Source organism: Nyctibius grandis, chromosome Z, assembly GCF_013368605.1.
Source record: "Nyctibius grandis isolate bNycGra1 chromosome Z, bNycGra1.pri, whole genome shotgun sequence".
Lineage (NCBI taxonomy): Eukaryota > Metazoa > Chordata > Aves > Nyctibiiformes > Nyctibiidae > Nyctibius > Nyctibius grandis.
This window is the reverse complement of record NC_090695.1, coordinates 52,549,328-52,612,372: the sequence shown is the minus strand read 5'-3', so window position 1 is coordinate 52,612,372 and position 63,045 is coordinate 52,549,328. Positions and strand designations below refer to the sequence as shown.

At 40.9% G+C, this 63,045-nt stretch overlaps 1 protein-coding gene across 1 annotated transcript; it reads right to left on the bottom strand.

Moving 5' to 3' along the window:
- Nucleotides 1-11,100: 11,100 nt before the first annotated feature.
- Nucleotides 11,101-55,346, bottom strand: GRAMD2B (GRAM domain containing 2B). The gene is made up of 14 exons (XM_068423360.1): nucleotides 55,222-55,346; nucleotides 33,897-34,019; nucleotides 31,722-31,809; nucleotides 31,346-31,412; nucleotides 30,273-30,376; nucleotides 26,137-26,232; nucleotides 25,088-25,159; nucleotides 24,887-24,967; nucleotides 24,070-24,181; nucleotides 22,222-22,344; nucleotides 21,942-22,029; nucleotides 21,392-21,493; nucleotides 19,498-19,591; nucleotides 11,101-11,142 (listed from the first exon to the last, which is right to left on the bottom strand). The coding sequence occupies exons 1-14, from the start codon at nucleotides 55,344-55,346 to the stop codon at nucleotides 11,101-11,103; spliced, it is 1,317 nt and encodes a 438-aa protein (XP_068279461.1).
- Nucleotides 55,347-63,045: the final 7,699 nt, after the last annotated feature.

The following is a 63,045-nucleotide window of genomic DNA, read 5'->3' as shown; positions in this document are numbered from 1 at the left end:
GAATATTAAGCATACTTTGCACAACTCTTTTTATGAGTTCTTCAAATCACAAATTTCCTAATTACTGTAAGTAAGAAGTTTGACATTCCTCAGAGTGTTAGCTTGTTTCTTACGGGCTTTTTTGAAACTGGGTTAAGACATTGGTATTTCAGAGTCCACTGGGTTTGCAAAGAGTAAGTGATTTGCTTGGCTTACAATGGCCCTCAGATAATCAGAAAACATGTTTTGAATTCTGTATTTAAATTGCTAAGAAAACTTGTTTTGCAGTGTGCATTAAAATAACCAGGAAATCATGGTCTTTCATTATTCCCCTACCAGAGATCAAAATTAGTTCTGGCATAGAATTACAGCGGATATGACCCAAGTCAAAACAATTCATTTTCTCCCTAAATACCTACAGACTGACATGTACTTTCTATAGCATCTCCATGGCTTTGCATTTGTTTTAATTGTCTATCATCTAGTTCATCATTCTCTCGCTTCTTGTTCCTCAGCACTCAGGTGAGATTAGTCAACCTTTGTTATGGTTCAGTAAATCAACAGAGCAGAGCAGAAAATATTTGTGCTCTTCTTTTCTCATTATTCTGATTTAGCACTGTTTCTGTTTGAACTCTGTATAATTCTGTATAATTACTCCAGAATTATATTTGCTGGGAGTGGAGAATTTGGATCTGTATGTGTCTCTACCAGGCCACTTAATTAAGACTTGAGGTATTAATTTTCACTTTCTTGCACCAAGACAGGATGAATACAGTGAGTGCAGCCAAAGCACAAACCAAGTTCTGCCTAACGTCTGTTGTGAACTACTGTTGTTCAGCTTTCTTTTCCTTCACAGGTCTTCCCCAGCACAGAGGGTGCGAGAAGGTGTATTTTTCTGCTGTACACTATTCTGCTGCTCTACCTGTCTAAGCGTTGAGAAAAGCTGTCTGCCCTTTCTTGCAGCCTGAGCTGCCCCACTGTGAACACCTGGACCCACCTGGGCAGCAGGCAGAGCTGGGCAGCGAGCACACAGGTATGGCCTCCACCCATGTCCTCCCAGTTTCCCATCAGTAGAGCTGATTGCCAGGGGTCAGAGGTACCAAATAAAGGCCTTGCACTGTATGAAGCACAAACGTGATGGCCTGACTGCAGAGTGAACTGCACACAGTACTTGAGGTGCGGCCTCACCAGTGCCCAGCACAGGGGGACGATCACTTCCCTAGTCCTGCTGGTCACACTATTCCTGATACACGCCAGGATGCTGTTGGCCTTCTTGGCCACCTGGGCACACTGCTGGCTCATATTCAGCCGGCCATCGATCAACACCCCTGGGTCCTTTACCACCAGGCATCTTTCCAGCCACTCTTCCCCAAGCCTGTAGCGCTGCATGGGGTTGTTGTGCCCCAAGTGCAGGACCTGACACTTAGCCTTGTTGAACCTAGTATATATGTGTGTGTATGATGGCCCTATCCAAACTCGCTCTTAATTACAGATAAGCACTGCCGAAAGGGAATTAGACATCCAAAGCAGCATCTTCCACATCTGCTCATAGGAGATAAATGTGTTTTTACCCTGGACTCTTGTCATTTCCAGCTCATCCTTCCTCTGCCAAACTGGTTAGTCAGATGCTCTAACCTATTTAGCAGAGCTGATGCAGCAGACACCTCTGCACTCTGGGCTTTGCACAAAATAACCCCACCTGATTTTCCTGGATGGGATTAGGGATACTGATGGCACTGCACCGCAGGTGTACCGGTGTGAATGGGCAGCAGCACATGAGCAGGAAGAAGGGTGATGATGGAGTGGCAGCAGTACTGGTCTTTAACGAAAGCAGCTGCTGGCAGGTTGGACAACTGTCACAGTCTGCCTCGCTTAAGTGCTTAATGGTAAAGGAGATGGAAATGTGCATGTGTCTGAAGTGACTCGGGCAGCGGTATGACTAAAACCTTACAGATCAGGCAATGCTGATTTCTTTACATTCATTTTTAATCTCAGGAAAGACACCAGTCGTGCAAGAGTGGGGCAATAAACAATAATAATAATAATAATGTACCTGGCCAGAAGTGTTTTGTGAGGGATTGCTCATCCTGAGTGCTCGAGAGGTGGTGGAAAAGACAGGTGGTGTAGGTTATTCAAAAAGCCCTGCACGCCCATGACCTAGATCGTGACGGATGTTATTGCCAACCAAACCCTGGGTGAGCAACTTCCCGCTGTCATCAACCAGCCCCAGGAGAGAAACGGACTGACTGCACGTGGCTCAGAGGAACAAGAACCACCGAGTTTGGACTCCCAGGGCATTTCCCCACTGCCTTGCATCACATACAATTGTATAAGACATATGATAATGCAACTTAAGTGTGAATTGCTGCAGTGGGTGAGTGTGTACTGGCCCAGAGGTCTGAGCAAACAGTGGCTTCTGGCTCAGGGCACTGACAGCCTTTTGGCAGCAGTGCAAATGGCGACACCCAAGAAGTAGCACTGTGCAAGTTGCTGCCAAGTTTCTACTTTCAATATAGGTTTTTTGAGGGGAAAAAAGTCAATAATTCTACTATCAAAACCTAGTTGGCCTAGTGAGGGCACAGTTCAGGAAGCGCAAATGAGCCAAACAGAAAAAAAATATCCAGTCACACCTCCATTGTAGATTCAGTGCTGCAGTCTCTCGTCATGAGGCTCTGGTTGCCAGCCTGTGTGCAAGCTTATTTGCTCATGAAATTTTTGTGTCAAGTTCAAAGTAGGGAGGAGTAGTTCTCTCCTACTAGGGCTTCCTCCTCCTAGGGCTTCCACCATCCCTGGTGGGACCAGTGTAGGATAAGCATCCACCAGAAGTGCATCCCCTCATCCAACTGCAGTGGCACATAGCCTTAAGTGGTGGTATCACCAGAAGTAATAGCTAGGAAAAATGGTGAAATAGCTGGAGATTTAAAATTTTCCCAGTGAAGGTACATTACGGAAGGACTTTGCCTGTGGGCGACGGGAGTGGAACTGGTCCTCTGCATGGGGCGCTTCCCCCAGGCAGAGCCAGGAAAGGGCAGTAGGGGAAATCCCATACTGCTCCAAGCTTTCCAAGTCCAGGCTCCCAAGCACCCTTCTAGGATGGCCCAGGATACCACACAATAATAATCTAGTGCGTAAAGCAGCATAGCTGTTACATGCTTACTCATCCATGCTTGGGGTGTATTGTAACAAGTTTTTACTTGTTGGAAAAACTATCAGAGAAAAAAAAAGAAAGCCTTTTTATGGTTTAGACATTAACATCTCTGTTTTTCCAATGCAATTTGAATACATCTGTTTTTGCAGTATGTTCTTGCACATTGTAAAAGAAAGAATGGATCATTTCAGACTGGAATAAATACCCACACTCTGGAAATCAAACTAGCTTAAAGATCTCTCAGTCTGAGAGCCGAAAAAAAAGAGGTTTCAGAAAGACAGAAAAAAAGCTTCTGAAAAGACCACTGTATAGTATACTGTGAAGTTGTTTCTGTATGTCTCCAACACAAAAACATATTTTTTTCATGAAATGCAGAAACAAATGGAATTTCTAGGGTTAGCTTAAAGAGCTTATTATAAACATTAAAACAGACCCAGGATTTGCTGGCTCTCCTTCTTACAGCTGAGTAGAGCTGATTCATGAAAACGAAGTGCATGGGAAAAGAAAACTGGTAAGCAGAGACAGTAGGAAATGAGTGAGATGATTTCTGTTTGGTGTTGGTGCCTGGAGACTAATTTCGCTATTCTAAACAAGGAGGAAAAATCCAGTGGTGTCAGCATATAACCTTGCTTTTACAGAGGAAAAATGAATATTGCACTTAGCTTACAGTCCATTTTATCCTGAGGCATACTTGCTGTGACAGACATGCTTCCAATTTTAATATTAAAGGCTGTCACAACTTAAAAAAAAATCTGATTTCCATAGGTTGGAAATAGTAATACAGGTCTGATTGCACTAGGTAACTCCATCTGCTTCCTGAGGAAACACAAACCAAAAAAAAAATCACAGGACAAATACATTATTCTTTTATAATCTTCCATTGTCATATATTAAGAGGAGTTTTCTCTGATGGTTACAGTTGAAGAGCACAACCAGAGTTGCATGGAAGCCTAAGTTATTGCTGTGGACACATTTGGTCCATCTCAGTCGTCTGTGCCCATGGCTCCTTGGGGAAGCACAGAGGTACAGGGCAGATGTGCAGAGAAATTGTCTCAGAATATTCTTGCAGTTTCCAAAGTTGTTTCACTTTGTATAGAATAAAATTACAGAAAACAATAGAAGGAAAAAATAATAATGTCAGAAAAACTCCTAAAATTTGAGTGCAGGCATTGCTCAACAGGCCTGTCTTTGATACTGGGCTGTCTTACAGACTCTTCTTCATATATCCAGTGGAAAATTAACTATTTTTGGATGCATTATTATTTAGCAGATCAGCTTTAGGATCTGGGCTACATCTGGTAGCACAAGAAGGGAAATGGAGGCAGAGGATGGGCTATAAGCAGGAGGGAGTAAGTATGGAAGCTCTCAACAGTAAGCTCTAAGCACCCTTGTTTCTTTAGTCCTAACTTTAATCCAACTCGTGTTCTTTCATTAGTTCAATCAGACTCCCAAATTACAAATTGTTTTCATGGGAGGAGTTACTGTAATGGTCAAAGTGTGATTTCTGGACCAGAAATGCATGAAGTGACTTGGAAGAGAAATGTGGAAGATGTGCTCCCACAATCAAAAAGTTTAAGTCTTTCAACTCAACAACCATCTTCCTCATAGCCATTACCGTTGACCAGAGTCTTTAGGAGGTTGACCATTTCCAAATCAGCGAATATAGATTATTTATTTTTTCCATGTGCTGTTAGTGGCATCGCTTAGAACTGTTTTGGGAGAAAACATAGAACGACATCTCTTCATACTAGTATCATAAGCCAGTGTCATAAAGCATTTATTTTTCACATGATTCATCTGTAAAAGAAGGTTCACAGTTCATTGCATATGTTGTGGAAACAGCTGTTAGTACAAGCTGACTTTCCTCCCACCTTCCCCCTGCTCCAGAATGCGGCCACGTGCGCATATTGCCACGATAGCAAGCTGTTAAGCGTGGGAAGGATTCAGAGCTATATTTTCCCCTGTATGCCAGGTCCAGCATGTAAGGTTATAATTAAGTTACTCATTACCTTTTCTTCTTGGAAAGAGCCCTTATCTATCTCTCTGTAGATAGTGTGAAGAGCTGGTTTTTAATTTTCTACTTGACAGCACATTGGAATGATTTTCCTTTAATCTCTTGCTAAGCACTGCTAAGATGCCTACTCAGTGGAAAATTACCTTATCAATACCATTAAGTGAGAACAGCAGTTGAAGAGGACTTTATTGTACAGTCCAAACTACCTGCAGTACCAAAGACTAATAAATCCTTATTATGAAGCTTAATATAGAACGTGACACCTCCAGAACAGCATGCGCTTACTACATCATCATGCATCATGACATTGAGCTTGCTGTTTGTTATGTAAAGCCTGGGAAAAGTTAGCTTTTCAACTTTAAGAACTTCATGAACTTTTAAGCAGTATCCAAATGAACTCAGTACTGAAACTGGCAAGGCAAAAAGGTCAGATAGATACACAATACAATACATTGGCACAGGCTCCACACACAATGGACAAAAGGGAAAAAAAATGGGAGGGGGAAAGACCTATCTAGACGGAATTCACAGAGGCTGTCAGCTACCGAGCCTAGTCAGTATGAAATGTATATGGAGGGCAGTAATTTCTTGGACATCCTCTTCAAGGAGCTACTTTCCAAGTTTTTTGGCACAGATGTCTACTTAGTAAACACACTCAGGGTGGTTACTCCTTCCACCAACAGTAACACTCTCAGAAAAGTGTCTGTACCTTCCAGGAGAGGGAAGATTTTTGGCAAAAATATTGACCATTGTGAGGAAAAAAGGTAATGTGATTCATGTAAAGCATTTGCAATTTCACTAGAGGATAGCTGGAATATTCTTGTACTCTTTCTATAAGAAACACAAGCTTGGGGAAGGCTTCGCTGACACACGATTGCCTTGAAGTCCTGCTCAAAGTCTGCTTGCTGAGATGCTGCAGCCTGACCACTTGTTTGTAAATTATAATAGAGATGACACCACGTACAGAAGAAAGACAAAAGCTTCTGATTATTGTAAAAAATCCTATCGGTATCCTCTCAGACCACTTTTCTAATCAGTTCCTTCTTGGGATCATCCCCTTTGAGGGTCCTACCAATTGCAGGTATAGACAAGGGCTCCTAACCATCCTAGGATGTAGGCCTAGTCACACAAATAATTTTAGGTTTAATCTAAGATGAGTAGGCACAGTATCGCTGGACAGTTTGACTAAATGGAAACTTAAGGGTCAGTAGAAGCCACCAGGAGGAAAACCAGAAGGTCTGAAAACCAACTATGTACGTATCAGTGAAATGCCTGTATTTTGGACAGGAATAGTTACAGGCATCATAACATTGTGTGAAACTCGTGGAATAAACTCTTGTAAATGCTGCTCAGTTAGTGCATATAGTGTAGACTGTTTTATTATACGCATTTGACTGATTTTTTTGTTAAAATCCAAGAAGGTTACTGATAATAAGGGAATAACTTAAAAGAAAATTAAATGAAATTTACTGGCATATATTTTGTTGTGGCTGTTCGCTGAACAATAGGCTACCATGAAGCCCTACAATTATAAAATTAGTATTACACTGATTTTATAACCCAAGAAAGCAAAAAAACCCATCCCTTTCGTAACGTCTCATTACATGCAACTACGTTTAGCAGAAAGCTCCACAAGGGTCAAACCATAAACCTGGAAGTGTCAAATGAGATTAGTCATTTTTCCCACTTGAGCAAATTTGCATGTCAGACTCAGATAATCTCACCAGGCAAAATGAAAGCAGGTGCTGGCAAAATCCTTTCAAACATTATTCCTCTGCTGTTTACAGAAGCACACACAGAGGCACTGAGCACAAAAGAAACTGTTTGCTTAGTTTTCTGTTTAAATAGCCAGCTTTTTCATGATCACACCTGCTCTGTAAATGCAAAATCTCTTGTGTTCTTGCGAGTAACACCTCACTAGCAGCTGCAGCTGAAGCAGCTGAGCAATAGCCTGCAAAGGCCTGGATAGCACCAACCCATAGATTTACTTAGTGTTTGTCTCTGACTATGAGCTGGAAACTTGGCAATGAAAGTGCAGGCATAGCAGGAAGTGGAGAGCATTATTACACACCTGTTTGAAGGTTCAGATGAAAGCAGTGATAGTATTAAGATCAAACGTACACATAGAACTGCTCGTCTTTTCTGCAAATGCTAACGGGAGTTACTACCTTTCATGTTCTGCTGAGAGAGGCCTTTATAATACTTCTCCTTCTTGGAGTACTAGTTGCATCCTTCACACCAACTGCATCATAAACTTGATACCTGTCAGCCCAAGCCAGTTCAGGCAAGTAATTTGGCAGAAAACTAATTCAACAACCTCTCAACCCAACCAGCCTCTCCAAACCCACATTACTTTTTTCCCCTCTGTTCTGCTATCTGTGAAAATGCACAAGAAAATAACAACTGGGAATATGGAAGAGGTGAGAAATGGAAAGGGCTCTTCCTCTTGACAGCAGCCTATAAAGACAGAGGAATTCCCAAACATCAGAAAATTATGCCTATAAGATACTTCCATGTTTCCTCTCCCCACTCCCGACTATTAGCTATTTGGTACACTTTCATACCAGTGAGGTGGAGAAAAACTTCATATTAGTCTCTCCAGGCGAGGATGTAAGGACTCCACTTGCTGGACACTGGCAGAACGTATGTGGAAAAGTCAGGTCTTGTGTATGACTCGTTCCCACAACCACCAAAGTGTCTTGGAAGTTCCCTCAAAATTAATTTTCTGAGAAAGAAAATAAAGCAACTGTTTGGGTTTTTTTTCTCCCTTAGAATAAGCCCTCACATGAACTGAAGAAGGTTGGGCTAAGACTGTTAAGAAAAAATAAATGGGGTCACCAACTACAACTAGAGAAAACGTTAGTGATGTACCTGTGTTGCCTTCCATACGTCTGCAGTTTCAAAGCATCTGACCAGAACCTGGTACTACTACTGATACCAGATGGTTTAGTAGAAGTAAGCCTCAAAGTAGGCCCTAAAAGGCCTACTCTGTGTAACTTTTAGACAGAATCAACTTTTCTTTCAGCAATTTTCCTCTCAGTTAAAATAACAGTATGTTCTGAAGCTAACGGCATGTTTTGAAGACAGGGTCTGCTTCTGGGACTGATAACAGAGTTATAGTCGTCACTGATTCTTGCTTGCGCTTAGTCTTAGAGGATCCAAGGTCTCTGTTAAATTCCTCACTAATTACAAACAAGGGCCAAAGATAAAGACTGTGAACAACATCTTTGTAGTGTCTTAAATGACTTGATTCATAGCTCTGACGCCAGGAGTAGAGATAAATCCTGTAAGAACCAGAACAGTATCTTCTCCTTGGAGCCACCTGCATGGGTCAACAAAAAGGCCTCGACCATGCTTGCGCAGAAGCGGGGTTATACAGCAGTTAGCATCACTATGGGGGGATTACGACCACTAGAGACCACCCGATCCCACCCAAGACCCCTTCCCCAATTTAGTACGCATGTGCAAAGACAATTACATAATGTATTGGCATATGCATAAGGTTTCTTGGAATAGGTGGGCTTTACTCAGAATTGTATGAATATTCATTTTTCTATAATGTATATAATGAGTATGCTTTTGTCCCTAGGTGTGCATGCTAGGAGGAGAGATCCCCCATGCACCCAGTGCTGCAATAAACCGGTGTCGGCTTTCTAAACTGTCATTTGGTTTAGAGAGTTTTCTTGGTTACTATTTTCCGGTAACACTACCAGGTCCTTCACGGCTGGTGGAACCCAGTTGTTTTTCCAGCCTCTATGCTGTGAGGGACAACAGACAGACAAAATTTGGAAAAAAAAAACCCAAACCAACCCATAAAGAAGAAAATCAGCTTTTAAAATCAGATTGCCAGGCAGCCTATGCAGCAAATTGTAAGTGATCATTATTAACACCTAAGTGCACTAAACATTTGATGTAGATTTCTGACTTCCCTGAAGTCACATATCTTTCCCACCTATTTCTGCAAACTAGCACTTCACCTTTGCCAAACCGCAAAACCCCTCCTCGGGGCCTTTGTTTGCACTACCTACCACAGACGCTGGGAGGAGAAGCCCGCTTCCTCTTTGCTTGACTCCCATCCTCACAGGAAGCAGCTTTTCACTGCTGGTGTTACTTCCCTTAAAACCAGGGTTGGGGCAAACCCCTCCTCTTCAGTCACAAGATTGAATTGCAGGATTGAAACCACTCCACGCACACATCTAAACTTCACCCCCACAGGGTCTTGTGTGTGCTCCGTCTCCCATTTTGGAAGTACAGCAGTACTACACACTGCCCAACTGTGCACTGACTTCTGAACAGTGTGACGTCCCCAAGACATCCTCCTCATGACAGCTGAGGAAGGAAAGGCAGAGGCTGCAACAAGGAGAACAGTCAAATCTCATAGATCTCTGACAGACCATGCTTAGCTGGAAACTTGAGCCAGGCAGGCACATTAGAGAGCACATAGGGCTCTCTCAGCTGCCTCAACATCACAATACTCATCTAATATCCTTCAAGAAGGAATCACCTGAGAAAACTACTAGCATTTCCTCAAAACTCTGGGGTCCAGATTTGCTCCTACTGTTGCAGTCTGGAAAGACCTTGAGTACAGCTGAGTAAAAGGAAGCACATAAGCAAGATGCAGTTCCTAACCCTTTGTGTTGGGTACTGGGTTTTGCAGAAACTTTGTACTGTGAGGGTTGAGCTTACTCAGATCAGGAGTATCACATTTGACTGAAACTGATGGATGGAATTGGGTTCATCCAAATTACAGTACTGAGTTGCTTGTTTTAAAAAAGTTTATTTAAACAAAGTAGGTACATTTCACAGAAATGGTTATAAAATGCATAGCATATTATAAACAATACTGTTACTTTACAGGTACTAGTTGTTATTATCCTAAATATTGCTTTTTAAAAACTAACCAGAAATGAGAAAGCTAAAATCCCCAGTTATCTGATCTTAGGCACTGTGAAAAAAATCGTATGATATAACAAAGCAGGTGTCCGCTTTTTCATTCACTCTACTGATTGTATTGCTGCATCATTAATGCACAAGTTCCGATTACGTGGAAATATCTGGTCCCCCAAGTCACATACCAAGACTAGATTTCCATCAACTGGAACACAAATTGCTCTTGCTCAGCCAACCAAAATCCCATGCAACTCCAAGGAACGCTGACTGAGGGTCTTCACACTGATTAACTTAACGGACAGAGACCATATGAGTGGACAAAAAACCTGTCAGTTCTAAGTTGTGCAGATATGTTGTACCCATATTGCTATTCGTAAGCAACTTGATTGTAAGCTGGCGAGTCCATACTATTTCAAGCTTGACTTCAATGGAAATTGAATGCCCAGCAGAAACAGACCTTGCTGTCAGCAGTGATGCAATGCCACAGAAAGTAGAATTGAGCCTTTTTACAGCACGTGAGAACTGAGCACACCTCGAACATTCAGAAGCTCACATAACCAAATCCAGAGGTGTCTGTTTCCTGATCTTTGGGAGGCCAGGGCACAAATACGTAAAAATGAAGAGCATAGCACTGATCCATAACCACAGCTGAGACAGATACCAGCTCATTCACACAACACCTCAGCACCAGTCATGAGTGATATCCTTTGTATTTGCACTTCAATGACAATAGGCAGAAAGCAAATGCTGAGGTAAAAGGAGCTGCACCAGGTTTGCACTGCTGTAAGCAAGCCTAGAATCAAGCAAGCAATAAAATCCATCAATTCACACACAACAGAGAAGGAAAAATCCCCTTATTTTCAAAACACAGATACACGTAGATCAAAACATATGTTTTCAAAACACAAGAATAAACTGACTTTCTGCATTATGACATGAGCTTTACAGTAGTTTAAGCTTGGCTTGGACTGAAAATAAAGAAGCTTGAACTCTGGTCAGCAGAGCTCCTTTGGAACTGTTTGTCAAGAGAGAAGAATGAGGTATGAAGCAGCCCATGAACATGAACGTTTCATTCACCATCTTCAAGTAGTTTTTGTAAGTTGTTCTGTATCTTAGAAAAAGAGAGAAAAATAATTGGGAGGCAGGAAGTGTTACACTGTATTAAAAAAAAATCAAGACATACCCTTCAATATACTCTCTGTGTGCATGTTAATTGTCACAACTATTCATACCAATGGTATTCATGTTAAATGCTTTCTGCTCTAGAGTCAGAGGAAACATCTGGATACAATCGGCTAGCAGCACACCTAGCTTTTGTATTACATCTCCTGCAATTTCCTCCTATAGATTCTCTCCTTCATTAGGTATGACAAAATAAGATATAAAAAACCCTAGAGCTAGAAAGAAAGGGACAAAAAATCCAATTATTTTTAACTCTATCAAAACCCAATAAAAGCCTCAAACTTCAAAGTTGCAGCTCTTAGGCTTAAGTGGACAATTCAACTAGTTTTGTAACAGCTACGGCTACACAACTGGCTATGATGCGTGCGCAGCAAAATAAGGTCTTCTAACCATTAGCAGACATGTCCCATTTGCTAGATTTAGTGTATTGATTGTGGGTTGTCTTCCCTTAGTTATACTGAAGGCAATGCCAGCCAGTCACATCATCAAGGATGATTCACACAGACCTATTTTACCAACCCTATTTATCTACGTTTCATCTCCTTGTCCTTAAAAGCTGAGCGGGAACTATAGTGGGTCGCATCCCCTGGCACAAGTGTTCTCTCTTAGTAACTAGCAGTCACTGGCTACGTAAGGTTTAGTCACAGCTACTTTCAGACTTTAATTTGAGAAGCCATTGTACTTTCTGTTCAAGGATGCCACTTCTTAATCCTACCTCATGATTTCTAGCCCAGATGCACACCTTTTTCAAGGAGGGCATTTTGGGGAAAGGAAAACAGTAAGAAGCACCTAATTTTATGAGTCACAACGCATACACAGGAATTTCCTTTTCACAAGCTGCATTACAGTAAGGGAATGAATAACATTAGACCATGTTTTCCGTTCTTTAATTTAACGCTTTATCCTCTAATAGATATGGTATATTTTAACTACCTGTTAAATACACTTAAATGCCAAAGCAAAATTCTGCTAAACCATTGTAAATCCTAGGCTCCAAGTATGAAGTAGAGCTTGTAAAAATCACAAGGTCACTCTGAAAAAGTCACTGCAACATACTCTTGGCACTGAACATTTTTTAACTGGAGAGTAATTTTTAGTTTTTAACCTAGATAATGTCTGTGCTCTAGTTTACAATGCTATGGTCGCACAGGAAGCAAGGGGAGAGACGACAAGTTACAGTGGAACTTTTATGCTACCTTTGCTGCTGAAGTCAGCTGCAGACAATTACCAGCGCTTCTCGCTAAGGCATATGAAACAGTTACACAACTGCAGTAACTTTGCACAGAGAGCATAAAGCTATTAGATTTCTACCAGTTTTGCAGGGCAAGGGCACGGTCAAACATCCTGTTCTAACCACTGCTCATCTAGATTAGAGAGGACTGGGTTGTGGCAATATGCAGCTACAGGCAATACTCATTTAGCTTGTACGCACAGCAGTTGATTGTGTCTTGAGTATTTGGCAAATACAAGGTAAGACTCTAAGGGTCCAATCCTGTAGACACGAACTGAAAAAAGCACATGACTTAAGACTCTAATTCAGGACAGAGGGTCACTTCTCTGGGAACAGCTGAATGATCTGACCACCCAGCTGCCTTTTACTGCGTCTGCAAGCAGAGACTATGTAAGAGAGTGGGAAAGTGCCCAGCCGTGCTGCAGAAGGCTGGTTGGCTGGCTTCCCACTGAAATGAAATGAAGGTCTCCTATGAACCATCTTGTCAGCCTGTCCCAGAGAGCTGGAAAGCAGTAACCTCTTAAATGACCTAATTTGGCTGAAGATTGTATCTGGTAATCATCTGGTAAGCATTTTCCCCACATATTCATATTGTTATTATCCAGAGCATACAGAGGGGTTATGCTAGCATTACTCTAGACTTCCACAGCTAAAGGGGTGGAGATGTCCGGGGAGAAACCTCTTTTTGGCAGTCTTTGTAAAACCTATGCCACACAGGTGAACAGTGATACTATATAATCCTAGCTTTATACTATTTGAGAAACTTTGTTTGGAACAAAAAGGTGTTGAAAGACCTTGGCATGCACTCAGTTTTAGAAACAGAGGGAAAAATAACCCATGTGACTTAAGCACATAGGAATTCAAGTAACTTTTGGGTTTGCTCCACTAATACTTTTTTCATGCACCTGTACTGGGTGCAATTGTCAAGGTTTGGGGGCAGGGGCAGGACAGGGGGCTGTAGGGGCAGTTGCTGTGGGAAGAGGCCAGGGCTGGACACAGCCATTCCAGCAGCCTTCAATGGACCCATGGCAGGGCACAGCACTAAGCCTCTCAACCAAGTAAGTGGTGGAGCCTCTGGGAAAGTGTATTTAAGAAAGGGGAAAAACACCAAACAGAGAAAGGAGGAGAGTAAGAGGGTGAGAAACAGCAGAAGGAACACCAAGGTCTGTGGTGACCTTGAAGGAGAAGGAGGAGTGGGAGGAGGTGCTCCGTGGCCCACAGAGAGCCCATGCTGCTGCAGGGGTGTCACGGTTTAAAGCTGGGCTGGCTATTAACCAGGTGGCAGATGCTCTCTGTTAACCCTCTCCCCCCTGCTATGGGAAAGGGAAAGGGAAAAGGGAGAGAGACTTATGGGTTGGAAAGTTAAAACAGTTTTAATAAACTATAATAATGAAAAAGAGTATAATAACAATAATAATAGAAATAATCAAATATATACAAATATATACAAAACCAAGACTGAGAGCTTGGAAATCCTCCTCAGGCAGAGTTGCTCCCCCCAGCACAAGCAGAGGGGAAAATGCAGTAGCTCCCCCCAGCACGGGCAGAGAGGAAAATGCAGTAGCTCCCCCTGCCATCACACCTGCAGGCTTTTAACTGGAGAATTGGCAAAGCTGGTACCAATCAGTGGGAGACAGGAGGGCCCCTCCCTCCTGGGCCCCACCTCCAGGAGGCAGTGGGTTAGTGATAAATAGGAAAGTGAGAATGACGTGTGTGGGATGGAATATCTCGTTGGTCAATCTTGGGTCACCTGCCCTGTCTGCTCCCCCCTGCAGCTGTGACCCCCCTTCAGCTCTTCACTCGTAAGCAGTGAGGAATTTAGCAGGGACCTTGGTTTCTCTAAGACTAATTGGCCTGGTTTGGGCCAAACCAGGACATTCCACCCCTTATTCCATACCATTCACGTCATACTCAGATCACCACTACCTTTTCATTTTCAAATATATATACACATATCCCTAGTTTATGATTCACCTCTATACAAAAAGTTCATTAAGTTCATTTGGTTCAGGATTGTGGGTTTCCATCTGGCTAGCAGTCTCTCAGCAGTCTCTCTGGCTAGCGGTCTCTCTTTTGTCATGGTTCGTGCCCACGGGTTGCAGGTTAAAGATGTCAGACTCGAGGAGGTTACTGGACGCCACTTGATGAAGCTAGCTCCGGTCTCATCACCACTGTCTTAACCTGAAAGACACTTATGCAGCAACAACATACAGTTCAGACTTAAGTAGTCTCACCCAGAATCAGATCACCTTCAGGGACACATCGGACTTCGCCATCTTGCAACATCACCCACCAAGTACATCCAGGTCCCTGAGCAAAAGCAATCCCACGAATGGGTTTACCTTTGCCCGTTGCAGGAAGAATCCACACAGTTTTTCCCAATAGATTCCTTTCATGCACCACAGGGACTTTATCTCCTTCTACTGTATGTAGAAAGTCTGACTGAGCAGGGCCAGCTCGATTGATAGATCCTCTGGTGTTAACTAACCAGGTAGCTTGTGCCAGATCCTCTGGTGTTAACTAACCAGGTAGCTTGTGCCAGATGTTTATCCCAGTTTTTAAAGGTTCCACCCCCCATTGCTTTCAGGGTAGTTTTTAACAGCCCATTATACCGTTCAATTTTCCTAGAGGCTGGTGCATGATAGGGGATGTGATATACCCATTCGATGCCATGCTCTTTGGCCCAGTTGTCTACGAGACTGTTTTTGAAATGAGTCCCATTGTCCGACTCAATTCTCTCTGGCGTGCCGTGTCGCCACAAGATTTGCTTTTCAAGGCCCAGAATAGTGTTCCGGGCAGTGGCATGGGGCACAGAGTATGTTTCCAACCATCCGGTGGTCGCCTCCACCATGGTAAGCACATAGCGTTTACCCTGGCGGGTTTGAGGGAGTGTGATATAGTCAATTTGCCAGGCCTCCCCATATTTATATTTCAACCACCGCCCCCCATACCACAAAGGTTTTAACCATTTGGCTTGCTTAATTGCGGCGCATGTTTCACAATCATGGATAACCTGTGCAATAGAGTCCATGGTTAAGTCCACCCCTCGGTCACGAGCCCATCTGTATGTTGCATCTCTCCCTTGATGACCTGAAGTGTCATGAGCCCACCGAACTAAAAATAGTTCACCTTGTCCTTCTGTGGCTTCTGCGACTCGTCGTATGGGACTCCATACAGCAGCTTTCCACTTCCGATGCTTTCCTACAAGACGGCAGGATCCATCGGTGAACAGGGCATACTGCTTCTCATCCTCTGGTAATTCATTATATGGTGGGGCTCCTTCAGCACTTGTCACCTCAATTAAGAAATGGATTCGTGCTGCTCACAGGGACTGGACCTTCATTTCTCCTATTCACACTTGGGAAAAAGTGATTTGAGCCCCATCTACCCTGGCTGGGGTCCTGCTCACTGGTAACTGGAGCAGCCATCCTCCTAGGAAAATTCTCTCTGGTATTTCTGTTAGCTTGCAACTCACGTACTCGTGCCTGTAGGGTACTGGTAGGTTGTCCATGCCATCTGTTCATGTCCTCCCCATAACCACGCAGGGCAAACCACAGGATACCTCGTGATGTGTTCTGTTTCCTTTGAGCTGGTCCTGTAGGAGAACGTTTTCTCTTAACGGCTGCAACGCGCGCCTGTGTAGGTAGAGAGTCAAGTTTATTCTCGATCATGGACAGTTTGTCTGACAGTTGTTTAAATGAGTCCTTGTTCTCCTTAGTCAGTTCTTCCACAGCCGAGATGCGTGCCTGCAGTGGGGAAGAAATACTATCTTCATACTGTCGCATACAGTTAGCCATTTCGCCCACAGTAGAATGTGCCATATCATCTTCTCCCCAGACTAATATTGACAATGTATGGGTATATGTTGGTGGAGCATTCTTCACAACCTTCCGGAACATGGATCGGTTGCATTCCACTTCATCAGGATCTACAGGATCTACAATGTCCCGTGGGTGTCTATAAATGATCTCTTGCACAGCTAGTTGTCTAAGGTAGTTAATACCTTTTTCTATAGTGGTCCATTTGCTTAGGTGGCTCATAACATCATCTTTATAGGGATACCTGCTCTTTACAGCTGACAAGAGTCGCCTCCAGAGACTGATAGTGTTTGACTTTCTTGCGAGTGCCTTATCAATACCACCATCTCTGGACAGGGATCCCAACTGTCTGGCTTCTCTGCCATCTAATTGCATGCTATCTGCCCCATTATCCCAGCATCGGAGCAACCAGGTAATAATAGGCTCACCGTCATAACGGCTGAAGTCTTTCCTTATATTTCTCAGGTCCTTCAGGGATAAGGAGTGGTAGGTTATCTCTACGTCCGAGTCCTCCTCTTGTGATAGTTCTGCTTTAGAAGGACCTTTCTTCTGTGATGGGTCTGCTTTAAAAGGACGATCGAGGAAACCCCCATCTGTGTCGGGCCCTAACTCTGCCTGAGAAGGGCCCTCACCTGGGTCATATGATGGCTCTGCCTTAGAAGGCTCTGAGTCATCATCCTTCTCTTCACGAGCTGATTTCTTTTGGTATTTCTTCCTGGTTACAGGAGCGATTGGTACAGACTCGATAGATGCTGGAGTCTGAGTAGCTGCAGTGGCCATCTTGGGGGGTGTAGCAGCTGTGGTACAGGCTGCCGAGGCTTCAGTGGGTTTAGTGGCTGTAGCGGCAGTACACACTGTAGGATCTGAGGTGGCTGCATAACACCTACAACTGTCCCTGCACCGATATTTAATCTTATCCCACATCAGAAACACATTCAGGACAACCAAAAATAAAAACATGCCACCTAGACAGCACCATCTTAATTTCGCAAAATCTAGTGGAATCAGCTTGGCAGAAAAGGAGAAGGTACTATTTCCCAAAGTAAAACTGGAAGTGTAATCATTAACAGAATCAGCTGAAGGACGCCTGGAGCGTGCAAATGAAGTCGCTGCTACTGATTCGATTAAAGCTACCCATCATTGTGTCATAGAGATAAGAGATTGGAATATTAACTGCCCAGTTTATCACAGCATAAATCAGTATCAAACCCCATACCAAAACAATACATTTTGACCAGCGCCCACTGCTAAACTGCATGTAAACATTCATAAGAAGCAAGCAATAACACAGTGCCCACGGCAGGTAAGGCAGCATTGCAATACTCAACTGTGAAAGAAACTCCATAAAAAGATGAGATAACACAGCATTCAAAAATGACATCACCATCTTCACTATCTGTTTTAACTTTCCAACCCCTCGTAAATCTCAAAGAAATCTGATATTCTCTCAGCTGAGCTCTCTGGGTCTCCTCCCACCAGAGCCAGGATTCAACTTATCAGAGCAACCTGTTGGAGCTTCTCTCGAGCCCCACGTTGGGCGCCAATAAATCTGTCACAGTTTAAAGCTGGGCTGGCTATTAACCAGGTGGCAGATGCTCTCTGTTAACCCTCTCCCCCCCCGCTAAGGGAAAGGGAAAAGGGAGAGAGACTTATGGGTTGGAAAGTTAAAACAGTTTTAATAAACTATAATAATGAAAAAGAGTATAATAACAATAATAATAGAAATAATCTAATATAGACAAATATATACAAATATATACAAAACCAAGACTGAGAGCTTGGAAATCCTCCTCAGGCAGAGTTGCTCCCCCCAGTACAAGCAGAGGGGAAAATGCAGTAGCTCCCCCCAGCACAGGCAGAGGGGAAACTGCAGTAGCTCCCCCCAGCACGGGCAGAGGGGAAACTGCAGTAGCTCCTCCTGCCATCACACCTGCAGGCTTTTAACTGGAGAATTGGCAAAGCTGGTACCAATCAGTGGGAGACAGGAGGGCCCCTCCCTCCTGGGCCCCACCTCCAGGAGGCAGTGGGTTAGTGATAAATAGGAAAGTGAGAATGACGTGTGTGGGATGGAATATCTTGTTGGTCAATCTTGGGTCACCTGCCCTGTCTGCTCCTCCCTGCAGCTGTGACCCCCCTTCGGCTCTTCACTCGTAAGCAGTGAGGAATTTAGCAGTGACCTTGGTTTCTCTAAGACTAATTGGCCTGGTTTGGGCCAAACCAGGACAAGGGGGAAGATAGGGGAAGAAAGGAGGAGCAGAGAGAAAATTGTTATGTACTGATTGTAACCCCCAACCAGTCTCACTTGGGGGGCAGGGAGTGGTGTGAGGAGTCAGGAGCGAAGGAGTGAAGTTGAGCCTGGGACAGGGGGGAGGAAAGGTAATGTTCTATTGTTTGTCCTTGTTTCTTACTACCCAAATCTATTTTAACTGGCACTATATTAGATTGATTTTCCCCAAGTCAAGTCTGTTTTACCTGTGATGGTAACTGGTAAGCAATATACCTGCCTTTATCTTGACCTTATCTTCCTTATCCTATTTTCTCCCCCTGCCCTGCTAGTAAAGGGGAGTGAGAAAGCGGCTGGGTGGGCATCTGTCTGCTGGCCAAGGTTAGTCCACCACAACACCTGAAGTGGAAATAAGGTCTGCACACCCACTCTTGTTTTGCATAGGTTTCCAATTTAAGTCAATAAGTGCATTTAGTTTTGCATTTGCATTTAGTTTAGTAAAAAGTAAAGGTCAGGTATGGCGAACTACACAACTGGTGCAGCAGCATTTGTGCTAATAAAGTTAAACAGGCAGATTCCAGACACTTCATATGAAGCGGCTGACTACATATAAAAGCCAGCATCATTTTTCTTAATCAAAAATACACAACTCAAACAAAAGCCCCACAAAGAAAATTTCATCAAATAGTAACAAAGATGAAGTTCAGAATCCTTAGCCTTGATGAACAAGTAAAAAATTGAGATTGTTACACACAATAATTACCCCTGAAGTGTCCAGTTTATTAGTATTCCTGGCTGTAAACCTCAGCTCAAGGCCAAACATCTACACATACCAATGCTTGTACTTGGGCTAATTTCTAGTCCAAAAACCAGTCCTTTGTCTAGGAAAACATGCCAGCGTCTAGTATCAAATCTGGGGGTGGCTTGGCACTTTTGAAAATAACAGATCATAGAAATTTAGCATGAATCTGACTAGTGTATCAGTATTTGCATTATATTCTAGGAAGTTACCTTTTCCAATTTTATAAGATTAGCAGTTAACTCATCACAAAGGGCATCAGCATTAATTTGCAGATGAGATCCCAAACCTTGGCGCACTGGATGTCTGTCAAACAGAACGAATGAGTAAGTACAACAGAAGTGAAAAAGAGGAAAACAGAACTGAGAGATACATGTAGATGGGAATACAATGGCGACACTGTGAACTGTACTTGTTCACAGAAACGAAGGCCTAAGTCACTTTTGCACTCTTGACTACATTCTTTATGTTGTCTTATTCTCCAGAAGTTTGGAGTGAAAACTTTACAGCTATTTCCACTGGAAATAAATTGAAAAGTTGCGTAAGTTCCATGTCCTGTGACTTGCAGGAAATCAAAAATCCCAGTTTTGACACTGTAGAAGTGCACATTAGCTCATCCTGTATCTTGTACTGTTTGGGATCAGAGCAACATAAAACAGGAGTTTCTCGTGTAAGAGCACTTCCGAAGAGGGACACAGCATCCTGCTAATCCAAACATGACAAAAGTGGGAAAACAGCTACTATTAGAGGTAGGTTTACCCCTCTCCTTGCATTACTGGTAAAATACAAATGCAAGCCTGTTTAAGATAAAGAACCATTTCCTCCCTATTTCTTTTTTGTCAAGAACCTAGCTCTGTCTCCTGACACATACATACAAGTCCTACTGCTTTGCACAGAAGACAGCTAAGAGCAGTTGGATCCTAAGCAGCATGGTCATTGTTCAATATGAACAATGTGCATTGTCAGAGTGACCTGTTCGTCATGGATGGGTCATCAAAGAAAGCTGAATTAAGAAGCACCCTTATTCAAGAACTTGCTACAGGTTTGAAACACTTTGAGGCAGTTCCACCCAGCCTGGGTACAGCTCTGCCCTGAATTTTGTTTTCCCCCTCTGTTTTTCAGGTGGTGTTTCTCCAGCTGTCAGCATTCCCACTCACGCTGCATGTGGCTACAGGTTTTGCAGTGACATTTAGAAATGACTTTTTAAGCCATATTTTTCAGAGCAGCTCACAAAATAAATCAGTTATATGGATGGGAGAAGAGTTAATGCAAAATTTAACGCTGAATAAAGTTGATTAGTATTCTCAGTAGTATCCAGTTAACTGCCTTCTGTCCTAAGAGAGGAATAGGAAGCTGACACAACTTACAGTCTCATATTGCTGTGGTGTACGCCCCTGCACTGCCTCTCCATTTGACGTTTGCTGTATTTCCTATCCATGCAACTTGGAGATTAAAAAAAAAAAAAATATGCAGGGGCAGATGACATCCACGACTTTAGCTACAGAATGGGACTCTCAATGGAACAGTGGCCCCTTTCCCTGTTTCCTCTTCAAAAACACAAAGAACCTTCCCTTGGTGTGTTTGGATTTTTTTTTGGTTTGATTTGGTTTTGGCCTCGTAGGGTGGGTTTGGTTTATCTTATTTTATTTTAGCAAGACAGGATATCAGTTTCTAAAGCAGATATAGGCAGGCCAAAGCTTTAGAAAACATTATACAAGCAAGTCAGATGTATTAGCCCAAAGATTATGAAGTACCTTCTGTCATCTTATGCTAGTGAAATGACATTAAGACTGAAAGCAGAAGTTACACCTTTTCCACAGAATCATTGCTCTGGAAAGGAACTGCTCACTTCAGCGTTACACTGAAGTTACTCACAGCTATGTGAAACATTCTCAAGGCAGTAGTACACCATGATATATCACATTTGTACTAAAAGTCTTAAATGGAAAGCTGTGAGATGAGGCTAGTATAGATATAAGAACTACAGGACACTAAAGTATCACAAGGGCACTACAATATCACAGTGGTTTCTGAAGAAAACAGATGAGCATGACAGATACTGGAAAAAGATTTTAAAACTCCAGAATTTTACAGAGTGTATCTTACTCCTTAATATGTGAATCCAAGGATGTGATGGAAATAAGACGTTCCTCCAGGACACTGATTTTATATCTCATGTAGAAGGTAGAAAATATTAATACACAAACACTGTAAAAGAGAAAAATAAGGTGGTACATCAGTTAATGGAAACTTTAGAGGTACCTGACAAATTGAATGTTAAAAGCCATTTAAATTGTTACTTGTACATGTTGAATAATAAAGGTATCATTCTTAGAAAAACCTAAGGAATACTCATCAGTGGCATTCAGAAAGTTATGAAAATCTCAGCCTTGAGTATGGCTTTGCTAAGGGACATGTAAAGCGAACTTGCAAGTATTTAAACTTTTCTAACGTTTCCTGAACCAAAAGACCTTCTGCTTTTAAAAGTAAAAGGCCTGTTAAGTAAGCCTGCCCCAGCATTTCTACTTCTGAAAAGTATAAAGGCCACACTTCTCAATAACTTCCTTTTTTCAAGTAAATCTTAGATTATATTAATCTATGTAAACATAAGAAAATCCTAGTATCTTTACAGTCTTGGTATTAATTGCTAACTTACAGAACTGCATAAAATATAAGTACATGGTTCAGAGATAAGAGCTGCTGGGACTTCACTTTGTGGAAGAACCTGAAGGATTCAGAATGGCCTGTGAGAAAAAGAAACAAGTGTTACTTTGATCAAAGCAGACCACGGCACACAAACGGTGTTTTGAAGCATGCAACAGATAATATAAACAGAAGGATAAACAGAAAGAGATCTTCCAGATTATGTGAACTGATATAACTATGCAAACTTATCTCAACTAACTCCAGCTGAAGATCTGCCCTTGACTCCTTACCATTTTGAGGACTGTTTTGGGCCTTTCCGTCAGGTCCACGTTTACTGTGTGCATCTGAACGGACAGACTTTGCCTCAGTCTTGGAAACTTCCAAGTGAGTCTGTGTCTCAACGACATGATAATCTGTCAAAAGCAAGACTTTTAATAAAGCTGAAATACGAAGTCAAAGGAAGCTATTGGTATCTTAAGATAATCAAGGAGTAGGGGAAGAGGAGGATTTTAAAACATGCATTTCTGGACTTAGAAAGCAGCAGTTGGTTTAGTAGCCTTAAAACAGTTTGCATAGTAATTCCACATCATCACAAAATATAAAGAAGCACCCGAACTGGAAGAGGATGATGTGTGCTGCATTTACATTTCCAGATCCTTTGAAAGATGGCAGCCTGTGCACACTTTGAAGGTTACTCAATTTCCAGTCAGCAGACTATACAGACACAAATATAATCTCTTAAAAGGATGGAATATGCTAGAGTAATGATTCCAAATGAGTTTAATAGCAACACCAAATGAAGATCTTGCATTGTCACTTTAAACAGGAGATTATAGCTCCCTTTCCTGCCTGTTTTTTAAACGCAGACAATGTCTTGAAAGACATGGGACAGAAAAATCCAGTCACGCCTCAGTTTTGTTCATGCTTTCCTTGCACACCCTGGACCACTCTAATGATGCACAAGAAACAGAATCACAAGTGACAGATGTGTTCCCCCAACCCTCAATTCCTTTTTCTAGGGTGATTCTTTAACTGGATATTGTTTTTTTAATTGTGGAAAAAGAAAATGGAAAGGTTTGAAGTAGTTATTAGCTGTAAGGAAGCAAGACAGCAAGATAAATCATTATTTAGAAGCATTCATGTGGCAAGTGATGACACCACAATTTAGTTACTGCTTCACAAACACAACCAAACAATTAAAAATACACACACAGTAAATATCAAAGACCAATGAAAGCAAATAGCCCCAAATCATACCACTGAACAAAAGACACATAGGAAAAAAATAAGTGTTAATTAAAACTAATGTGATAGAAAACTGCTATAAAAAATTATAGTATTTCATTTAAAAGTAATGGTAAAAGTTTATCATACAAATTTTTTATAGTCAGGATGGAACCTGGAGTAATAACAGCATAACAACACATTAATATATATTAATTGTACAGCAGAATAATACCCTAGGTTTTGCTGATGACAATCAGCATGTGCTACATAAAACAAGTTCCACTATACTTATGATCTTATACGCAGAGTTTCTACATAGCATTCCTGCCAATTAGGTGAAGAACTTGAGGCATATGAGACTACAAACAGTAGTGTTAAGAAGGAACAACTTTGGACAGTCTCTTCAAGTGTCTTAACTGCAAAGAATAAAATGAGGGTTTAAAAAACAAAACCACATAAACACATGTCAAAAATAACTTTTTTGATGACCCAAAGCCACCACGGTACAGAACGTTATTTGTATAGATTAGAAGTTACGCTGTGACTTGAACTACTTTAGAACAGGAGTTTTTGTTTGTTTTGCTTTTTTTTTAAAGGAGGAACATCTCCTACATTGTATCTCTGCAAGCATAACTGATGGCAGATGTGGGGAGCAGATAGTACATGGATAAGCAGCTGGAGGCAGTAGTAAGAAATCAGATCCACTGCTGACCAAGGCATTGCCTGAATCTGGATTGCAAAGGGATATAATAATGGAAACGCAGCTATTGTGGCTTTGAGGAAGACCTTAAAAAACATGTAATTCTCCAGGACTGTGGAGAATATAGATTCCACATCAGAAGGGGATTACAGAAACCAAAACTAAGAGCTAAGCCATTCTCATTTCCTTGGGGCCCTGTGATCCCACCTACCTTGGAAGCATTCCAGCTCTGGGGTCTGTGAGCCTGTGCTGCTGGACTCTTCCATCTCTTGTCTCCGCTGCTGCACAATTCCATCCAGATCAGAATAGTCTTCATTGAAATCCTGATGGGGAGAAAGAGTCACAAGAAAGCTCAGCCCTGTTCTAAATCTGAACAACCTTATTTCCTCTGACCTCCCTCTAGAAACTGAGCCAACAATTACAGCTTTAAAACTGTTTAACCAGGAAAAATCTCTGACATCAAGATGTTGAGATCAAGTTAGCAAAATAAGCCCTGTATGATCACCACAATTCAAGCCTCATCCGCTGCCTTCATTTAAGTAAAGAGATTAAGTCTGTGTGCAAAAGAAAGAGACTCTTAAATTAGACAAACTGAGAAGTCCAGGACAGGCATTACTAGAATTAGACTCTGGTCATCACATGTGGCTACATAGCTCTTTCAGATGTCTGAACTGCCTAACAGAGCAAGGACTGCAACTAGAAACACTTCAAAAACTGTTCATGGCAGAGGAAGAAGCAACTTCAAGGCAGTATGGAGCACTGTGACACCTGACTGCTAAAGAGAGATATGTAGAACATACAGATCTTGGAATGTATCCAAAGCATATGCATGTACATATACTGCATGTGATCAGACTAAATTACACCTATGCCATTCATTCCCACTGCTTCCTAACGTTAAAAAAACTCATAGAAATTTTAGAAACAGATGTTATAATTTCCTTCAATTTCCTTTCTTCAGACATTGTAAGTAGTACTTGCAATGAAAGGTGCTATGCAACAAAAGAACAAACATCTAAGCCATTTACCAAGGGCAGAGTTGTAGGACGATCAGCCCTGAAGCTGTTTTCTGGAGAAGAGGGATTTGGACTGTTGCCTATGCTCGTATCCTGAAAAAAGCGGCAGTGTTAACAAGGAACACACTCAGAAACTACCTAGCATTTAAAAGCAGGAAAGCAGGAATAATGAACACAAAGCTACATACCATCTTCACTCCCATTCGTACTTACCTCAAGATGTCTACAGATAGATTTTAATAGCTTGTAGGTGGTATCTCTGGAGAGCAAGGAGACAAACATGTACTGAAAAACAAAAGTTCCAAAACTGTTTGAGAAAAGGTGTACACAACAAGTTTCCTTTTATCTAAATAAAACTGATAGGTGGTTTTGCTGATCAAGTCACTATTTTCAAGAACTTTCATACAGCAAGAAAAACCTCCATTCCTTCTAAGCCTATGACCTGAGGTTAATCACAAGGAACACAGAACAGGCACATAAAAGTTACCATGTTCTGCTGCAGGAACCACAGCATAGTCCCGATCGGTTCTTTTTTTTAAAAAGACTTTGCATACTATGTTTACCTACCCCTTAAAAAAAAAACCCAAACCACAACTTGCTTTTTGCTTTGTACAAAATATTTGTGCGATGAAAATGGGCTGCTTCTAAATCTGCTTTTAAGATAATCACATTTTCTACTGGTTGATGCAATTACTATTCCTAAGTACCACTGTAAGCAACTGTATTTTGTGCACCTAAGGTATTGTTGGCCAGGTAAGAGGCTCAAGTAAATGAAAGAATACTGTCAGAGCTGCCAACAAGGCAAGTAACCCTCTGTGCATGCACTTCCTGACCTAGCTGTTTCAGTGTCCCCAGTGCTACTACACAGCAGTCTTGGAGAAGGGGGAGTGATAGATTACAGAGAGCAGGTGGCAACCAGAGATGCTGTTTCTTATTTTCTCACCAAGTTCTACATAGTTTTGTTTTCTGCAGATCCAAAGAAAAAAGACAGGGAGTCAGGAGCAGGAATAAAAATGGCTCTTGCCTGTTGCAAGAGAGGAGGCAGAAGAAGCTAGAATCATCCCCTAAGAAATCAGATTCTCCAGGGTCCTAAGTCTAAATGCCCACATGCGACCAATTCCTATAGCTGTTTACATGGCCACTTGTTACCTTCAAGAATCCTTCATATTGCTGCCAATGAGTAGGGGGAAAAAAAAAGTTGAAAAAAAAATTAAAAAGAAGGCAGGCAGAGCGCAATAGCTTCGTCCTCTACCTCTACTTACCCGATCTGTGACTGTTGCTATGATCAGAGCATTTGGCACAAGAAGGGCAGTTTTGGTTTTCTTCAAAAGCGTCACTGAGAGCACAGGTATACTAATCTGAAACAAGATCAATGTAGTGTTAGAGTCCCAATATGCACATACAAATCTGCATGCTCTTTCACTAAGGAGCCAGCCTATCAACTGTAATAAGCCAGACCTAGATTTTTCCACTACATCCCTGATTACTAATACTTCATATAGAACAGGTATGGTTTCAGATCATTACTATCTTCTAACTATTTTTACTTCTGTTTTTATCAGAGGCCAATACAGGCTTTTTTTTGCATCCTTCTTTCTGATCTCTTCCAGCTCTTACAGGAATACAGGCTTAGTTCACTGTAGATCTGCAGAACAAACCAGTCTTAAAGCTAGGCTGCTTTGTTTAGACACAAAACATTTCAGAACACACCAGACAAGAGAGGCTTGTTGAAGAATGAACAAAAAGTCTTCTCACTACTTACAGATCCTTTACTCTGCAACAAGCAGCTGAGTAAACAGCTCGTCCTTCAGTAAAGTTGAAAGATCCAATACCCACATACCCACTGACTTATTTAAATTGATTCCTGTATGTGCCATCCAGACTGTCTACATTTACATTGAAAAGTTCTCATCTTTCCTTCCTGCTCTGTGTTTACACCCAACCCCATTAGCGTAATGCCTGCTAAGTTTCAGAGTATCTCACTTCAGATATTCTGTATGGGCTCTTTTTGTAAACCCCACATTACAAAGGCCCAGATACCTGTTTTGACTTTCAGTTGAAAAGCCCAGAGCTTAGAGAGTTAGGCAAATATAATAATCCTGGATACACATGATTAGGACACAGCTCCTGTTATAAATTCCTTTGGCACACGCTGTCACAACTACCTGAGAAATCTGGAAGCAAGATTAGAAGTGTCCAGAGATTGTTCAACGAGTGATCACATCATTGAACTAAAAACACATCAGTGCAGAAGGAAAATGAAGTTACTCTGTGCAGAGTTCCACAAAACCTTGTTAACTTTTGTCCAGAATAGCAACATAAAGTCATGAAATGAAAAATTGTCTCAGGTTACAAAAAAATGTATTTGTGTACATTAGCCTGGGTGCAAGATCGCCAGCCACTATTTAAGTATGGCTAGTCAAGTATCTGCTTGTCATCTAAAGGCTAGAAACTGGCTCTTTAGTTGGTATTTAGTTTTGTTAAAAAAAGTGTGCTAGTAGAAAAAAAAACAACCCAATGCATATAATTTTAATTATTCTTAGTCCCAGGCCTGGGTCTAAGAATCTGTAAATCTGGTCATCATTTGTTCTATTGATCTTTTTCCATTGCTGCTGTATTTGCCCTGCTTCAGAAGCCATGTCTTTTGAAAATGGGTAATTAAACAGGTCCTCCACTACACCTTTTCTTCTTAAACTGGGTATTGTATCGTTCCACAAAGTTTTTGCAACACTTTCCAAAACAGCTTTTTCTGGGAGTGGGGAGAAGAGAGCAGCTAAGATGCGTGTTTGATGGGAAAAACCCGGAATCCTCAGGTAGTCAGAAGAGAATATGCATCACTTTTTTAAGAAAAAATCAAACAAACAGCAAACCAAACCAAAACCAACCCAGAATATTTTTCAGCAGAAATCCTGCTAATAGTAATGATAAAAAAGCAGCTTAGAAGTTTTTTAATTGGTTCAGATCACCTCAAAGAACCTTAAATCAGAGATGTTAATGGCATTCTACTGCATGCTATTTTGATGGATAACATTACTGTAATCAAGACTAAAGTGCACTTAAGTGGGCTTAAGTACTTGCTTACTGCACTGTTAGCTCAGCATTAGATTAAAATGGTAAAATCACTGCAAAATACTTTTTTTTCTATCTGGAGTAATAACTATTTCAAGAAACAAGGCTTCCCTGCAGGCAACTTGGCAAGCAACTAAAAGGTGTAAGATAATACTTAGCTCCAAGAAAGACTCAAGGCCAATATATATAGCCAAAACAGAACTACCTGGAAAGACAGTGATGTCTTTCAAAGGCTACTCAATCCCACAGAAGCAATCTTCTGTTTTTGAATATGCACAGTGTTTACACTGCAGATTCAAACCTCCTGACTTGCATGGGTATTCCCTCCACCAAAGCTCTCAATAAAAAAAATTCTACAGGTAGAGGATTCTGGTTGAATAATTTATTAGAACGTGTAGATCTGCTATTTCTCACAATAAAACACTTTTATCACTAAGTTTAAATCGTTTTACAAGTTCTAAGCAATAGAGGTTTTCTGTCTTGGAAACTTTGTCAGTGTATCTGACTGCTAAGGTTCCTCTTCCTGTCAAGCTGGATTTCCTCCTCCCTCTCCCATTACATTATTTTTCATTATATCCCTGATATTCCCACTTTTTTGTTGATGGTATTCCTAAAAGCTTGTGCCTGCTGCATGTGACTGAACAAAGCTTTAAGTGTGTGTTGCAGCGGTAGGGGAAGACAGCTGGAAGTAAATGATCAGGCCTATCCCCTTCATTCTTCATTTTCCCCGCAAAGTTTTTTGAAAACAATGATCCAGAATTGAATAATCTGGACTATCACTATAGCCACATTTACAAATACTGTCCACTCTACCCTACCTTGTAATATGTTTTCACTTTTCATCGTATACATAAATATGTATATATTCCTGCATTTAAAACCCTGTAGACAAAGATAATTTCCTAGTACTACATCATTATCATTCTGCATCTTGTTTTACAGGTCTTTCTAGTCCACTTGGTAGAATTCTACCAGATTTTTGTATACAGTTAGGTTAGCTTGAATTTAGAAAGCTGTCCCACAGTTTGAAGTAGCCACATTTGTTCATGAGGAAGAGGAGACTGCTAGTATAGCAGCTTCAATTTTAATGAAACTTAATTGCCAAGATAGCTGTTACTAATTATGAATGACAGTATCCAATAATTTGTTAATTTTTATTTCCTTCTTTTTGTGCCACATGGCTTTCACTGACATACACACCATCTGCATGACTAATGTAATCCATTAACTAGGAATCAACAATAACTCAGTTTCTTGAGCCAAGTACTAAAACACAATAACCCATAAGTCACTATGAACAATGTGTTGTAAATAATTTTAAGCATTCTTTAAACCTATTCCACCTTCTAAAAAGCCAGTTCAAAGACTGTGTTCCATCAAAACGGTTGACAGCAGAGAAACGAGATACTGTCAACTCCTAAACTGGTTTCAGCACCCCATTCAGTGACAAAAGGGTCTGGATCTAACCAGGAACTTTGTTCAAGGAACTACATGAGAAAGAAGACAAAGAAATCCTTGCAGCAAATAGAGCTGTTTCCCAATAAAAGCTCAAAACCAAAATAGTTTATGTAAACAAAGAAAACCACTCCAAAAGCTCTGAATCAACAGGACCAGAACACAAATCTTTTTGGAAAGGCTTTATTCTTACCTGTATGCATAACATTCATCACAGGGGCCAAAGCCTTAGGTGGGTCATATCTTCATCGAGAAAGAGTAAACGATGATCTTGTAAATTAGGACATTCCCAACTGTTCATGTCCCACTTCTGCTCCTCATACTAGACTCAAAAGTGAAAACCCAGCAAACTGTTTTTTCTTTCGCCATTCTCTGTTTACCCAGAACAGGAGTGCTAGAAGAATCACTCAAAGACCTTTGCCACTCAATTCAGAACCCAGTTTTAGTTCTTCCTCTTTATTTGTCTTAATATGCTTGATCCTTCCCTTCAGTTCCCCAACTACAGTCTTGTAGTCTTTAGACTTTTCAGCCTTCCTTCCTCCTCCTCCTATTTTCCATACTTACCCCAAGAGAGATATTTTTGTACAGTTTGTGCTACATGGGCTTGGCAATGCCCTCATCACTGCATGTCAGATCCTTTCCTTTCATCTATTTTTTTCAGACAGGAAGTCCTTAAGAGAGAGACTTGACCTTTAATAATAGTAGTGCTCCAGCTCTAGAGTGACTTTTGGGCACTGCTTTTGAACAGTGATTGTATTCAATAATACTTATAAGTTTTAGTAGTATTCTAGCCTTGCATAATAATGTGAACTTCTGGTGATGAATACATTGCTAAGGAATAGCATTACTGTCTGTACCTAAAGATTTTACTAACCTTAGTGTCTTTACCAAAAACCTTGGAATGGAAGCAAATCCAGTTTTCAGAAAGGAATAACTTTCCTTGGTACAGAATTTCTTTCTGCAGAGCACAGGTAAAACCTGAAACAAATAGATACTCTATAATATTTAAGGCAACCACCACCCAAGCCAACTTTTATCAGTTTGGCTTTTGTTTTATTCTTTCTTTTCAAAGCCATAATCTGTTTAGGTTTGTATCTTTTGATAAACATTGTCAAACCTTGAAATATTCAATGTTTAACTAACACCGACAAGCTCAGAAGATTTCACAGGCCTAAGTTTAGACTCAAAATATCTGAAGGACAAAGGCTGAAATGCATAATAGCATACAACTGGCTCCCAGAAGCCAAGAATCCTTTCCAAGAGAGTATCACCTAACTTCCTATAAACTTTTTGACTAGCTTTTGGGTAACTATATTATGTAAATGCAAAGAGCTTAATGAAAGGTTTTAGCTTTAAACTTCTAGCTCTATAGCAGCTGTCTGGACTAGATGACCAACAGAGGTACAACACACGTAAAGTAATACTGCTTTTACTTCACACTCATTGAGCAAGCCATTTCTCACTCATGAACTACTTTCCTTGTAGTTCATTGAAGAAACATTTGTTATACATGCCTGCTTGTTGTAACTACCCCAGAGCACAGCAGAATCTTTAAACATTTTAAGCCCTTCTCCTACCAGTGTTTTTAAATCTTAAAGCATCATCAACAGCAAAAACTCAAGCTAGTCACTTGACCAGCGCTGTCTCAATTAAGTAGTGCCTTTAGTAAGGAAGCTTCAGTACCAAAAAAATGTTGCACTAGGTTACTCTGCTAAGAAGTGCAAAGTGGGCTACAATTCCTAAAGATGCCCAGCATCTGAAGACGTAGGTTTTGAAAGATTACAACAAAAATACCCACTGCCTGCAGATGAAGGCCTTGTAGCTGTAGGCAGCCAGAGTTTAAGGTTTTTAAAATTTAGGTAGTCCCTCTTGTACATCACCACAGTTGGAGTGTAACAATATTATCTTAGACCCACAGCCAGCAATGACAAGGGGGTTAATACTTACTTTGTTTCAGTGGCTCATCAATGGGAACATCTAGAAACAGCTTATGGAAGTGTGCATTTGCCTTCAGCTAAAAAACAAAAAGACCCACACCCAGAGACACATACCTTATTAGATATTCTGACAATCAAGTGACCCATTCCATTGCCTGTCCTCCCAATACCTTCTAATTTTGCTCACTTGTTTTACAATAAATCCTCATTTTTGCTATGTGGCTATTAAGTCTGTGTCCTGCTTTATCCAGACTCTAACACACTGATGAAAAAGGATTCTATGTCCTTATACAACCATGAACCATAATATTGCTAAACAAGGGGGCTCTCATGGTAGTTATGTATTTACTCTTACTATATAGAAATAAGTCCACCCTCTGCCCTACCTGATTTGAGGCACGTTTTTTCCTTTCAATCTTGGAGTGACTCTTGATATCCATTGTCGGGAGTGGACTATCTGGGCTGCTCTTTGTCCTGAAGATTAAAAAAGGCATCCCATATAAGCTTGGCCTCAGTTCATTAGTCTTGGTAAGTTATCAACAGGATGTGCTTTTTCATGAAACATATCAATCCTTTAATAAGTATTATGTGATTCATCAAGGATTATGCAGCACTAAAGAGGAGTATATCTTATTCTTAAACCATGCCAGCCCTCACTGAAGGTCTTCTTTTAATTTAGAAGGAATATTCTAAATTACTAGTTGTAAGGAAGTAAAAAATGTTCAAGATGTTTTTATGACAATGAATTATCACAGTGCTTAGCTGCATGTTCATTTGTTTCTGGGCAGCATGTGAAATACTAACACTAAGCATATTACTAATGCAAGATAAAGTAAGATAAAACTTAGTAGCTGAGAGTGCAAGGTGGTGTACTGAAAGCAACGAACTTGTACTACAAAATGTGAGATTATTTGGAAAGTACAACAGAGAAGAAACACAGGTGCACAAGTCAGAGGATGGCTGTGAACTGTGTATGGTAGTGTAATGAAAGCAATAAGACAGCCAGCAACCCTAGAGGAGATGAAACAGAATTGTGAGTGCCAGTTGTATAGGAAGCTGTACCTGTAACAGCTCTAGCCATTCATATTGGAAAAAGAAAACCAAGCAAAAACCCAACAACTCTAGAGTAGAACAAGTACAGAGGAAAGTCTCTGCAGATGGCTGGGAAAATAAGTTTTGTTGGTTTTATACAGGAGAAATTAAGGGGATGGACTGTTCAGATAAACAAAAACAGAGGTGGGATAACAGTGTTTCATAAATCAGGAAGAGAAGAACATTATCCCTGAGAGCTATTTACCACAGAACAAAAACATATCAACAGGCTATAAAAATAAGGTAGCTTATTCTCAGAGGCCTTCAGATGCAGACTGAAAAACAGAAGAAAAAACACAACACAGGACTCCTATGCTGAATGACCTGAAGAACACGTTGTGCTAATGATTCAATAGGGAAAGAAAGGTGCTACAAGAGTTTCCATTAGTGCACCTTATCTTGCACAGTAAGTCCTCTTTACTTTCTTAAACTTGAGAGGTTCAGGATTTCCAGTAAAAACTGTGAGAGGAAGAGAACCCCCAAGTGTAATGGAGATATAGCTGGATTTAGGGAAGAGAATGTACAGCAGGACTGATTTAGATTGCAGGGGACTGGCTGCATATCTCAGGTGGTCCGCCACAGAAGAAAATGCTACAATACATGTGTACATGTATTTGTGTGCCTATGTAAAGTACAGGTCAAACTGAAATGAACAGCAAGCCTTACAAAAACCTTATGCCAACCCCTCACCAGCACACAGTTAATTACATTGTACGGGAGAGGTAAGACTGGAAGAAGAGTTTGCAAAAAAAAAAAAAAAAAATCACATATTTCTTCCAATTCCTTCTCCTCAAAAATACTTCAGGAAATTAAGTGATGTTTTTTAAATATCTGCCTTGTAACTAAAACCACAGTGTCAGGTTGACTGCTGACTTCTGCATTGCTGCTCAGTTGACAAAGTGAAAGGGATGCAAAATTTGTATTCAAGCCCTCCAAGTGGGATTTCAGTATTATTTTCCTTCTAGAAGAGTTTCAAATGCATTCCAGTTCTCCAACAAAGGAAGAATGATTGTTTTTGCAGAGACATTACAATAATCTGATGCAATATACAGCACAGAGTCCAAAATTAAAACTTTTGTCATAGCTTTACCACGGACAATCAATATTCCAGCATGAAAGTGTTTTGAGAACAGCTCAGGACTCAAACTGCAGCTCAGTTTGACTGCCTGTCAAATTGACTGTGAAAGGGATGCAACTAGCAGTGGCACCAAACAGTGCTATGTATTTTTTCCAAGAACATGGAAGCCAAGCCAGCCCAAAGTCTAAATTCCCACTATTGCGACTGCTTGTGGTGGGTAACAGAGCAACCCCTGGAAGGTGGCTATGATTCCTGCTTACTTGCATAGTGTGCAAGCTAACCCATAACTGGGATGTCTGATAAATCTTGCTACTCAGCGTAGCTTCTTGAATGGGTTGTAACCATTCTGATTATCTGACTAGAAGAAAACTGACAGCATTTCTGACATTACCTAGCAACATCAACTTTTTTCCGGTCATCAAAATATTCCATTTCAGTGGTAGAGGTCTGCAGCAACACAGCAGGCGATTTTCCTGCCTTTCTTTTTTCATCTGTTCCATTTTCTCCATCTGAACTGCAGAGGGAAAAATGGGGAAAAAAAGAAAGTGATAGAAATGTGTATTGCAGGATTCATACCGATGTCAGATGCCACTGCAACATGTTGACAATACAGCATATACTAAAGAACAAAATTATGACATATCTTTTATATTAAGGTCCTGAAAAGTCTTCATCTACTGACTTGACAGTATGATACATCTGAACAGTATTCTGAGCTCCAGTACTGGAATTTCAGCAATGAAAAGAGGAAAACTGAAATACTGCCATGGATATTTCAGCACTCATAAAATTTGTAGCTCTAGCTTCCGTTCCAAAGAGAATGCCTTGTTCAGGAAAAATGCATTCCATGTTCAGTACTCAGACAGGATGACTAATGAAACTAATTTGATTGGCAAGTGGGGAGAAAAACATCCTGCATGACAGTACCGAGCGCTTAGCAGATTATTTGTGGCTCAATGTTGCAAGAGGAAGCTGGGTCCTATTTTGCCTCTCACTCACCTCTTCTGCGAGAGTCCACCTGCAGGATTTTCACAATAAAGGGTCTTCTCAAAGTACCAAAAGTGCTGGTTTTATTTTACAAAAGCAGCACTGCCACCACAGTGCATCGCCCTTTCATAGCACATGCCACTGCCTCAAAAATATATGTTAAGGAACTAGAGTCTGAGGGCTAAGAGATGTGCCATCAGAGCCTTTCCCTGGCTTCCCTTTTCATAATTTTCTAAGAAAATGTTAACTCAGAAAATTTAGAGGAAAAAAGCTGTCATTAACAGCAGGGTCTGAAGAATGACAATACTTTAAAATAAGACACGACAAATATATACAGACACACTCCTTCGGAAGACTAAAGCCTCAGAAAGACTACAAGGATGCTCTTAGCACTACAGAAGAAAGCCAAATTATGTTGCCCGTTAATTTAACGCCTGGCCTGAATGACCCCATTTACAGCAGCTTTCCATTATAATGTTTAATTTCTGCAATTTTACAGCAACAACACAGCTGCTGCCATCACGTGAGGGTGTCTTGACAATAAACAGTTTCTTTTCCTACCAAGACAAAAGTTTTGCTGACAGAGGTTCCAAGACTAATTTAATCTCCATTTTCTTTTAAGAAGGGCATAAAAAGATCCATTGCTTTGATTACACTTTTGTGAATAAGATCAGAAGTTACACCTCACAACATCTTAATTGAGATCTAATGAGATGGTATCCTACCTTGCAGCTAAACTAGAGCTTGCGTCACAGGACAAAAGCCATGGAGTTTTGCCTTACTGGTGCTGGGACTTGTTCTCAAGGGGTCTTATGTTTACATACAGCAATTATTCCCCAATCTAATCTTTCCTAAACCCTTAGCACTCCCCACCACAGGGGCACTGAATTGACACTTCCTAAGTCACGCTTTGTGTATACTTGAAAGGGTTACAGTACTAATAAAGTCAATGAGGAAAAAACCAATTGTTTCCCCATTGCTTCACTCTTGGACCAGCCCCGCCTGATCACAAAGCACCACCTTTTACTTTTGGACAACGTAAACTAGAATTAAATGTGCAATTCAAGAGGTATAAGCGGAACCCTATCTTTTGCCTGAAAAAACCCAGTATGCAGTTTTATGCTGTTTGAGATTTTAAGCAGAGAGAACTGCCAACCCAAGGTGCTCCCTGCAAGCATAGGGGAGCTTGTATTCCAGAAGTCTGCAAATCCTGCAAATGTCACAGTCTTGCTATCTGTTCTTTTTCTGTTCCCCAAATTCCTGGGCTTCAAGGGAGGCCAGAGACTACCAGACACGAGTGGGACGAGGCAAAACTGTCAGGTTCAATCACACCTTCATTTCAAAAGAGCAGCACCAGCATGGAAGCTCCCAAGTGAATAAGACTACATGACACAGCAGTATTTTTAAGACGTAGTTACTTGAGCCTGGAGCCTGGAGCCTGTCTGGTGTCCATCATTGCCTTGGGCAGACTTCTATTCTTACACAGCAATGCTATTGACTGATCAAAGCAGCCTGTATCACACCCACACTTTCGTAACTAGATATTTGTTTCAAAAATACCTATAACACAGGTTTTAGTGTTCACTTACACCTGCCAGCATGGTTAGATGCTTTGTTGCTCTTAAATGCTTTATTTACTTACCACTCATATTCCCTCTTCCCTCACCCATAAATTAATCTCTACTTCGCAGTTAAACCTATGAGCCTGCTATCTTGTCTGTCTTCCCTATTAACTACTATTCCTGAACCTCTACTGTCTGAACTCATTCCCTCCAGCTGCTTTCAGATGGAGGAGAGCTAGGGCATCTCAACACGTTAACCCTCCTGACTGTTGTGTGGGGTTGAGCTATCTCATGCCAGTCTGGGCACCTCTCCAGGATTGTCTTCTGCAGAATGTACCCAAACACAGTAAGAGTTTCCCCCAAATCATCTCAGGCATGAGGGGACTCACCCATGTAACACATGCCACTGACAGTAGCAATTGGGTGTATTCCTACTAGTTGATATGGCCTTGCTATGTCTATCCTTTACCCTACCTCCCATATGCCCCCTTCACATAATTAAAAACTACATAAGGATTTGTCCTTACACTTCTGATAACTATAGTTCCACAGAGCAGCTATATTCCTAGTAGGGGTCTTTATAGTATCAGAAGAATCTTAGCTGACCTTTTGGAGAAGGAAAGATCACAGGTATGACCTAAAAACAGTACAATATTGTTCATCAAGTCACAGGCAAATTAAAGCACTCCTTACATTTTCACGTGTCAGTCAGGATTCATAAATGGTTTGTAAAAAGAGCACAAAAGTCAGCAATCCATGAAAAAAAATCAGATCAAGTACACCTAAGAAACAAAGTGATGCTCACTACAACTGTTAGGAATAGTTACATATAGCCGAACTGTGTTTGCAAATATCAGGGCAAACTATGTAAACTTTGTGACACCAGGACTTTGTTGATATGAAAATAAACATTTTTCAAATTGAACATATATTGTGTATTTGGTACTACTACCAATTCTATTTAAAATAACTGCTAAAATAAAAAAAGAAAAAAGTTGTCTCCAGTATCCAAATAAAGAACAGTTGCCATAGGGAGTATTTTCAAAGCCAAGGCTTAAGCTTACGATGGGATCATATCTTGTATCTAAGCAAGTTAAAATAAACATTAGTTGCAAGCACTCTTTAACTTTTTGCAAGGAATGTTTCTTTTCCTTTTTTAAACATACAACGATAACTGAACTGAGTAATTTAACATTGAATCACAGAAAAGAGAAAGTGCTTTGAAATACATTAACCAAGGCAGTGGATTAAGTTTCATTCCAATGAAGTGTTCAAAAGTACATTATTTGTCAATGTATTTTAAAAGTCAGAGGAACTTCATCTCTTCCGATTTGAATGGTTTCTGTGAAACAAAATCTTCTGACAGGCAGGTGTGTCGAGTTCCTTATACTGCAGAAAGTTTTCTGAACTTCAAAAGGTTTTCTTGTTCAGTGCTAATCTTGTCCAGGACCTGAAAAATTCAAACTTCCTGTGAAAATTATACTGTGTCACATTAATGGGGATTTTTCAAGAGGAAAAAAATTAAAGAGAGAAATCTAAAATATAAACTTTTTCCCTATTCCCTTAAAAACTATTTTGAATAAGAAGCACTGAACAGAAATAGCGTGAGAGAGATGTGCTAATAAGCCACAGTTTGGAAAGTGAGCCTTAAAGAACAACTGTTGTCTTTGACAACCCCAATATGGTCTTACCAGACATGAAAACTTCTCAGGCATATGTAAGAGATATCAAAACTCCAGAACTGTACAGTGGCTACTGTCCCACAACCACACAAACCTTCCTACAAAGCTTCCTCAGATCTGACCCAAAGGACACTCATGCTACTTGGTCTGCATGATTAACAGGTCTAAAAAGTTCAAAAGCCACAGTAAGTTGTGACAAACCAGTCCCCCAGTCCACAAACTGCAGATCAGCTACCTAGGAGGAAAAAGGCATCTTGAATAACCAGAGATGTTAACTACAATTTCAATTGTTTGGAAAACTGCAGCCAAACCAATATTTCCCCAGGGTTTCACGTGAGTCAGCATTGCTGCAACGTTCCCTCTGTGGATGGAGCATACATATCAGATCATCATGTTACCTTAGAAGCCCTATTATCCTGCTTCATCTCTTTTACACAAAAAGGACTGACTTTGCAACAGCAGTTAGACTGCTCTATTATTGCAAATAGTCAACCAAAAGAGTGTGGAGTAATGTCTCCCTTACTGTCCACAGCCATGCTTGGTACAACATATGTGGAAATATCCTTCACAAATACAACGACATTCTGTATCTTTTGGTTCTGTTGGGTAGCTATTGGATTTACTGGGTAGCTGTTAGCAAACTGAAAGGATTTGACAAAGGAATTAAAGTAGTGCGAAAGGCCTAAATACTAAGAGATAGTGTTAAGCTATTCTTACTCCCAGACATGAGTCTATTCAGGTAAAGGAATTGGTTATTCTTTCAGACACTAAAAGCCAAAGGGAGAGGCTGAAAACATTTCAGGATCCCCAGTCAAAATGACAGACTTAGGCAGGCTTAAAAGCAGAAGAGAGAGAGCAGAATGAAGAGATTTATCTAGGCAGCACCCAGGAGACATACTGGCAACATCCTTCAAGCAGAGATGACTGCAAGAGGGTAAGATGAAGTGTGATAATGCTTGAGAGGACACCCTGCTAAGCATGCTGCAGGCCAGAGGCCTCCTCCTCAGCACATGCTGTCCTTGACCTATCACGCCCTGAAGGAGCAATCACCTCAACCTTCCTTTTGCTAGGCCTAAAGCCTTAAGTCGTAAATCTTCTTTCAGAAGATATGTCCCATCATTCCAGTAAACATCTTTTATATGCCACACCTGTCTGAACAACCCTTTTTTGGACATGTGATCAGAATGTGGAGTGCTTTATCTCATGAGCTTGCTTTCATACCTTACACAGTTGAATTATTTCACCCCTGGACTGAAGAAAATACCTTTTCCACTGTAAAGTCCCCTGCTGTCCTCTTCATAGCAGATTCGAGTGCTCTCTATACTGGATAAATTAACAACAGTGCTCAAGTCAAGGATGTAGATGTTGTCTGTTTCTACACAGTCTGGTCACTCAGAGGCAAAATACCTCCAGTATCTCCACAGCCATGCTCCAGTGTTATGTGGCACATGGCACTGCTTATGGGAGAAAACACATAGAATTTAGAAAATTTAGAAAATTTCCTAAAAAAACACACCTCAGAATAATGCTATGACCAAGTATCACTTCTACTGTGCAAATAGAAAGCACAGTAAATGCAAACATCAACTATCATTGAGACTCCGAAACTATCAAAATGGGCAGAAAATGAGCTACAGTTACCCTAATCACAAAGGGGCACAGAGCTTAACAGCTGCTATAACAGATGTTAAGGATAGCCATAATATATGCATTTCATGTTTGTATAATTCCATATACTTAGTACACAGCCTGTACTTAAGGCTGAGAAGTGAAAGAAGTAAAGCATCTGACTCTGAAGTATGGCATTTCTTAGGTATTTTGTATGACAGATACACAGCTAGGAGATGTATTTATACCAAATAGGGAGAGCTGCAAAGTATTAATGAAGGAGCAGAGATGTGAAACCCTGCATGAGGGAAAGCGTCAGTCTGTTAATATGAATAGGTATGAACCAGGCTGAGATTTAACTACCTCAGGTTGTTCAAGGAGCAGCCTAATTCTCTTCTCGTGAGATCACAGTCAAACACGGCATAATGGAGGCAAAGTTATACAGCTGCATATTAATTGAATATCATATGCATGCGGATAGGCACACATGCATATACACCATGTGTTTCTCTATGCATTTCTAGGATGAAACAGGTCTGCAGGCACAGGTGGAATCTTGGTGTCAGCTAGCACCAAAAGAGGAACCAACCCAATTGTTAGACTTTTAAAATTGTGAATCTTATTTTATATATCAAGGTAATTAATTTCAGAAATATTTACGGTGTTCTATTTCACAGGTATCTCTTGGAACACAATTACTCATGTGTGAGTAGTTTCATATGTCCATGTTGCTATATATTTATTAAAAGGATGAATGAAATTTTTGAGTTAATACTGAACAGAAACCCCTCCAACACTGTTAAGGATAGAGGAAGTCAGGTTTTTTCCTCAACTGAATAGACATTTCACTTAATAACCAGATCAAGTTTCACACTACCTTACCACTTGGACATCAGCAAGATCACTGTGACACCACAGACGTCATTAGCAAGTATGTAAATTCTCTGCTCTAAATACCATCTATTATTAACTGGCTGTATTCCCTGTCTAATCAAAACCAGACTGCTATCAAGTTCCATAGAAAAAAAAAAAACACCACAGAATTATTCCCTGTGCTCTGAAACATGAGACATTATAACAAGATATTTTATTAAGTTAACACTAGAACTGGAACACATGCCATTTAGCAATCTTGTCTTTTCAAGAGTTTCCATTTCAGATATCCACTCCAAAAAGCAAAAGCCCTCTCGTATGTATCTTCACTCAACCCCACAAGATTCCCATGATGCAGTTTTCATGGGAGTCTCAGCAGGGTGACCAACAACCATTTATCTGAACATAGGCATGGCCAAATCCAGCACAGGACACGAATCTTCTCGACAGACACATTTCTGAAAAAAATGTGAAGCAGAAGACCTTAGTGGAGACACTCATTTACATCTACATTGGACTGGAGCATGTGTTCTTTTCATTCTCCAGCTCGCTGGCAGCCTTTAGGGGGAAAGGTTTTCCTATCTCCTAGTTCTAGCCTACCTTATGTTCTAACCCAGAAGAAGACAAAAAACAGGATCACAATTCCTACTGAAAAGGAACTGTGCAGCCTTATATCAGATCACATTTTTATCTTTAGCTTCCAGAGGTAACAGGAAAAAGGGAAAAGAAAGAAGAATTCCTGATCTATGACTTATTCAGGGTGCAGAAAAGAGGGCAAAGGCACTTAAGTGTCAGGTCTACCAATTGTTCTATACTGAGTTCAATAAAAAAGATAAATACTGCCACAATCCATGTGTTCAGTATGACCTCACAGGCATCTATCAATTAGATCTGCTCTGTAACTCAGGCAGAAACAACACAAATCTCTCTCTGGAACAACACAGGCATCTTTACAAATGAGGCCTGATCACCAGAGCATTAGCATAAAGGTTTGGCTTCATTACCTGAAGCTACATCTCCATTTTTTGGATGAAGAACTCCAGAGCAACACACCTCCACATGATACAAGACTTGGCTGCCAGTTTTCCAGCATTAATTGTGTTTTTTTTTTAAAAAAAAAGAGTAGTTACGTCAGACTGAATTAGGATTTAAAAAAAAAAGCAGACAGCAGCAATTGTATTAACAACTGCTATCAAGACTGCAGAACACTTAGAGATGATAGCAGAGGTTTGACAGCAGTCCTGTCAACATCTTTATTCCTTTCTCTGCTGCTTAAGAAAAACAAAGTTAAAAAATTAAGCTGCCACAAACCACTTCACCAGAAGCTTCTGTTTTATGGCACTTTTAGAAATAATAACTCTATACGCTGCACAGCAATAGTGACTCAATATGCTGCATACAAAGTGTTTTAATCAATATACGGGGGAAAAATAATTTTGGTTCTTCAGACAGGATATACACAAAGAGAAAGATGTGTTGAGTTTGATCATGCAGCACTTTATTTGAGAAATGGCATTGTCAAGAGATAATCCACAGTCATTAATTAGATTTCTCTGTTTAAAAAGCAACACTAATTGTGCAGAGAAAATTTAAACTAGATATTTCAAGGGATGCCTGAGTACTACATTTTTTGTAGGCTCCCCAGCAAGAACAGTGCACAACAAGACCTAATTCAAAAGACTAACTGAAATGAAAATGAGCGTCTAATTGTGTCCATCTACCCTGTTTCATCACACCTTCCACCAAGGACAGAAGCTGATCAAAGTGAAATCATTGTTGGAGGTTCACTGTTCACCAAGGGTCTGGCAATGCTGAATTTCCCATAATTATCTTTGCAACCTACGATTTTTCTTACAAACCCATCTATGTGTTCACAGAAAAGACCAGAACAATGTAGATACTCTAATACAAAAGCTGTTATTTCACAGCAGGAAATATGAGCTTCCAACAATGGGTCTAACTGACACTAATCACAACAGTGCCTTTGACTGTGATACTGCATAGACGGAACCGTTTTCCTTCCAAAGTCTTGGATAAAGATATTTTATTAGAATCAGATGTGACACGTGGTGGCCAGAACCCTGCTAGAGTCAGCTTGGCTCTTTTTTTTTTTTTCTGTGTCACCAGGACACTTGGTCTGAATGCTCTGTAAGCCTCCTTCTTCAGTATGAGCCTTTGTACTGTCCACATGCTGTCCTCCAGGGCAACACTCACTCTGTCCTATACTGGCCATAGCATATTTACATGTATTGTAAAATTTCACAAAACCAAATGGGCATATATATAATTTTGTTATTTACTGGGCTTCTGTACTACAACATTCCTTCTTGTCCAGAAAAAGGCCGAACAAACCTAAATGGCTTTTCTTGAACTCCCGTAGTATAAACGGCAGCTACAAAATTACCAAGAGTCTTTGGCCTAGGTGGTCCATCTTTCATAAACACCCTAAACTAAGATTCCCAGAGGGCTAAACCACTGAAGCGCCTACAGGATGTCTGCAGAGGACATGCCTAGGTGTGGTTGTTTTTTGGGGGGATGTCAGGAACTGTTGTTTCATAATAAGGCAACGAGAAGGCTTCCTCCATCTATCCACAGAGGAAAGCTTCAGTCTGCCTTACATCCTCTACGCTGTTGAGTTTCTCTGCCGCCTATCTGCAACCTGCACATTATTTCCTGCCACTATTTCTGGAAGCTTATTAACCTCCCTCACCTTAATGTGCTATTTTTCAAGGATGAAGGCAGAAGCCAGTCAGTGCCAACCAGAAGTTTAGTTAAGGAAAGTAAATACTTCAGTACAGCACTGATGCTCACTTACCAGGGAACTGAGAAGAGGCAACTGTGTTCTCGTTGTACATCCCCTACAACCCCTGGTTCTCCCTTTTATTCAGGTGTCCCATCTCCCAGTACTTAATTCCATTATTGTAACAATCTCAATGCTGATTGTAACAATCAGCATGGGACAGCACACTATGCCATTTTACAAAGAGGAGATGAGGACCTTATACAGTGGTCTGACAGGGAGCACTTGCCCATGTCCTCCTGGAATCTCCCACTGACCCTTGCATTATGGAAAAATTGATGCTTTAAATATTTGTTTACAGCTTGCTGGCAGGACAACATAATTTCTCTGTAATTCCGGGTAGCTCAGAGATCTTCTAGATAAAGCAAGAAGGTTCTTTTCAAGGAAAAGTGAAGAAATAAGGAAAGACAACTTGTCCTGATGTATTCCTATTATCTGCAGATAAATGATTTGCTCCGTGATGACAATATTTGAAGACAGTTTTGCTGATCAGCCTAGCTGGATCCAGACAGCTACCCATGAATTTTGGTTAAAATAAGTACTACAAAAGAGGTCTGTACAGATTGCTAGACCAAACACAAGATCTCTCTGGCATAACAGTTAACACAAGTCTAAAAAAGGTCAACTGGAAAGGATATATATGGACTTGGCAACAGCTATGTACAGAGCATGAAGACCATTAGTCCCAGCATTGGTAGCATTAGATAAGAACATAATTTCTAACCACATGACTGCAACATTTATGGAGATGGTGGTAAGAAGACAATACTCTGATACTATGTTTATGCATCACCTGCCAAATACCAGCAACAAATCCTGCTGTCCAAAGGTTATCTGTACTGTTACATTGCCTAAAAAGCATTTCTCACAGACATATAACCAGTAAAGGCAGCACATTTGTGAGTATTTCAGGTTAGCCAATGAGGCACTGTGGTACAAAGAAAAGGCTGTTCAGATTCATGGCATGCATTTACACACAGCACAATTATTTTTAAAAAGCTGCTTTTGTAACTTAAGCATGTATATACACTGAACAAAGTAAAAATGAAAGGAAAAAAAGAAAAAAAATAGCAGCAACTGAAAATCATCATGAACAAATGGAGGTCATTAGGACTGGAAACCTCTTTTCTGTCACACCTCAAATTTAAATGTTTCACTTTGCAAGCCTATCCTTCTTTTCAGATCACGTATTACACCTTTCACTACAAAAATAGGGAAGAACTACCAGGAAAGAATTAAAAAAATATGATATTTAATATGTGTTAGTATCTTCATCCACTGAACGTACAGAACATGAATAATGTAGGCACGTACCTATGTCTTTTTCCCCTCCACAAAAAAACAGTAGAAGTTTGGCTGCTGGAAAGGAGTTAACCTGGATCAAAGCTGAAATAAAACTTTGAATCAATAATAAATAACCTGCCCTTTCTCCTCTGCACTTTGTATTTCTCTTAAGTAAGAGAGTTTAGGAAAAAAAAGTTAGTGAGTTGTGATTATGCACAGGTCAGTCAATTCATTGTCTTTTAACTTATCAACTGATAAAGAGTTATTGGGAAACATCTGTTATGTCAGCATAAAACGTCAGAAAGCAAACCATAAAAATCACATTCTCTCTTTTCCCAGAAGTACATAATTTGTCTGTAAGCATTTTCCGCTGCTTTCAGTAGCGTATTTTCCCCAGTATCTGCAATGTATTTTTGCTCAAAAAAAAAGAATTCTAAAACTTTCCATATCTTTCAGAGTCTTAAGTCCCAGCCTCCTCATTTCTTTAAGTTACACCCAGTAACTGGGCATTACCTTATGCTGTAACTGTAAGGGGACAAAATGTGCCACTTAATGTTAGTGGTATCTTACCATACAGTAACTCAGCATACTGCCCTAACACAGACAAATTTAACCGTACTAAGCCAAATACTATCTGTGGAAACCAGAAAATGCTATATTGACTTCAACAGAAGCAACTGTGTGTGAAAGCAGAAGGATGCTGACATGGAATATGAACTGCTCGTTATTACACCTCTGCCATTTCTCCTTAATGTACCACACTTTTCAACAATACAACTGTTCCACCAGCTGTCCCTGTCGTGGGGCTAACAGCTTGTGAGGCAGGTCCAGCGCCACCACAAACATAACACACCCACTTTCAAGTAACAAAAATAAATATCCTCTAAATATAATGCAAGGGTTAATTCCTTTTTGGTCCGAGACCACATCAGGATGTAATGGTCAGGGAACACCACTCAGAAGGTGTCTTCTGTCCAGGAACTTTTGATTTGCTTGGGAGGAACTCCACATAATGACAAACTTTTGGCACATCACTATTTTGGGTCTGCATAATAACAGTGCCCATCTTCCACAGAGTGTACAACCCAGAGAGATGTACTGTAAACTCTGCAAAGACATAACTATTGTTAAATGTGCCAGAGAAGCCCATTTTCTCAATCAGGATGAACGTACTTTACTCTTTCTGTATAAAGTTGCCTGAATCACTGGTGGATAAATATAATCTTCTCAGATCTAATCTTTAAATAATTAAAAAAAAATCAAAAAAAAAACCCAACAAAAAACCAAAAACTTCTAGGGCTTCCTTCAATCCATCAGAAGTACCTGTCCCGCAGGGACACCTTTATGGATTGAGCTATAAAGTCCATCTCTAAACTGAACAACATTTTAAGCTCACCTCCAGGAAGTACAGATTACAGTAGAAACATAATTCTCTCTCCCCTGAGCTTTGGAAAACACTAAAAGACTCCCTGAGCCTCTATAACTCTGTTAGGATTTTTTTCAAATAGAGGTCAGCATGAGCTCTGTGGTTGTATATTGCTCCCTGAAAGTACATGAAGGGAATGAAACCGTACCACAACCACACACACTTATGAAATTTTCTAAAAACAAGTCTTCAGCAATCCAACTTTTACCGAGTTCATTTCTAACTGAATCAAAACCAAGATTCTGTTCTTGTTCTTCAGCTGAGCAATCCCCCTGTAGCTTCACATTAGTCAAACCAAAGTTACTTCGTTTCTGAGGTTAACTCGCAGTCAAAAGAACACAATGGTTTCTCAGAAGGATCCAGCTACCAGTTAAACAGGATTGGCAAATAAATTCCCACTTTGTTTCCAGTCAGCAAATGCTTAAACACTTTTCTAGTTTAAGACAAACCATTTCAACTTTTTTGCCTACCCCAGTCTTTTCACCCTCCTGCTGCCCAGGCTAGTATTTTTAAACACTGTAGCTTGCAGCATAACAGACCGCTGAGCTTTCACCTGCATGACACCTACCTTCTACTGAACAGCAAAAACTGACAGCTAAAAAAAGGAGAGTCATAGCGAGTGAGACATCTCCATTTATCACACTGGTTAAGACTGACCTCACTTCTACAACTGTAGCTGATTCAGCAATGAAAAGGTTAAACACCTGGGCACAAAACAGAGGGTTAGTTAGTTGGTGCATGTGCAATGTCTCTGACATCAAGCTTTCTATACGCTGCCTTGGACTCCTAGTCCCATTCTCAAGAGAAAAATCACATACGGATCTTGCATACCTGAAGAACTTATTTAACTTCATTGGCATAATTCTGCGTGGGGGATCAGGACCCAAGGCTTGAAGTCAGAAGGCTCTATAGAAGGTCAGGGAATTACATCTCATTTGTAATGTGAAGTCACTGATGTGACTACACCATACAGGATAAAGGACACTTAGAAGACACTTTGATTCCCAGTGCTCTCTAACAAGAAAGTTATTTCTAGCAACCGATTTCACTGCAATATGTACTTTGGGAATACATCTCCTTAGAGACCAGGGATACAACAGTTGGGAAAAAAAAACCAAAACCTACAGACCTTCTCAGAGTTTCTCTCCAGAGAAAGAGCTACTTGCTGGTAACTTGTTCTCCTTTCTCCTGAAGGCTGTTTAAGATTAAATCTTTGTGAAGAAAAGTTCTTTGGAGAGGGGAATCATCCCAGATTAGAAGAAAGTAATTTTTTTTTTCTTTTGAGGAGAAAGCCCCAGGTTTTTTAGTTTCTTCTTTCACAGATGCTTAACTTCTCAAACAGCATCCTTGGGACTGCCAAGTCCCACATAAATTGGGAGCCCGGTATGGAACCAGACAGCTGCTTGATTCCAGCAAGATTTTCACCTGATGGTCATTACCATGGCATACAAGCACCTGAACAACTTGAGACTCCACAGGAAGCCAAAGACCAATGCAGGAGATGCAGCCTCTAACCCCTGATGTCCCCAGCCACCATCAGAGGCTGGAAAGGTCAGTGGCCTTGGGGGAGTGCAGGGAGTCCTCCTGCCCATGGGAGGGGAAGACCTCTGACTTCCCTGCCTTCCATCAGTTAGCCTAAGCAGCCTTTACCAGCCAGCAAGGCCTCCTCTTCCTCTCAAAGAATATTTAAGTATTGTTGATCTCTTCGTCTGCTCATTTTTTACAGAAGCTCTCAGGTTAAAAAGCAGAAGGAGGCTGGGTATGTGTATGGCCACGCTGGGCAAGAAGCACAGTGGGGAACCATGCCAAGGCAGGTGAGTGCCCACTGCCTTGCTGTAGTGGCCTGTCCCATCTCTGTCTCAGACAGAAGTCAGACTGCACTCCCATTTTACTGCATCTTGCCTGTATCAAGGTTTGTGAACTTCTGGTGAAGTTCTGGGTTTTCTTGGCACCCAGAGGAGAGAATCACAGGTTCCCACTAGAGCCTATGCACATTACTGTAAGTGATAAAGCACAGCTGCTGGATTTCTGCACCACGGCAGAGAATGATTTCCATGCTGTTGCATGAAATTACTAGAAGGAGCATTTATATGCCTTGCTCCTAAAAGTCCGACATCGGAGTTTAACGCTGTGCTCGGGGCCGCCTCCGGAAGAGCGCAGACGTTCGCGCTTCATTTAAGCCCGGACACGGAGACCCCTTGGCAACTCTTCCCTACGAACTTCAAACCAAAGCCGCCGCCCAGAACAGCGAAGACCCCACCGCGACCCCCAGGCCAACGCCCGCCGCCCCGGGGGGCTCCCCCGCCGTCGCCTCACAGGGCACGGCCGCCAACTCCGCCGAGTAACTGTCCGCGGCGCACCCCTGCAGGGCTGCGCGGGGCCCCGCGGGCGGGCGGCCGCCCCTCCCGGTCCAGGCAGTACTTACAGCCGCAAGCCGCCCCTGTTTTCCCGCCTGCCGGCGGCCCGCGCAGCCTTGGGCTCCTCCGCATCGCACCGCTGCTCGGTCATGAGCACCATCGGCCCCGCACAACACCACACAGCCCGCCGCCGGCGCACGGCACACAACCGGCGGGCCAGGTCGCGGCGGGCCAGGCCGCCCCGCCCCGGGGCGGGCGCCGCCGCCGCCGCCTTGGGCCGGCTGGAGCCGGAGCGCCGGCTCACGGCGGGAAGCCGCTGAAAACCGGTTCCGCCGGTCCGCCCCGGGGCTGGCTGCTGCCGCGGGCCGCGGCGGGGAGGTCGGCCCCGGTTGCGGCCGTGAAGTGACTGACGCGGCCCCGGTGGCGGCGGGAGCCCGCGCTCCCCGCGCAGCCGATCTGTTACGTGCCTTAAATTATTCAGTCAGGACGTTGTCGCGTGAGACGGTGGCTCCCGCTGGCCCGAACTAAAGGTGTCCTTAATGTTTTATATGGGCGGCCAGGAGATGCGGTTTCACACACACACGCACGGTCTGAGGAGCGAAGGTGGGGGTGACCGGGGGCCGGGGCCCTGAGGTGAAGGCAGCCGGGCCAGACGGCTGCCCGGCCCGGCCTGGGAGAGAGTTTGCGTGCCGGCAGGAACTCGCGGAACGCCGCCTTCCGCAGGTTCCTGTCAGAGCGTTTCCCGGGTGCCTCGTTGAAGCAGGTGGCTGTCCAAATACGGGTGCTGGCCTCCAGACAGCTGTACTGACATGAACTTCTGTGGTGATGAGCTGATAGTTCCATCTGTGGCTGCCTCAGGTGTTTTTTTTTGTTTCCTTTCTCTTCAGCAGCACCCTAGGCTGGTTTGTCTGCCCAGAAAATTACCTACTGTTGCGCAAAAAGCAGAGTGAGCATAGCCTTCCCCTGACTTGTGCTGGTGGGGCTGTCGGGGCAGTTATGTGCCCTCAGAAATGCTGAATGGCAGCGTCTGGCACAAGTCATCTCGTGTGGCAGACACAAGCTGCCAACGTGCATGTGAAAAATGTTTTTGTTACCTGGTTAATACCCGAGTCAGGGTTCAGTTTGGTGAACTAATATCTGCACAAAGCAAAGATGGAGTCTGTGGCTGTAACGATGCGATCTAAGGAAGGCCAAACTTGGGATGAGAGTTCAAAGTAACATCTCTGAAAAAAGATCTATTTTCACGGTTTAATGTGCTAGAAAATATTAATAGAATTAATAATAGAATATATTTTCTTCTTAACTGCCAGATTGTTCATAGGAGGTGAGGGGAGAATATGTACAGGAGAGTGGTCTCTTAGTGGACATCAGGGTAGGAGAGAGATACTAATGTACATTTCAGATTAAAATATGTACGAAGCAAATCAATCAACCTTCCAGTGGCATTGTTAGGATTGTTTGATACACAGTATTTTGAAGGTGCAAGAACTAAGTATTAGGTATTGTTGCAATATATTTAGGAACTCAGTAAAAAGAGGTGTTAATGGTGAAAAGGCACAGGACTACCATAGCTGCTTGGGCACAGGGATCCTGCAGAAAATGTGAGATTGCTATATGGTCTTAGCTAGACCAGGCGGATTTAATTGGCTTCAGTTCAAGAAAATTTAAAGACTGCATGCCAACTACATAGAAAGCAAGACATTCAAAAGGGCTGTATTTCTGGGAGACACCATTAATGAATGTTTATGTATAATTTAACATGAAAACCAAGGCACATGTGGAATGAGATGTAATCTCATTCATCTCATCACAGATTGGATATAGTTTACAAGAAAGATTCTTCAGACCTGTTAGGTCCTGCATCTGAGAAACTTTGATTGCTGCCTTATCCTCCCCTGTGGAGCGCCTGAGCAGGTTTGGTACTGCATTGCGGAGCCTCTCCCACCCCCTTATGCAACCTGTGACGATATAGCAGCATCCCATTTATCCAAGGGATAACAGAATAAGTCCCATTTCACCTGTCTGGTCTGTGAGTAGACCTGGAACTGAAAGAGCTGGGGAAGGCAGGGTTGGCATCCTGTGTGTGTTTGGACCTAGGACCCTTTGCTGGGGTGCAGCAACCTGTGTGAGGTTTTAGATTCCCTGGGGATTGTTCTCCTATCAGTGTGTGCTACCAAGGCATGCACAGTGTGTCTAGAATCAGTAGGAAAAGTGACTGTCTACCCTTCATCTTGTTTTTGGAGGCCCTTCATTACACTAGAAAGGTATTGGTTGCTATTTTAGTCCTGATTTTGAGGCTAAGAGCAGACTTGTAGTCGAATAACTTTTGTGAGCTCTACCCACTCCAGCAGAGCAATGCTGATTTACAGCAGGTGAGAATCTGACTTTTAGATATTTGAACAAATAAAATCAGCTGCCTTTTGAGTGCTTAGATTTTCAGTCTCTAGCAGATTTAGCTACAGGACATAAATGCTACCGCTGACTGTTTTGTTCACTCATCTCCAGAGGTTCCTGACTCTACCTCTACCACAGTGGTGCAAGAACTGGAAAGGAGCTGCTTGGTCCCTGGAGCTGTCTCTGATTTCGTTTTGTCTGGCTCCATTCTCAAGGTATGCAATGCTCTCTGTTTAATTAATCAAAGTATTTGCTGTAGAAGAAACTTATATTCAAATAAATTGATGCCTGCGGCCTAGACACTAAAAATGAATCCTTACTAAATATTAGATATTAGTGTACTATAAAATTACTGATTACTGTTTAATGCCTGCAGTACCAGTGATGCCATGTAGGCAAAAATTGACATGTTCCTGCTCTGAAGAGGGTTGAGGGTTTTTGATAATCAGGACCTTCAACATGATGTATAACACAGCAAAGGATGAAAAACTAGAGATAAAATAATAGTAAAAACTTTAATTGTAAAAAAGATTTAAGATACATATCAAATTACAGAAAAGCAGAATGGGAAGAGACCCACTGAGTCATCATGTTCATTCCCTATCCCAAGGCAAGGTCTACTGTTCCTGTGTCATTCCTGACAAGACACTTGTCGAAGTTGTTCTTAAAAGTCAGCAATGTATCCAGGCAATCAGTTCCAGTGTTTGCTGGAAGGGGAAGTCCTCCTTAATCTCTAACGTGATCCTGAATTCTTCTTGCTGAAATTTAAAGCTATTGCTTCTTCATTTATTCAATAAGAAGAACAGTGAAAAACTGTCTCCTGTTTTCCCCCATTTTCTTCTTGTCTTTAGCCTAAGATAAAAGATATAAATGATGTTTTCTGGACTTCTTTTTTTTTCCTATGAACTGTCTCTAATAGGTTCAGATCTTTTCGGAAGTGCAGTGCCCCAAGCTGGACACCAGAAGCCTTACGAAACCTGAATAGAGGCAAGATTAGAAGATTACTTTTATCTGTCCTATACATACTACCTCTTTGAACCAGATATGTGTGCATGCATGCAAACATTCATGGTATATCTAAATACGGTGATCATTTTGTTGAGAGAAACTTTTAGTCATCTAGAAGTCTCTGAAGAGCAGCAGTATAGTATGTTAACTATGTAAGAAAGTGAAAGCACAGCTTCTTTGAGGATAAATTGAGTCTTTCACAAGAAAAAATAGTGCCCAGACTTTCCAGGAGCTTAGTAAAAGATTGTTCTTACCCTGAGGAGAGGAAGGTTAAAGTGAGAGACACAGGATAATGTGAAAGAATGAATCATGCTATCAGTTCTCTCAGTCTTTACATCAGATGGGGTTGTGAATAATAAGCTATTCTGCTGAGCTGAATAGATTTACTGTTTTGTGTCATTTAGAACTAGGAGCTATATTACTCTGGGAAAAAAAACAACCTGTAGATATGTCTTGCAGAGCAAGGCCACAAAGGGGGAATGCTAAATCCCAGGTGCAAGTCTTTGAGAAGTTCGGTGCTCGTAATTGAGCTATAAAGACAATACACCTTTTAGAAGATGGTAGGTATGCGCTTATCTCTTTAACGTGACTGCTTGGGTTAGTCTGAACTAAGCCTCAGCCTTACAGCAGCACATTGGATGTTTGAGGGATATAACTTCAATGCAGAACTAAACTTCCTTAAAAAAAATTCACATTCCCATCCAAAAACCTTCAGAGAGAAAACCTGGATGTACAGATCCTTTCTTGTGTCCAAACAAAAACCCAACTGCAACAAAACAATCTTTACAGTTTATGTTACAAGTTGTTACACAGTTTTTCTGTTACTCTGCTGCACAAAAACCATAGGTAAATATTAATGCCAGATCACAGATGGAAAATACAAGTGTTGTATTGAATTGATTTACACATTGCAATGCATCAAATGAGCTGTCAAGCCAGGATTAGAGTTGAGGACCCTTTTGACTTTGTATTTAGAAAACATACCTCCCCATACTGTACTTTTTTCCTGTTGTTTTTTTTTTTTTTTTTAAATATTTTTTACCTAATATCAATGTTACTGGCAAATGCTGAATCTTCACTTTATTTTTTTTTTTTAAAAGCATTTGATATACAACCTGCATTTGGTTATTGCTAGGGTTGTTGTGGACATACATAGCAGTATGACATTCACAGAGCTGGTGGTCAGTAGTCCTGATCTAAATGGCTTAAAAATCTCATTCTTTTGTGTTCAATATATTTTTTTCAGGGTCATTCTGAAGATTGATCAAAACCACAAGGCTTGAGACTTTTCTAAAGTTTAGGAGATCTGAATGTAGGGTATTGACTCACATTATAGGGATGGGCTCCAAAGGGCAGGTTTAGATCCCTGTTGTTTTTGATCTCGACTACTGGAAAATGTTTTCGTTCTAATGTCAGAACAACTCTATACATTCGTGCTGATAAAATGCTGCATACACATGTGGCCAATATTTTTATCAATACAAATCCCCAATCTATTATGCATGGCTGACACCTCAGCTATAGCTCCAGAGTCTTAATTTTCTTCTGAAATCAGTTCCGCTCTGTGTCAGGAATAACATGCTGCCATGGTGATAAACTGTGAGCTCCCCTGTCTGAAATGTTAATAACCCCCTGCATTCTGGCAAATTTGTGCTCATCCACGTGGTGCCAATTACAGTGAGGTGAAAACAGAGGTATATAAAAACTTAGGCATATAGTCAGTTTTTGTCCTCTGGCATGAATAATTAAGATAAACAAAAGCAATCATTAATATAGTAAATTTTCACTGTGGATGCATCTTCATATACAGGAAATAAGCTCTAAGTAAGTAGGACAGTATTGAAAATAGTACCTAAAAATGCAGAGCCTGCATTTCTTTTTCCCAAAAGCATTTTCCATGATTTTTCATGTGGCTCATTTTGGATAAGAGCATCATGACTGTGACAAACACATGGAAAGCAAGTTGAGTGAGAGTTCAGTCAAACTACTAGTTCATTGTGTGCAATCATGCATTCTTCGTATTAGATTGTCTAGTATTTGCAGCCTGCTATTCCATCTTTGCTATTGATAGAGTTATAGTTTCACAGGGCTTTATAATCATATTATCCTTCTTACTGAAACAGCAACTGAGTGAACTGGGTTTCTAGAAGGCCTGCCCCTGCCACTCGCTACTTGGCAGGCAGGTTGGTTATTGAGAAATCTGAGGCAAAGGACTCTGTTCTTTATAAGGGCTGATCACATTGCTATCAGAGCATATATGGTAGCTTTTAGTGTGCTGGTTATCTAATGGTAAATAAAAAAAGTAGGTAAATCTGTCTGCCCAGTGTTCTGGGCTGGACAGAGAAAAGAGGGCAAACTTTCTATTGCCCAAATTAGAAGTGGTTAAACATAACCTACTTATGTTGAGCCCTGTTTATGCCACTGTATGTACTCATGTCCCATGCCTAACTGGTAAATGAGAGGCATACAAAAACACTTGTGGATGTTGTTTTAAAAAAAGGCTCTAAATGGTTAGTTCTAGGTAAGAGCCTTTGAGAGCTCTAATTACAACTTGAAAGTTCTGATTCCTTATTCTCTGTTCAAACTTGGACCTTATCTCTCTTACATTTGTGTTGGAAGAAAGGGCGTTATGCAGATATAATATTAAAAAGCCCTAATAACATTTCAAAAGAGGAAAGATGAGGCCAGCAGACTTATTTATACTTGTGACTCAATTAGTGATATGAGCCATCATCCCATATAAAGGATTTGTGCACAGGTACAAAGAAATACAATTCAGTAACACAAAGAATATGTAGAGGTGCTCCCTCTAAAATCACTCTTCAGGGTGTCTGGGCACTGAGCAGACATTAAGGACAGCACTTGGTAAAGAATTTTCAAGTTGGTTAAGAACGAATAAATGTCTAAAGCTACTTTGAATAGCTTTTTAAATCTATTTTATTCATAATGGGTTGACATGAGTACTGTGGATGTTTACTTGTCTCTCCCCTGCAGTAGATGGGGAAGGGTAAGTGCGAAGTGCCAGTAACCTTCTGACAGTGCCTTCCCTCACTTATCTATGCTGTCTAAAATGTGCATGGTTTGTCCAGAACTCATTACAATGAATTCCACCTCAATATGAGTCCGCAATCCACCCTTCCAAAGTGAGAAAACTGATTTCCCCTTAAAAATTGTTTGCAATTGTTCTATCAGCAAACCCTTTAGCAGTATTCATTCGTGCAAGCATTCAACTTCCTTGAATAGTCCTTGTGATTATGGTAGCATTTCTCTTGAAACATGATTTAATAAGCATTGTAAAGTTTCATATAGGCCAAAACACACATGAAAATATTTTGTTAAATTCCCTGTTCTCACAAAGCTTACATTTTTTTTGTACAGAGATCCACTCAAATATCATAGTGTTGGATGACCTTGCAGAGGTCATTTTAATACTGGAGTTTATTAGTGTACAGTGCTATACACATTCAAAGCCCTACTTAAGTGTAGTAGGTAAGGAAAGAGGGAAAAACACTCTCTTGTCCTCCCTTAAAAATTTCTCCTTTACAGTAGTGTTCCCCTTCCCAGTGCAATCAGTAACATGAGTGAAATTATCATCTCTGCATGCATTTTCTTCTCATATTAAGCTTCCTTTTCAGGGTATTTTGAATGGTGTATGTGTCCCACTGCCCTCCCGTGTTGCTGCCCTGTGCTCCCCGGCATCAAGTACATACAGAACACAAACACATCAGGACTTACCTTATAAATACTGATCCGAAACTCTCTGTAGGGCTGACTGGGGTGTCATTATTTGACTTTCGGAAGCTGTTGTGACTTTCAGAACAAAAACGAGAGTCCTCCAAGGAATTCCCTTTTCTCATCATTTTAATGAAGCTAAGTGCAGAGTTAGGTGAATTCAGTTCTAGAGCAATCCTTCAAACGCACAGCCTTTCACTGCTATAGGAAGTGCAGTTTTGATGTGACTCCAGCTCAGGCTAGTTTTTAAAATCAGTTAATGAGTAACATACTGATGTGACATCATAGGGTGGTTTTCTTTTTTATCTGCAGCACTTCATAGGTTTACTTGGAAACAAAAATAATCAAATCTAGGTGCACCGTGTCTTTGGAATGTCATTATTAATATCAATAACTTGTTTTGATGAATTAAAAAAAAGATGGCATGTAAAACAAGAACTCTAATTCAAATGATGTTTCATTGACAGGTTTGTACCAAAAACTGTAACGTGGTCTGTCATAAATCCTACTTTGCGAATTATCTACCTGTTTCTAATTACCCAAGTTTGATTAACATAATTTTATATCTTTCAGAAGTTTCTATATCCACCCGTCCTGACATGTCAAAATTATTATATTGCACTTCTCCAGTGACAAATTGGTGCATGTGCGTGCACGTAGCTGCTATAAAGTCATCATTGCACTTCAGTTTAAATACAGATCTTTTCATTCTCAATGCACCAAAACCCGACTAACAAAACCAGTTTGCCTAGCCATTTTTTCCATAGAAATTGGCAAACATGAACTACAAACTTACACAGTTTTCTGTTTGTTGAAGATGACTATAATGATTAGGTTAGTCAAGGAAATGATAAGCAATGTTTCTTTAGGTTGCAAGTCCTCTTATAATTACTGAATTAGCACCCCAAGGTCTCCAGAAATTCTGTTAAACTTCATTTAGGGCCTGCATGGTAATGAGGATTTGTCTATGAGACTGAATAAACATGTGGAATGTAGTGTTCTCTTTCTGTTTTCAGCATCTATAAATAGATTGTGAAACAATACAAATGCATTTTGACTGTTCCCAGGTTTTACTCGTAAGCTCAAAGACATCTAGTCAAACTATGATGTCTTTCTCCAAGGGTGGGGTTTTTTTTTGTCTCTGGTTTCTTTGCATGACTGAATACCTGGTCTTTGCTTTTTTAAATATAAAATGTATTTTGTGATCAGTATTAAACAACAGAAGAAACACTAACTATTAAAATACAGGATTAGCATAATAGCTAAGAAGCAAAGGTAGCGACAAACCAGCAGTTTCCTTGGAAGTGAAAATTCTGAATAAATTTGAGAAGTCTTGAAAGAAAAAAAGGCAGAAAAGGAATGAAATACACGCTCTTCATCATCTTAGGTATTCCCTGTGAAATGGAAAAATTGAACGCTTGTACTTAGGAGCAGTATTTAAGCTGCTTGGAAATTGAGTTGGACTTCTTGTTTTTCTTGAGTTAAATGTTCTGAATAAAAACCTTCTTCAGTAGCTACGCTATACATCTTTGGTTTCCTGCTATCTGGGCCTTTTTGTTACTCTGATTCTGCTTGATCCTGCATGATCACAGAGTACAAACACAGGGCTGGCTAGCTAGGCAAAGTCTCTGTACTTTATTCCTCCTCCATTAAAAAGTGATATAACCTTCAACAAATACAGTAAACAAAAGCTATTTTTCTCCTCTAGTCACAAGGAGAATTGGCCTTCGCTCTGTTGTGTTGTTCACATCTATCTACTTAGGATAGGAAGTCTTCATTCTTTTTAAAGAAACAAGCATCCTTAAAACTGATTAGAAAACTTAAGTGGCATAGTGAGCTTATAAATCATTAATATGAAATATTTCTCTTTGAAAACAATCTATTTGTATAGCAAAATGTAATGAAAATCCCTCATTAAAAGTCAGAATGGCAACCTTCTGTATGTTGAAGAGCAAGTACAGAGAGAGGGCAATTGAATTTTTCCCTGAATGGGTAATTGCAGGAAAATTTTTAGCAAGGAGCAACTGTGACACGATTTTCTTCCTTCAAGTTTATGCATCTTTGCTGTTGTCCACAAAACATTTAAGTTCTCTTACAGAGCACCGTGCCACCCTCTAAACTACTGTATTCCATCATACGCTACCACACGGTAAGTCTTCTTTCCAGCCTGCAATTATGTGAGCACATTGCATATGCCTGTACTGAAGAGCTGCTAGGTTTGCCCATGCTAGTTCTGTACTAACTAGGCCAGTACTTAGCTGGTGAGTTAAATGCTCTTGTGGCTCCACAGCTGGTAGTGCTGAGCTAGTTTAGGACTAGCTCAGGCCTGACTACATAGAATCATAGAATCATTTAGGTTGGAAAAGACCCTTAAGATCATTAAGTCCAACTCTAAACCTAACACTGCCAAGTCTACCACATGAACTTTGTTGCAGTGACACTGGCATTATGTATGGCTGTGTGAAGCAAAACACGCTTGTGTGAGAGTGCCCTGAGACCTCCCGCTGCTGCTTATTAAAAGGCCTCATGTTTCTTGAGTGTCGCAGCAGTAAGTGCCTGGATTGATGGAAAGAAGAGGAGCAGGCCTACCAGATGAATATCTGGTGGGAGCAGAGATGTACAGTGGTGGTAGTGATGTCCAAAGGATGGAGCTTTCCTCTCCTTATTATCAGGCTCAGACAGACTGAGTTTACTATTGATTTCTAGTGCCCCTGTGCAACTGTGATCTTGAGATGTTTTGGAGAGTGTTTTGGGGCTGGAAAAGGAGGAGATGGTAGTTTGCAGTTAGGAGCCCAAAAGGGCTGACCTGATGGTGCCTGTGTAAAAGAGAAGACTTGAATTCCTGCCATTTTTATTGGAAGGGGATCTAAGCTGTATGATCAGCCTTGGTATTGCCCTATTTTGATGCAAGCATATGCAAACCTTGTAGTTTATAATCACTATGCAAATTTTTAAAGCAGTCAGTCACTCCCTGTCTTTCTGATTCCTGGTATCCATAAAATTTTCCAGGGGAGGTTTAGATACCTACAGAATTTTCACCTATAGAGCCATGTGGCAGATACAGTACTTACTTTTCTTAGCTTCTTGCATCAGATCTCTTAGCAGTAGTTAACGGACACCAATATCTTTTTCTGATGCGGTGGATCAGGTGTGGGGAGAAGTTGATACTCGTGATGGTGTGCCTATCTGCTGTACACGGACTTCTCCCCAGAGAATTGTTCTTCATGTTCTGAAAAAATTGATAGCTCAGTGGCTTGTAATCTTGAATACATTTTTGACTCTTGTCTCTTGCTGTCCCATATCATGAAAACAGCTCTTCTTCTTTATTTCTTGTTTCTTTTCCTGTAATCTACTTTTCTTCAACTCCATATGCATATTTGGCCAAGTGTATCCTCATTTTTCTCAATTATCAAACTATGCCCTTTAATTGTGACCTTTGTCACTGACACTCTGTTATCGCTTACCTGCTAGACTGTATCTTGTGGAGTCTAGCAATGTTGCAATTGTTCCTGATAGGCAGACAGAGGGGAAAAAAAAATTTGTGGTGTCCTTGGACCTCATCCAATTTTATTCTCAGTCTGCAGTAGCCATCACTGAAAGGTTAGAATTTGTCCTGGAAAATTTACAATTCTCTTTTCTTCTTTTATCCTCATGACTGCTGTGAATTTTTTTTCAAAGTGAGTTACTCCAGGAAAAGAAATGGTAGTTTATTTTTGCTTTCTCAATTCCTGACGTATTTCTTCTGAGGAAAGAGATACCGGGATATATATTAGCAATGCCAATTGTGCTGCACCTATTGTAAGTCCCTGTGTCTTTGCTAAAGTGATCTTATGTTATCAGATAGGAAGAAAAAAGTGACGAATTCTGGATATTCAGACTGAGAGTTTTCATTTACGCTAGGAAAGCCATTGTGCCTTGTGATAGATAACTGCTAAGAAACTGCATAAAGATTACAAGTTGAAGTGATGATAAAGGGAGACATTATTAAACAAAAAAGGTAAAGAGGTGGCTGGAAATATATTCTGAACAAAACATTCAATTGTATTACCATCCAAGAATAAATCAAATCAACAATAAACCAGCCGTTGTACTTGTGGCAGAATGTCATACTAGTGATTTGAGATGGTAGTGAATGTTTTTATGTCCAATCTTAGAAAAGAGTTTACATCTTGGCTGGAGTGCAGCTACAAAACCTTATAGATTTTATAATAAAGAGCAGGGGAATGGATGAGTGGGTGTTTCATCAGTTTGTTCTGAGTCTCAGAATTAACAGGTCTGTAAATTGGAATAAGACTGTGCATAACTAGTCTGTTATGATCCCTAGAATAATGGGGGGGGGGGGGGCAACATTTAACCCGTAGCCTAAAGCACTGAGTTCTTGCTTTATGGGTTTGTCTTGCATAATTTTTGTTTTCTGTGGTATATAAAGAAGCAGCTGCTCTGATTCAGAGCTGACATTGTCTTTCATGGTTAGGATTGCCTCCAGTTTATGTTTTCTTTTTTGCTGCCTAGACCAAGCCTATGCAAAACCCTGTATTTTTAGTCTGAATTGTACATTTGAAAAGTGCACCTTTCCAGAGATAATTCCAGAATGAAATATGGATCAGATATAGTTCACTGTAAAATCGGTCTGGACATTTTTAGGTAAGTTTTAGATCTAGTTTCCTGTATTCTGTTCCTCTTTATAATCTTAGATTTCTTGGTTTTCCTCTTGAACTTGTGTTTGATCTGTTCCACCCTATGGTTAGTCTGCAACAGTGAGATACACTTGGTTTGTATGCAGTGAGTTTAGAGTTGTACCTGTTTCTGCTTAAACTTACACCAGTACTTTGTTGAGTATGTGGGATACTACAGGCAGATACCTAGGATTGCTGTAGGTCCTTCTGTGTTGCTCTGAATGCAGGGTGAGAACAGAACTGGTAGAATCACAAACACATTTACCAAGCAAGGAGACAGAAAACTTCTTCAACTGGTCAGGTGCAGTGAGAGGGCTAGCTGAAAATTTAGCATGGAAGAATGACACCTAGAGCTATATAGGAATGAACTGAATGGTGTGGTGTCCATGCTTATGGAAGCCAGTGACTGCTTTTCTCTTCAGTAATCTTGTTGTAGGAACATGCACTTAAAACACTATCTTTTTTGCTCTCTGGCATGGTGTTCACCTCAGTAGATGCAGTTGTGTTTACTCCAGTGTATGAGTGCTCACCTTCCTCCCCCCAGAGCTCCCTTATGCTCAAGTTCTGGAGCCACATAGATGAGACTTACCCACTTGGATTATTCGGGTTTATCTATGTTTGGGAGCCTCTACTTCCAGGCAGGAAAGAGTTTTTTAAAAAACAAACTCACACCCACAACCCATCTACACAACTTGGAAAAAAGGCATTGGGTGGAGAAAAGAGTCTGATGTGGTGGGGTTATGAAAGGCATCTCTGACTTCGAAGACGAGGTGTTCAAAAATTTTCTTTTCACAGTAGGAAACCCTAAAGTCTAAAAATTTGGTGTACATAAAGCTCTAGTGCTTGAGCACCAGAGACTAATAAAGAAATACAAGACAAAAAATGTCTGAGTTTGTTGCCCTGTGTGTGAGTGAGAGATTTAGGTTTGTTAATAACAACAAAAAAATACATCTTCTGGCTGACTGAAGGACTCCTGCTATTACTAATGCTTGGCCTGAGTCGCTTGAGTGAGAATGAGAGTATAAACTCTGTGGTAGTGAACGAGAGAATATAGGCATGTGAAGCAAATAGGCTACTAGCATCTGATTTTTGCAGGGTGCTGCTTATTTGAGTGAATGGCCCATTCTTTGCCTTATGGATGTTTGCAGGATATGCTTTAAAAAGGTAAAAAAAGCCAGCTTTGTAAATGGCTGCATTTCTCATTCTTGAAGTGATGTCTAGAGGCTGGCAGTACTATCAGTCCAAGCATTAAAAAATGTGAATTGATTTTCTTTCTGTTCTCTTCTCTGAGTAGTGTAAGAAGGTAATTAAAAAAAAAAATCCAACAACTTTTTATTTACGCATTTGAATCTGAGAGTTTGTCAAGGTCATGTTTTCAAACTCTCTGTGGTAATGGTGAGGATTACAGCCAGGCCTGGAGCAAAATGTTGCTAAGAATGAGAAGTGACAATATCTTACCACACTGGTCGCTGGTGACATGAAAGGAAGAAGTAAATTCAGTAAGCAGCATTGTGAAATGTTGAAGATTTCTGCTTACTCATAGCACTGTCATCTCTGAGGTGAGCTTACGCTGGCTGTTGTCTATCTAGACCTCTGCTTTATCAAACACGTGACTTGGTAAATGAAGTAGTGGTCTGCACAGTGTAAAATACCGTTGCTGGCTATGCAGTGCCACCCCCTCTTGAGGGCTGCATTGCCAAAGGCATTAGTGAATAAAACAGGAAATTCCAGCAGTGTTTAGCTAGTGGAGCAGCACCAGGAAGATGCATGAGACGGTAATAATGTTGGTGAGATAGCAGCTGGCAATACAGTTGTCAGTAAAACAACAACAAGGTGGTAATAGGAATAAAACTCCCAACAATATGTCAGTGTAGCGAATTGTTAAAACAGGAAGGGCATTTGAGACATTATACAAAACGCCAGCGAGGTGAACAGAAGCTTCATCAGACTCCTAATCAGATCACTGTCAGACAAACCTGTGCTGCAACAGTGAACTTAATTTGGAGGTAGGAAGCATGGAAAAAACCTCATTTGATAGACACTTGCTTACAGTAATCAATAAAGACAGTCTGAACAAGTCATGGATTTGATTTTCTCAGGAAGTGATTAAACTAGCCCATGAGGAAAGTAAACAGATCCAGGAAATTTAAGCACTCCAAACCTGTTTTTTGTTCTGTATAAGAAAAGTGGCAAGTTACTGCTCTAATGTAGTCCCGATCAGAATATGGGCCCAGCTGTTACATTCCCTTCCTACCTCTTACCGTATATTTTTATTGTATTTAACACAAACAATAGGAGGAAGAGTTGGAGAGACAAGTTTAATCTTATGTGATTGCACAGTAGAGTGCTTCCTGAAAATGAAATAATGAAATAAAATTTTTTTTAAAAAAAGTTTCCTTTTGAATATCTTTTCAGAGATGAATTTCTGTCCCTGCATATGCAAACATCCATTTTAATCTGCTGTCCTTCTCTGTGCAACTGTGCTAAAAGCAAAACATTTTTGCCCAGGTATGAGAATTAGAAGGAGCCTTGGTCAGGGCACAAGAGGAACTAAGGTATAGGTGTGGCTCTTTTCCCTTGAAGATTTTATTATATTTAGCTATGTACACGATTTAAATTACATAACCCTCGTGTCCTTCCTTCTTGAAGGGCAAAGAAGAACACAGAAATTACATTGTTCAGAAACGAACTCTTCCAGAAGCAAACTTCCTGTTTGCAGCCTGGATATTTGTTTGGCTTTGCTTTTGTTTTTCTCTTGATTTACTTAACTTCTTCTGTTCCAAGACACACTTAGGTGTTGTGCATGAGTTGCTGTATATACTGGTCCTGCCTAGAGCATGAGTTTCTGCATTTGCCCAGTTGACTGACTCCATCTGTCCCTGCTGCCACCGGGAGTACGGTTGCAATAACACAGTTTAGCTCTTGTGACTGTGCACTTGTGAGAGAGCAGACTCTCTATCCAGACCTCTGGGGTTGCGTCTCTTCTAGCATGAGAGGAGACGGTGAAATACTTGAACTGAGAGTGTCACTGAAAGCGGCTGCTGAAAAACACAGGCGGGGTGAGCTGGGCTCTGTCATCTCAGCTGTAGGAGTAGGGCCTGTCCGCTGCTGCTGTGTGTCTGGTCATCATATCGGGATGCGTAGTGAGGCC

Excerpts from the sequence above, each read along its gene's own strand:
- GRAMD2B (XM_068423360.1), bottom strand. The coding sequence starts at position 55,346 with ATGATGAGAAAAGGGAATTCCTTGGAGGACTCTCGTTTTTGTTCTGAA. Across the intron at positions 22,030-22,221 it reads CCAAAACAGTCCTCAAAATG|GCCATTCTGAATCCTTCAGG; the intron begins GTAAGGAGTCAA and ends TTTTTCTCACAG. Across the intron at positions 19,592-21,391 it reads TTGGATTCACATATTAAGGA|ACATCCAGTGCGCCAAGGTT; the intron begins GTAAGATACACT and ends TCTGTTTGACAG.